The sequence below is a fragment of the Hypanus sabinus genome, chromosome 20, assembly GCF_030144855.1.
Source record: "Hypanus sabinus isolate sHypSab1 chromosome 20, sHypSab1.hap1, whole genome shotgun sequence".
In the NCBI taxonomy this organism is placed as follows: domain Eukaryota; kingdom Metazoa; phylum Chordata; class Chondrichthyes; order Myliobatiformes; family Dasyatidae; genus Hypanus; species Hypanus sabinus.
In genome coordinates this window covers 52,547,818-52,619,906 of record NC_082725.1, presented here as the reverse complement: position 1 = coordinate 52,619,906, position 72,089 = coordinate 52,547,818, and the positions used below count along the sequence as shown (strand labels likewise).

The window sequence follows — 72,089 nt, the reverse complement described above, 5'->3', positions numbered from 1 at the left end:
TGTATGTGTTACTTGGATTTCCAGCATCTGCAGATTTCCTCGTGTTTAGATTTTCTGAAGAATCAGTTTCTCCTCTCCCCACACACAAAACTACCATGATATTTTAAGAGTTAAATACGGGTTAAATAGCTATGGTTACCTACTAAACTAACAAACTGAATGTACAATTACTATGGGAGCACACGCTAACTGGCAGAATCCCTTTGAACATGTAATCTAAGCACCAAATCCAGACTCATAAAAATATAACTCCTCTGTGACAATGTCGAGGGATGGCTCCATGAATGTGCAGGCAAGCAGAAATGAAGTGACAAAGCAGACATCTCCTGAACTGGGTGTCAAGTGGCAGGAGGATGCTTTTAATAATATATTAGTACAGGAGATGGCCACTTAATAGCTTCCCTGATCTTATCATGTGTGTTTGAATGAGTGCTAATTAGCAGGAGCATTCTTTCGTCAATTGTCTTCCCCAGTGTAACCACAATGCTACAGAATCAGAATGTCCCACAGCCAATGCCTTAGCTATCAATGGAAAATCATATATTAACAGGTTTTATTTCTATTTTTAATTGTAAGCAAGTTTTATTTTCTGAAGAATGGTGTTCATTTTAATCAATATTTGCAATAAATGTAATTTCATAACTCCAGAATAATCTGCAAAATTATCTTTCCTTTTAATGATTAACTTAGTTCCTATCTTCATGTTTCGGTCTATTCCTCTTTATTAGTATTCAACTTTCAGTCAGCTTTGGCTCGTCAGATAACACTCTTGCCTTACAAACAGAAGGTTGCAGGTTCAAATCTTTCATCAGACCATTAGACTTAAGAAACAGAATTAGGACATTTGGCCCATCGAGCCTCTGCCATTTCATCATTGCTGATCCATTTTCCTCTCAACCCCATTCTCTGCCATCTCCCCATAACCTTTCAAGCCCTAAATAATCTAGACCCTATCAACTTCCACCTTACGTACACCCAATGACGTGGCTTCCAGAGCCACCCTTGGCAGTGAATTCCACAGATTCGCCACTCTATAACTAAAGAAATTCCTCATTATTTCCATTCTAAGTGGACATCCCTCTGTTCTGGGACTGCGTACACTGGTCCTCGACTCCCCCCACCATAGGAAACATCTCTCGACATCCACTAGGCTTTTCAACATTCAATAGATTTCAGTGAGATCCCCTCATCCTTCAACATTCCAGCAAGTAAAGGCCCAGAGACATTAATTGCTCCTTACACAACAAGCACTTCATTCCCAAAATCATTTTCGTGAACCTCCTCTGGACTGTCTCCAATGCCAGCACATCGTATCTTAAGTAATGGACCTAGAACTCTAAGTGAGGCCTCACCAGCGCTCTGTAAATCTTCAGCAATACATTCTTGTTTTTATATTCTAGTTTTCTCAAAATAAATGCTAACATTGCTTTTGCCTTCCACATCAGCAACTCAACCTGCAAATTAACCTTTAGGACACCCAAAAGTCCCTTTGCACATTGGATTTTTTGAATTTTCTCCACATTTAGAAAATAATTATAGTATCTTGCCCACAATAGGTAAATTTGGAATGTAAATCTGTACAAGACTTCTTATTGTTTTCTGTTTTAGGATCTTCGCTTCCTTTTGCTTTATCTAAATTGAATAAACAAATAACCAATCCTATAGTTAAACATACATTACGAATATGGTTTCAATTTCGTAAATTCTTTGGCTTGAATAAGTTTCTCTTATCAAGCCCTATTATGTCTAACTTTTTTTTTCGGCCCTCGTTTACGGATCACGCCTTTGTATTATGGAAAACAAAAGGTATAACATGTTTTCGTGATTTTTTTTAGACTGTGGTGACCCACTTTCTGCATAGGCGAACCGGTTCACAAATAGCCAGCGCGCGGGGAGAGACTTTGGTAATGCACCCTTGATGTCATTTCCGCCCGGAGAGGGTGGGCGCCAGCTACGTTTGAATAAACTAGTCTCGAAACGACTTACCGACTGCGTGTCGTTATTTCAGCGCTGTGTGTAGCACATCGCTACATTGGGATACAAACGGGATTTGGACCAAAGATGACCAACTCTTCATGTGTTCACGCAGTTTCGCTACAACTGCTGATTTTCTGGACGCTGTGACCACGAGTGTGGTTTAGCCAAGCAGAAGCCCATTTCCAGATTCGGCAGGTACCTTCTGATTCCACGTGTTACTATGACATGGTGAGCGCCCTTGACCAGGAGACGGCTGCCCAGGTTGCGGATTTCATACAGTCGTCCTCAGAAGAAGGCAAATATGAAGCATTCAAAGCGCCGCTCATTGAGAACTTTGGCCTCTCACGGCGTGAGCGGGGTGCCCGCCTGCTTCACCTGGACAGTTTGGCTGCTGACAGCATTGGTGAACAAGATGCTGGCCCTGGTTAACGGACACAAGCCCTGCCTCATGTTCAAGCAAGCGTTCCTAGAGCAACTGCCCGAGGACATACATCTGCTGCTGGCCGACACAGATTTCAGCGACCCCCGGAAGGTGGCGGCCCGGGCAGACGTGCTGTGGAAAGCCAAGAGGGAGAGCGTGGCGTCCATCAGTCAGATTACCAGGCCATGTGCCCAACAGCAGACCAGACCAGGGCGGGCAGGGGGGCGCACACAACACAGAGGCAGAAGTGAGGAGACCAGTGAACAGTGGTGTTTCTACCACCAGCGGTGGGGCACAGAAGCCCGCCCTGCAAGGGCCAGCTGCCGCTAATGACTATGGTGGCTGCCCACCAGGACAGCCTTTTGTACGTCTGGGACAAACAGTCGGGACGTTGCTTCTTGGTCGACACTGGAGTGGAAATCAGCGTCTTACCTCCGACAGGGTACGACACCCGCAACAGGAAGCCAGGACCCACCCTGAGGGCTGCAAACGGCAGCATAATATGGACCTACGGCACCCGCACAGTGCAGCTGCTGTTCGGCGCCAGCCGGTTCACGTGGGACTTCACACTGGCCGCCGTGGCCCAACCACACCTGGGGGCGGACTTCTTGCGAGCTCACAGCCTGCTGATTGACTTACAAGGGAAAAGACTGGTACATGCCGAGACTTTCCAGACGTTCTCCCTGGGTGAAGCCAAGTTGCCGGCCCCACACCTGGACTCCATCACGCTGTAGGACAACGAATTCACCAGAATCCTGGTGGACTTTCCATCAATTCTGGCATCGCAGTTCACGGCAGCCATGCCCAGACACAGGGTTCAGCACCACATCCTGACCAAGGGACCACCCCTCTATGCCTGCACACAAAGGCTCCCCCCGGAAAAGCTCCGCCTGGCGAAGGAGGAGTTCAAGAGGATGGAGGACTTGGGGATCGTACAGAGGTCCGACAGCCCATGGGCCTCCCTCCTGCACATGGGGCCCAAAGCAGCTGGGGGTTGGAGACCATGCGGCGACTACCGCAGACTGAAAGAGGCTACCACTCCAGACCGCTACCCCGTGCCGCACATACAGGACTTGCAAACCTGCACGGGGCAAGAATATTTTCCAAAGTAGACCTCATTCAGGGATACCATCAAATCCCAGTGCACCCTGAAGACATCCCCAAAACAGCACTTATCACCCCGTTCGGCCTGTTCGAGTTCCTCTGAATGCCATTCGGCCTGAAGAATGCCACACAGACGTTCCAGCAGCTAATGGATGCGGTGGGATGTGACCTGGAATTTGCGTTCATCTATTTGGATGACATCCTTATAGCCAGCAGTAGTCGCCAGGAGCACCTGTCCCACCTCCGCCAGCTCTACTCCCACCTGAGTGATTTCGGCCTCACGATCAACCCGGCCAAATGCCAGTTCGGTCTCGATATCATCGACTTCCTGGGCCACAGGATTACCAAAGACGGGGCAACACCTCTGCCCGCCAAGGTAGACGCGATCCGCCACTTTGCCCGGCCCAATACGGTCAAAGGCCTACAGGAGTTCATTGGTATGGTGAACTTCTACCACCGTTTCCTCCCCTCAGCAGCCCGTATCATGCGCCCTTTGTACACCCTGATGTTGGGTAAAAGCAAGGACATTACTTGGGACAAGGAGGCCGCGGTTGCTTTTGTTAAAGCCAAGGAAGCCTTGGCAGATGCCGCGATACTGGCACACCCATCTATCAGGACAACCGTCTGGCTGGTCTCCAGCAAGTTCGTGTGGCACAGACTTCGCAAGCAGGTCAGTGAATGGGCCAGAACGTGCACGCAGTGCCAAACAGCCAAGGTGCAGCAGCACACTAAAGCCCCGCCGCAGCAGTTTGAACCCACCCACCGGAGGTTCGACCACATTCATGTGGATATTGTTGGCCCCCTACCAGTGTCCCGAGGAGTGCGGTACCTCCTAACTATGGTAGACTGATTCACGAGGTGGCCAGAGGTGGTCCCGCTCACCGACACATCTGCCGATTCCTGCGCCCAAGCGCTGATTGCAACCTGGGTAGCACGCTTCAGGGTACCGGCCCTCATTACCTCCAACAGAGGTGCCCAGTTCACCTCCAGCCTGTGGTCGGCTGTGGCCAGCCTGTTGGGAACGCAGCTACACCACACTACTGCCTACCACCCACAGTCGAATGGACTGGTGGAACACTTCCACCGTCACTTGCAGTCAGCTCTCACGGTGTCCCAACTGGACCCAACTGGGTGGACGAGCTTCCCTGGGTCCTGCTTGGAATTTGCACAGCGCCCAAAGAGGATCTGCACACCTCATCGGCCGAGTTGGTGTACAGCGCACCCCTGGCCGTCCCGGGAGTGTTCATACCAGCCCCAAGGGGGCAAGAGGAAGAACCCGCAGCAGTCCTGGACAGATCATGTGAAAGGCTCGGCAACCTGGCCCCCGTACCAGCTTCACAGCACGGACTGACCCCAACCCATGTACCCAAAGACCTGCAGAACTGTAAGTTTGCATTTGTACGAAGGGGCGGACACCGGGCACCGCTACAGCGGCTGTACAAGGGGCCATTCAAGGTGATCAACAACAACAGGTCCATGTACGTTCTGGTCATTGGGGGGAGAGAGAAGGTTTTCACGGTGGACAGACTCAAACCAGCCCATGTGGTCGAGGTTCAGGCACCACGGCGCAGAGGCAGACCTCCCAAGCAGAGGCTGATCCAGACTGTGGACATTGAGGGGTGTATCGCTGGTTCTGGGAGGGGGTGTTATGTGACGACCCACTTTCTGCACAGGCGAACCGGCTCACAAATAGCCAGTGCGTGGGGGGAGACTTTGGTAATGCACCTCTGACGTCATTTCCGCTCGGAGAGGGTGGGTGCTAGGGATTAAATGCCAGCGCCGCGAAGTTTGAATAAACTAGTCTCGAAACGACTTACCGACTGCGTGTTGTTATTTCAGCGCTGTGTGTAGCACATCGCTACAAGACAATAGTTTTATGTCCTTTGAACAGCTATCTAATAAATATAATTTGCCTTAAACTCATTTTTTTAGATACTTGCAAGTTAGAAATTTCTTGAATAACATGTTACATTTCTTTCCGAAATTACGTCCAATGGACATTACGGAAATTTTTTTAGCTCTGAGTCCTTGCCAGAAGGGTTTAGTAGCCATCATTTATAATATGATCATGAAAATACAGCCAGAAGTATCGGGAAAAATTAAGAAGGAATGGGAAAAAGAACTTCATTGTCTTATACCCACTGAGCAGTGGGAGAAAATTTTACAATTAGTCAATTCTTCTTCTATTTGTGCTAAACATGCCCTAATACAATTTAAGGTTGTCCATAGGGCTCACATGTCCAAGGACAAACTTGCTCAATTTTATTATTATGTTAATCCAATCTGTGACAGATGTCATTCTGAAATTGCTTCATTGATCCATATGTTTTGGTCTTGCCCCTGCTTGAAAAATTATTGGAAAGATTTTTTTGGTATTATTTCAAAAGTTCTGAATATCAAATTTCAAATTGCAACTGTATCCTATTACTGCAACTTTTGGTTTACCAATGGTGGATAATAGTCGTTTATCCCCCTCAGCTCGGCGGATGATTGCATTTGTTACATTAATGGCTAGAAGATCTATCCTATTGAACTGGAAAGAAATTAATCCTCCAACCATATTTCAGTGGTTTTCTCAAACTATTTCTTATTTGAGTTTAGAAAAAATTAGAAGTGTTGTTTTTGACCCTTCAATTAATTTTGAAGAAACTTGGAGACCATTTATTCAACATTTTCATATGAGCTAAACTGACTTTTCCTAAACCTTACTTTCATTATCCTTAATTATTTGGATGGAGGTTTGGAGTTATTGACACTGCTGTGTATATTTGACATAATGCAATGGCCCACGTTGGTTAGATTTTTTTTTGGAGGGTTTTTTTTTTCTTATTTACTCCGTTTTTCGTAATCACTATGAGTTTAGGAGGTTATTATATATGGATTATCATCTATTTGTATTTATACTTTAACCTATTAATTATGTATTCTCAAACTCTCTGTATCTATATTTCTCTTATGTTTGTTTAAAATTAATAAAAAGCTATAAAAAAAGAAAATAGTCTATGCTTTTATCTCTTCTACCAAAGTGCATGACAACACACTTCCTGACTCTGTATTCTATCAGTCACTCCTTTTCTCATTCACCAAATCTGTCTAACTCCTTCGACAGCCTCCCTCAACACTACCTTTGCCTCTTACATATCGTATACAAACTTTGACACAGAACCATCAATTCTGTCATCCAAATCATTGACGTAAAACGTAAGAAAGAAACAGTACCAACACAGACCCTTGTGGCAAACCACTAGTCACCAGCAGCCAATCAGAATAGGCTCCTTTTATTCCCACTTGTTGCCTGCTACCAATCAGCCAATATCTTATCCATGCTAGTATATTTCCTGTAATACCATGGGCTTTTATCTTGTTAAGCAGGCTCAGGTGTGGCACCTTCAGAAAATCCAAGTGCATAACATCCACTGATTCTCCTTTGTCCATCTTGCTTGCTAATTCCTTAAAGAATTCCAGCAGATTTGTCAGGCATGATTTTTCCTTGAGGAAACCATGCTGACTATGACCTATTTGATCATGTTCCTCCAAGTATCCCAAAATCATATCCTTAACAATCAACTCCAACATCTTCCAAACCACTGAGTTCAGGCTAACTAGCCTATAATTTCCTTTCTTCTGCCTTCCTCCCTTCTTGAAGACTGGTGTGACATTTGCAATTTTCCAGTCCTCCGGAATTATGCCAGGAACTATTGATGCTTCAAAGATCATTACTAATGACTCCACAATCTCTTCAGCTACTTCTTTCAGAACCCCAGAGTGCAGTCCATCTGGTCCAGGTGACTTATCAACCTTCAGACCTTTCATTTTCCCAAGCACCTTCTCCCTAGTAATAGCAAATGCACTCACTTCTGCCCCCTGACAGTCTCAAACGTCGGGCATGCTGCTAGTGTCTTCCACAGTGCAGACTGATGAAAAATGTGTATTAATTTCATCTGTCATGTCCCCCATTACTACCTCTCCAGCAATCCAATATCTACTCTCAACTTTTACTCTTTACACATCTGAGAAAACTTTTGGTATCCTCTTGATATTATTAGCTAGCTTATCTTCATATTCTTCTTTTGCCATCCTATGGCTTTTTAGTTGCATTCTGTTGGTTTTTAAAAGTTTCCCAATCCTCTAATTTCCACTAATTTTAACTCTATTTTACACCCTCCATTTTGCTTTTATGTTGCCTTTGACTTCCCTTGCCAATGGCAGTTGCTTCTTGTCTTCTTTTTTGGGATATATCTATCCTGCACCTTCCAAATTGCACCCAGAAACTGCAGCCACTGCTGCTCTGCCATTATTCTTGCTAGTGCCCCTTCCAATCAACTTTGGCCAGCTTCTCTCTCATGCCTTTGTAATTCTCTTTATGTCACTGTAATATTAATAATCTGACTTTAGCATCTCTCTCTCTCAAATTGCAGGGTGAATTCTATCATGTTATGATCACTGATTCTTAAGGGTTCCTTTACCTTAAGCTCCCTAATCAAATCCAGTTCATTACACAATAGCTAATCCAGAATAACCTTTCCTCTAATGGGATCAACCACAAACTCCAAAAAGCCGCCTTGTAGGCATTCTACAAATTCTCTCTCTTGGGATCCAGCACCAACCTAGTTTTCCCAATATACCTGCATAATGAAATGCCCCATGACTATCATAAATTGGCCCTTATGGCATGCTTTTTCTACCCCCTATTGTATTTTGTAGCCCACATCATAGCTACTGTTCAGATGCCTGAAAAGATTTCCATCAGGATCTTTTTACCCTTGCAATTTCTTAACACTATCAACAGGGATTCTACATCTTTCTAAGGATTTGATCTTATTTTTTATCAATAGAACCATGCCACCTTCTCACTTGCCTGTCCTTTCTATACAATGTGTATCCTTGGATGCTCAGCTGCTGTCTATAATATTGCTCACAATGTCATGCCTGCCAAATTTGAACTGTGCTACAAGATCATCTCCCTTATTCCATATACAGTGTGCATTCACATATAACACCTTCAGTACTATATCCATCACCTTCTTCAGCTTTTACACTGCACATGACCTAGACAGACTCTTTGGTGCAATATTGAGAGATTGCTGCTCTGTTTAAGATATTCACTAAAGTTAATCCAAGTTCCCTCTGTCAGCTGGATGTTGAAGAAGACCAAAGGGTTCTTCTTGAGTCTGTGGAAAACTATCAAACCAATATCTATACAATAGATATAGAATTATCTCATTGTGGGAATTTGTGAAAGCTGGATGCCACCTTCACATATTACAATTATGAAAATACTTCATTGTTCATGGAAATCTTTGGTGAAACCTGAAGTTGTGAAAAGTTCCGTAGAAATTCATGTTCGTCATTAATTGTTTGTTCTTTTGGTCATTGCCTCTATGTTTGAATATTATTTCTTATTTTTTTCTTTACATCCTTAATCAGTAGTTGAATTATTAATGATTGGTAATATAGCAGAAGAGAGTTGGTGAATAAAATTTTATCATTTCCTCTGTTGTGAGGAACATCACACAATATGTTTGTCTCAATCAAATGTTGGAGTTTGGGAATAAGATTTGTGTATAATCTAGCGCTGTAAAAATACCTTACTTATCAGAAACAGGTTCATGTGCAAAGTATGTTAATGGAAACATACTCAGTGTCTATGCCAGCACAAACCTTTTCTACAGTTAGCTTGGAGCTGGTTTCAAAGGGTATTATTGAAAACGGGCTTAGAGCAGAGCATTGCTCTCATGGCTGTTGAATGTTACAAGGAAATGGAACAGCACACAAGAATGGAAGGCAAACAATTAAACATTTGAAAAGGCACTTTCAATATACATAGGATTGAAGCCTTTGTTCTATTTTCCACACATCACAATGCTTGTGTGCTCAGACGGTTAATACATTACTTAAATCTACAGTTATTGTTCTAAAAGCAAATTTAAATGAACCAACTAATCTTTATTTGCTGAGCTTTTAAACCCTAGAAGGGTGGATCATATCAAAAGGAGCTCCATTTGAATTAGAAAGCACAAGAAATAAATACCAATTTATTATTTGATTTAGAGTATTATTTTTCAGGAGTTAGTGAGCATGATGAAGTTAAAAATATGAAGAAACATTTTAGGTGAAATTGTAGCGTTCTGCGTTAATGCTGGTATTGCAATGCAATTAATTCAACTACCTTACAGAGTTGAATACAGTACAGCAGGGTTAATTATGGTGGAGTTGTTGTTGCTTGTTTTAACAGCCTGTTGGCCAAGAAGTCAAGGATCCAGATGCAGATGAAGGGTGACAAGTCCTATCTCGGAGTTTGTTTGAAATGATGGTGTTCAAAGCAGACCTACGGTCGATAAACAGCAGCATGACATAGGTGTCTTTGTTATTCAGATATTCCAGAGATGAGTGCAGAGAAAATGTATTTTAATACTGTTGCAGTAGGTGTCCTCAACTGTTCATCAAAAACTGCTCCTCCATGTTAGCCAGGTCTTGGCCCATTTAAGGAGAACTTCAGCCCCTCTCACTAGCTACTGTTTGGCTGGTGACGTCACAGTGCTTGTAGGGTTTAAATCGAGTGTGCAGAAACCACACGCTCTCGTTTCACTCTCTTGGTCGCCACAGGCTGGGGCTGGAGGCCAAGTGCCGTGGAAACAGTAAACTGTGGAGGTGTGCTGCAGTAAAGGGGGCCCGGAACACACTTTAGAAAAGTATTTGCCACTGTGTGTATGTTTGTTGTCTGTCTTGTCCTGCCACTTTGAGCACTTATTTAGATAAGTATGAGGGTTTACTGAATGTTTAGTGTCTATCTTCCCTGTAAATAAATAGTTAACTTACTTACCGGTAGGGAGTGTCTTCTGTCCCCACTCACCATACCGATCTTTAAAATGAGAAATAAGAAAGATAATTCCCCATGTGAGGTGTGACTGTGTACAGCAGGGTTAGTTATGGTAGGCAGAATCTCTGCCCACGTGGCTGCTGAGGATCTGTGATGCTGGAGTGAGTTTATCCTGGGGAAGATGGGTATTCTGCTGGGACTGTGTCCCACCACATGGGACACAGATAAATCAGCAGCTCCCCATGTATACGGAATGGTGCTGTCCTCATTGGGACCAGTGATAGCAGGTACCACAGATGCACCATCAGATTATTGGAGGGATTAAACTGGGGGAAGTGCCTGTCGTCAGGAGCACAAGTTAGACCAGCAGCCTGGGGCGGTGGAGGATCCTTTGTGATCTATGAGAAAATGTCGTAGGCGTGGCTCAGAGCTTGAGTCCTGAAGGAGCAGTTAGGTGGGGTTCCTACCAATCTCCATGCCATGCTGAGGGAGCACTGCTAGGGGGAGAGAAGCAAGGTGGCCTTTAAGGAAGAAGGGTCGTTCTCCATGTCTGCTTCTGACAGCAGCTCCTTCTGTCCTCAGCAGGATTCCTCACATTCCGCTCAAGGCTCCATATATTGCTCACTGGAGGCTCTTCAAAAGGCACTGGCTCACTTTCAACAGCAGCATGGGCTGGGTGGCACCTGTAGGAAGGGAGAGTATGTAATTCACCCTGCACCTACCTATAATAGAGTGTGTGTAAGTGTGTAAGTTTGAAAAGTGTTTCATGAGGTGTGTGTGTGTGAGTGCGCGCACGCACGCAAAGGCTGTCCCGTGTTTTTTAAATCGATATCCCATGTGGGAGAAGTTTAGGGACCACTTGAGCTGGGTTCAGGATAGGTTTGTCCCACTGAGGCAAGGAAAAGATGGTAGGAAAAGGGAACCATGGCTGACAAAACATGTGAGGCAACTCATCAAGAGGAAAAAGGAAGCATATGTTAGATATAAGAAGCATGAAGTAGGAGGGGCTTATGAGAAATATAGGGTAGCCAGGAAGGAGCTAAAGAAAGGACTTAGGAGAGCTCGAAGGGGGCATGAGATGGCCTTGGCATGTAGGATTAAGGAGAACCCCAAGACGTTCTATGCGTATGTGAAGAATAGGAGGATGACGAGAACGAAGGTGGGATCGCTAAAGGATAAAGAGGGCAACATGTGCCTGGAAGCGGAGGAGGTCCTAAATGAATACTTTGCTTCAGTATTCACAAGTGAAAAGGATCCTTATCAGGATGAGGTCAAAGTAGAGCGGGCCTGTGTGCTGGACAATGCTGAGATTACAGAAAAAGAAGTGCTGGATCTTCTTAAAAACATTAAGATTGATAAATCCCCAGGGCCGGATATGATACACCCCAGGTTGTTGTGGGAATTGAGAGAAGAGATCGTAGGAGCATTAGCTATGATCTTTGAATCCTCTTTGGCTGCAGGGGAAGTGCCGGAGGACTGGAGAATGGCAAATGTAGTTCCCTTGTTTAAAAAAGGTAATAGGGAGAAACCTGGGAACTATAGACCGGTGAGTCTTACGTCAGTGGTATACAAACTACTGGAAAGGATTCTTAAGGATAGGGTCTATGAGCATTTGGAGAAGTACAGTCTACTCATGGATAGTCAACATGGCTTTGTGAAGGGAAGATTGTGCCTCATGAGCCTGATTGAGTTTTTTGAAGAGATAACAAAAGAAATTGATGACGGTAGGGCAGTGGATGTGGTCTACATGGACTTTAGCAAAGCATTTGATAAGTCCCTCATGAGAGACTCATCTAGAAAGTCATGAGGCATGGGATAAGTGGACCTTGGCTGTTCGGATAAAAAATTGGCTTAAAGGAAGAAAGCAGAGGGTAGTTGTGGAAGGAAAGTATTCTGCCTGGAGGTCAGTGACTAGTGGAGTGCCACAGGGATCTGTCCTGGGACTCCTGCTATTTGTGATTTTTTATAAATGACCTGGATGTAGAGGCAGGAAGGATGGGTGAGTAAGTTTACGGGTGACACAAAGATTGGAGGAGTTGTGGATGGAGCGGCAGGTGGTCGAAGGTTACAAGAGGATATAGGCAGGCTGCAGAGTTGGACAGAAAAATAGCAGATCGAGTTCAATCTGGACAAGTGTGAGGTGATACATTTTGGAAGGACAAACCAGAAGACTGAGTACAGGATTAATGGTCAGTTACTTAAGAGTGTGGATGAACAAAGGGACCTTGGGGTTCAAATCCATACATCCCTCAAGGTCACTGCACAGGTTGATAGGATAGTTAAGAAGGCCTATGGGATGCTAGGCTTCATTAACAGGGGGATTGAGTTCAAGAGTAGAGAGGTCATGTTGCAACTGTACAAATCTCTGGTGAGACTGCACTTAGAGTATTGTGTTCAGTTCTAGACACCTCATTATAGGAAGGATGTGGAAGCTATGGAGAGGGTGCAGAGGAGATTTACCAGGATGTTGCCTGGTTTGGAGAACAAGTCATATGAAGCAAGGCTAGCAGAGCTGGGACTTTTCTCTTTGGAGCATAGAAGAATGAGAGGGGACTTGATACAAGATTATGAGATGCATAGATGGGGTGGATAGTCAGTACCTGTTTCCCAGGACACCAATAGCAAACACCAGAGGGCATATGTACAAAATTAAGGGAGGGAAGTTTAGGGGAGACATCAGGGGTGAGTTTTTTACACAGAGGGTTGTGAGTGCCTGGAATAACTTGCCAGGGATGGTGGTGGAGGCTGAAACATTAGGGGTATTTAAGAGCCTCTTGGACAGGCACATGGATGAAAAAAAATGGAGGGTTATGGGGTAGTGTGGGTTTAGTACTTTTTTTTAAGGATTATATGGGTCGGCACAACATGGAGGGCTGAAGGGCCTGTACTGTGCTGTAGTGCTCTCTGGTTCTATGGTTCTATATTGGAAACATATTTGAATTCATCCAAGAGTAATATTTTGCTAGTTGATGTGAAATGAATTTGCAGGATGTCTTATCTTAAGAAGTCTCTAAGATGTTGTGTGAATGTGCGTGTGTGGGGAAGGAAGCCATCTATCTTTTCTTTTTCTCTTGTCTTTGGGATGTATTTATTGCGTATTTATTGCTTGTTCCAAGTATCTTTCAGTTTATTTGTGAAGTTTCAGAAGGAAGAAAAGTGCAAACTTCATTTTCTGTGTCTTGTCTATGTCTCAAATTTGTGTGAATTTATTTATTTGCTTTGGAATCAGTATTGGAGGGAGAGAAATCCAGAGTCCACACTGGCCATGTGGAATCCAGGTTAAGGTGATGGAAACCTGTATGTCTCTATTCCAGATATGAAATGCCCACATTTCAGAAAGAAAGTGGTGATTTGTGCATTCTCAGAATGGGAATTTGACATTTGTTTTTGGAGGGAGATTACAGGAAATTAGATAATGACCATCAATTCCCTGACTGAAAAAAGACCTGTGAATGAAGATGAAGAGGAACAAGAATGCAGAAGACAGCTAGAACGTGACAGCAAGACATGAAAAATGTGTTAAAATATAATAGTAGCGGTACTTTATAGTTAACGCTGATTCTGGGAGGTAGATAATTAGTTATATAGATCAGAACTGAGAGATGTTGGGAATTGGATGGGAGGGATCCAAGTTATGAGAGACATCAGGTTCCACCCCTCATTTGTTCTATAACCTCGATGGCAAGGCAGACTGAAAAAGAGAAGAAATTGCATGCAGCGTGTGAAGGCAGCCACCCCAGCCTGAACACCAGTGAGCAAGGCCCTTTCAATGATTGAGCCAGCGATCCAAAGGAGAATACGGGTGGGGATGCCACTGGGGCGAGGTCCTTGCAGCTACTGGAATAGATAGTATTCCAAACTCTCCTGTATATTGATCAAAGAGACTAGTTGGCAAGATCATTGTGATAACTTCTGTTATGGCATGGAATGTGAACTGTTGTCCGTGAATCTGTAACAAGGTTACCTTGCTGTGACCCTGGTCAGAGAGTAAGTTACTGCCACTTCTGATAGTTTTAACTGTCAGAGATTGAGGGGGCAAAGAGGACATGATCACAGTTCTGGAAAGGTTAATTCGCTTCTCTGCTCATTCTTTTAGATAGCAAATTAGGAATGTTAGACAGTGTAGATGTAGGTACATGTGGAGACTTGATAAGTTAGTAATTGGAACAGGAATCCAAAGTGAAGGGTATTTTTAAAAAACACAAAATGCTGGCAGAACTCAGCAGGCCAGACAGCATCTATGGGAGGAGGTAATAACGACGTTTCGGGCCGAAACCCTACACTGAAGAAGTTCAGATCTTCTCTCTGAAGGGTATTTTTGTTGCCCTGCCTAATCAGATCCTCCTTAAAGTTTGGCCTTCCTAGGACAGATTTCTGTCTGGGTTCAAGAGGAGGGTGTGTTAGGAAGTATTTTGGATTTATGTGAATGTAGCAGATATTAATTCAAGCTAGAACCAGTCTTCAGTTCTTAACGTAGATTGTAAATTTTAAGCAGTAGGATGTCCTCTAGTACATTAGCCAAACAATAAGACAACGTGGTACTGGGAAGTTGGTGAACTTCTGTAGAATAGTGGGTAGCAGCTGGTGGGCTGATAATTCTGGGTATTACATTTTGTATGTAGCATACACAAAGTGCACTGCAGATGCTGTGGTCAAATCAAGACAAAAAAGCTGGATGAACTCAGCAGGTCGGGCAGCATCCGTTGACTGCTCCTTTTAAAGGATGCTGTCCGACCTGCTGAGTTCATCCAGCTTTTTTGTACGTCTTGTATGTAGCATAGTGGGGCATCCACAGGAATCATTCTAGCTTGCAGATTGGGTACCACATGTCGTGTCTTCCAAGGGGTAATATGTTACAGTAAGTGCCCATGTTACCTGCTCATTGAAAGCTGCTCACTGATGCTAGCTCAGGATTGGTGCATTTAAGGAGAATTGCAACCCCTCCCACCAGCTGCCATTTAGCTGATGTCATCATGGCGCCGGTGAAGTTTAAATCTAGCGCATGGAAATCATGCGCTCTACCTTCACTCTCCTGGTCACTACGGTCTGAGAGTGGAGGCCAATGCCACGGAAACGGTAAACAGGGGGGGGGGGGGTGCTGCAGTAAAGAGGGTCTGGGTGCACACTTTAGGTAAGTATTTGCCACTGTGTGTATGTTTAGTGTCAGACTTGTCCTGCCACTTCAGGCATTCATTTAGGTAAGTATTTGTAACAGAGCATAACCTAAAGGAACTCACACAAAATGCTGGAGGAACTCAGTAGGTCAGACTATATCTATAGGAAAGAGTAAACAGTCAACGATTTGAGCCGAGACCCTTCTCTGCAGACTTTCTCTTGTTTGTAACCTAAAGGATTTACTGAATGTTTAGTGACTGCTTTGTCCTGTAGGTAAGTAGTTAACTTACTTACCAATAGGGAGTGTCTTCTGTCCCCACTCATCAAACCCTCATTTCTGATTTAACACAGCAGATACCAAGTGAGCCTGAAGTCAGTGCCACTAAAATATCCAGCCAATCAGGCCGAACACCATTGGTTATAAATTCCATTGGTAGGGCCCTCAATGACATGCTTCGGTATCTGACAAATGGACCCTTAAAGCAATGGTCCCTGTTAATGTAGCAGTGGCACTAACACCATCAGAATCAGGTTTATGATCACCAGCATGTGCCGTGAAATTTGTTAATTTAGCAGCAGCAGTTCAATCCAATACATGATAATAGAGAAAGGAAATCAATCAATTACAGTAAGAATATATACAGTATGTATATTGAATAGATTAAAAATAGTGCAAAAGCAGAAATATTATATGTAAAAAGAAGTGAGGGGGTGTTCATGGGTTCAATGTCCATTTAGGAATCATATGGCAGAGGGGAAGAAGCTGCTCCTGAATTGCTGAGTGTGTGCCTTCAGGATTCTGTACCTCCTTCCTGACGATAACAATGAGAACAGGGCATGTCCTGGGTGAAGGGGGTCTTTAATAATAGACGTCGCCTTTCTGGCGCACCACTCCTTGAAGATGTCTTGCGTATTACAGAGGGTAGTAGTAATTAAGCAAAGTTTCCTCCATTGCTAAATTGGGATACATTACACAACCAGATAACATACAAAAATATTACCACAGTCGGATTGTTAGCTTATAGAAAATAAATCAAAGTTTCATCTATTGATGTTTTCAATCAAAGCAGCCAAGGAGAAAAGTTTACTTCTTGACTACACACTCCAAATGAGCAAAGAGAAAATGGTTACAATAAACAGTGTATTACAGGAAGAATAATACAGGAAAATCTGAAGGTTTCCTGAACAACCAGACTGCCAGAACCGGATAGACTGTAAAATCTGAATGGATAAAATGTTGCTGTGTTCACACTGAGTGTGATTCTGGAAACATTATGACTGGGATAAGGATCTTCTCTTCATGGCTTTAGTTTGTTTGACTGATGTACGTAAAGTTCTGTGGCTCACTGCTGAATTTTGAGGGTCTTGTTTGAAAATTCAAGCTTATTGTTGCTGCTGTTTTGTTGGGTAAACAGGAAATATTATAACAATAAAATTATGTCAATATAATGAAGATAATAATGAAGATTTTGTTTAAAAAATTGAACTGCAGGTGCTGCTGTAAGCATTGTGACATACTTTGGTTTGACTGTACTGTAGGAAATAGAAGCAGGAAGATGATATTCAGTTGACTGACACCATTCTTAGTTAACATGATGAGCATATTAGTGCGGAGGTCGGCAGAGTGGGCCTTGAAATCACAACACTCTGATCAAGACGAGTTTCACTCAGTGAGTAACAGCTGATGCTCCCTCACTCTTTCCTGTATTTTGTCCAAAGATGTCTGTTCAGAGTATTGATGTGATTTCAACAATTACTTTTTCATCTCTTCTGCACAATGAAAGGTGCCTCAGTTGAAGTACATTGTGCAGCCCTCTCCTCTCTGACTTCGGAAGCTGAAGTCAAGTTCCTTTCCGGACACTGCAGTACAAACTGATGCTGGTCTCCAGTAAGGAGACAGATTGTTGCATTGTGCCTGGAATTATGATGTTGCCAATGTACAGGCAGTCCCTGGGTTCCAATCCTGAGTCTGTCTTTAAGTCGGATTTGTACGTAAGTCGAAACAAGTACATCCGGTATTATTTAGCGTCAGTTAGTCAAATGTTTGTCTTAGTATATAGTATATATTTTACCTTTCTAAGCATATAAAACACTTCAGAAATGTCTGTATTCCAATAATTAAACCACTGTGTTGCTTAGTAATAATTGTAGCTTTCATCGGGGCAGGGACTTTCACATGCTCCATTATTCTCACTTTATCCTTTAAAATTGTTCCGATCGTTGACCGACTGTGCCCCTACACTTTTCCAATGACCGATGGTGTTTCACCTCTTTCCAAATGCTTTATTATTTCAACTTTATTTTCAATCGCAATTGCTTCCCATCAACGGAACAGAAACACCACAGGCAGCAGGTCCCGACCTCCGCTGGCTGCTGAGGTCCTCTGGGTTCTAAGGACAACTGCACTGAATTCCTTGGGTCCTAAAGTCCACCGCACTGAGACAGGTTAAATTGGACAAGTGGAGGCTGTGCTGGATTTTGGGTATTTGATCCTCCACAATATTCCACGTGGAAATTTAAACTGGAGGTGGAGTGCTTTGTTAACCAGGTTGAGTTGCAAGCTCGACATCAACCCAGCACAGATGGTATGTGTGTTGCCCTAAGGCATTTGTTTAGCTTTATTACATTTTTGCTTTAGTAATTCATTTGTAATTATTTTCTAGTTAAAGTTAAGGCTGTTTTAAGTAAATTTGTTGTCTGTGGTGTATCGCGGCATGCAATGACGTCACACCCGGTTTCACCAGATCTTGTGGGAAAATACCGGTTTGGAGAAACGGGAAGGAGGGGGCTTGTGTGTGTAGGATCAGCGCGAGAAAAGTTTTCATTCTACGCACTAAGAAACATCATAGAAGCAATGCCGTAAGTTCATAAGATAATCGATATGTTGAAGTAAAAATGTTAACGCTGATTCTGTTAAAAGTAATGACGGTTGATAGAGTTTATATTCTTTGTTATTGAAAGAGTTGCCGGTTAGTTTGTGTTGAAGTGTATTTAAAGCCAGTTGATGGCGTAGGTAGATTCTGACTGTATGTTGTACTTTAATGTAATATAGTTTGTTGTAGTTTTACTTTTGCAAGTATTTGTGATGTAAATGTGATGCCAAGAAGGAAACAAATACTGTATATATTTTGTATTGTTTTCATTACAATTTTCACCATACGTTAATGTGGAAGAGTGAACAGTAAACGGTTAATCTTACTGGGATCACCTCATTGACTACGGTTTACCTCGGTGTTTGGGTCAAATTTTTTACACCTGAATGAGAACACTATAGTACGGGAGTCACTGGATCGACATCAACCCAGCACGGGAGCGGTCTGTCACTGGATCGAACTCGGGAACCTCCGTTCTCAAGCCCAGCGCTGATCTCACTGCGCCACCAGCCGACCAGAACTTGGGGTGGGGGGCAGAGTCAGGGTGAATCTTGCTAAGAAAAATTTAAGCCAAATACAAAGTTACACACTCAACACAGTGTCGATGGCAATGACTTAAAATGGCAGACAGCGTCGCGATCCAACTTAAAATGGCGGACGACATTGTGATCCGACTTACAATGGTGGACAGCGTTCTCCTTTCTCGGTTCGTAAGTACAAGTTGTCTGTAAGCCGGACGTTCGTAACTCGGGGACTACCTGTAATGCACTGCACTTCTCCACATCATCTGCGAAGGAGCCCTGTGCCACAAGAAACAGGGTTCTGCACATGGAGAGTAAACCACCTCAGTCACAAAGTTTCATGGTGCAGCACAGCTTTACCGTCACCTTTTGCCAGATTTCAGATTGGTTTATTGTCATATATGCCTGAGTGAAAGGAAATTCCTGCCTCACATGAAGCTCAGATTAAAACAGCAGCATGGTGCAAACTGAAGTAGTGCAGAAGTACGTGGTGAAGTGGCAATAATGGACAACTGAGAAGTACAAGAAGAGTTCGAAAACATGGCAGTTCCACCAGGAAGAGATTATGAAGGAGGTGATTGGTTCAGAAATCTGAAGCTGTTCTTGAGTCTGGTTGTCTGGGCTTCCAAACTCCACACGGTAAACTCACACCTCTTCTCCCAAAGAGAGAAAAGGGATTGGCATGGTAGCAGGCACCCCTGTCAGTACTATTAGCCTTTCTGATGCAGCAGACTGTGAATTTGGATTGGATGCTACGGCAGGAAGTCACACGCCTGTGATGGACTGGGCTCGGATTACCACCTTCTTCAGTTTCCATTGGTCCAGAGCAGTGCAGTTGCCACACGTCACAGCGAAACAGGTTCACGGATTTGGTACGTGGGACAGAAGATACTGATTCCAAGTAACCACGTTAACCATTTATTTACAAACAATGAAGCATTCAGCCAAGCAGCTAAGTATTCATGTGAGCCACACAAAGTTACAAGAAATACATTCAGTAACATTTTCAATTCAAACAGGTACTTCAAGTCCCAAGCTACACGATTTGGCACGAAAGCAGCCAATGGGAGAAAGTTGCTACATTCTTCAAACGGGCTAATCAAAGCCTGGGACAGAGACCAGCAAGTAGGTTAACGCCTCACACTATGTTTCACCACTCAAAAGACAGGACGCCGTGACAATTCAGTCCTCAGGGTAGTACAATCCTGGCAAGTGTCCCACTAAACTGCATATAAAACACAAAAGTACCGTCCTCGGTATTATCAGCCACTACCCAGTCTACTACAGTAGTCCACCAGCCTCTTAGTGCCCCAGAAAGCCACCAGCTTCCATCCAGAGTGTAATAGTTATGGAACTGGTCCCCCACGTTCTTACTCTTACTCACTGACTGTCGAAGGTGAGTGATGTACCCTGAGTCATCAGGGATGGAGGTGTGGCATTCTTGACCACTAACAGCACAAGTACCACCTTTCTCTGTAAGCAGTTAATCGAAGGCAAGGCAACTATTCGAATAGCTATCTTTTTGGCCGATACTCAAGTCAGCACATGCTCCAAGTGCTTGAGAGCTATGGCTGACTCATTAGCCAGCCACAGAGGTCATACGTATCAGTTCCCGGGACAGTCTGGTGGTACCCTACTGGGAAAGGTATTCATCCAAAACCTCTCTGCCTCTGTGACAGCCCTCTTACTACGATGACCAGCATGAGCAGGGTGCTCATCCAGGTCACTGAGGTGGTACATTTTCCTGTGGGGAGCCCCGGGTAGGCCAGCAAGTGCCATTCAGGGTCTGGGGGGGGGGGCACCCACATCCACAGCACCCATCGGTGTAGGCAAGTCACCTCGTGATACCACTCCTGCTCGTACTCGCTGTGACTCACTGACTTGTCAGACCTGTGATTATCACACCGCCTACACCAGCATTCCTTTTCAGTCAGCTGGAGAATCTCTTCTGATATACACAGGGAAAGACCAGCCCTTAAAGCACTTATCCCACCAGCACCAGGGGTCACTAAGGCTGAAGTTTTTCAAGGCAGCTATGATACTACGGGGCTGGAATAGACTACTTTCTCTCAGCTTTTCCAAAGCAAAATATCAAAACCCAAGAAGCTAGACAAGTTCCTCCAACTCGTCAAAAGGGATCAGTATTAATGATATCCCCTCTGCGGTGTGGTTAGGAATCCTCGTACAAATCTAGAAATCTGAACAGTTGGTCTTGTTTGCATATTGATACACCATCTGCAGAAGTGTATTCAGTAGTTCCATTTAATATCAGAGAGTGTATACAATAGACATCCTGAAATTCTTGTTCTTCACAGACATTCAGGAAAACAGAAGATTGTCCCAAAGAATGAGTGACAGTAAAAACATTCGAACCCCCAAAGCCCCCCCCACACAAGCAGCAGCAAAGCAACGACCCCCCCACCCCACTTCAGCAAAAAAAAGCATCAGCATCCTCCACCCACCAAGCAAGTAACAGCAGAGCCCCCGAGAAAGACCATGACCTGCAATAAAACAAAAACTAATCATTCACCCGACATTTCAACATACCACAACCACAGCCTCTCTCTCCGAGGTCTAATTTCGGGCATGCAAGCAAAATGGCCAGCCGAACAGAACCAATTTAAGATGAGAGTGGGAAAAATTAACAGGAACTTGAGAAACAGCTTTTTCTAAACAAAGGGCGGTGTGTATGTGGAATGATCGAGCACAGGAAGTGTTTGGGCAGGTGCAAATACAACTTTTAAAAGACAGTTGGACAGGCACAGGAATGGGAAAGGTTTAGAAGGTTGGCAAATGAACTAGTTTGCAGAGGCATGCATGGGTTTTAACCGAAGTAAACTTACTGTAGCAAAAATTGCGAAATGAAAACTGTCAATATTTACAAAAAAAATCTATCAGAAAACACAATAATAGTTCCATATTTGTACTTGGCCAGTGTGAATTGCTGGCATTGTCTCTGTCTGCCCCGCCACCCTCCCCGGGCTCTCTCATTTTTCCTCTCTATCCTCTATCTGTCTGTTCTCTTCCTCTCTCTCTCTCTCTCTCTCTCTCTCTCTCTCTCTCCCCCCTCTTTCTCTTCCCCTCCCTCCCCTCCCTCTCCCTCTCTCTCTTTCTCTCTCCCCCTCTCTCTCTCACTTCCCCTCCCTCTTTCTCTCTCTCCCTCTCCCCTCTATAACTGAGAGGAGTCAAACATTGAGAAGGGAGACCAACGAAGACAAACAGCTGCCTCATCACTTTTTTTCCCTCAAGTTCTCTGACTCCAGAATTGGCTACAAACTCTCACCGAGAGAGAGAGAGAGAGAGAGAGTGCAGTTCAAGTACAGAGCTTCCAACAGTCCATCAGCTGTTCCTGATGTTCCATTTTCTCCTGCAACACTTCAGTTGGCGGCACCGGCATAGAATTGGCTCGTCCACAGCGTCACAAAGCTTCGGTACCTCAAAGATGCACTCATCTTCTAGGCTGTGTCCTTGGGATTTCTTGAGCCCCCGGAAGCAGGTCCCATCACTGCAAAGAACCAATGTTTCAGTATAGCTCTGGGTCAGTGTCTTCAACAGAACTCCATCTACCTTGAAAAGGAAAAAGAGACACTAAAGATAATCAAACTGTTTCTGCAGATGAGCTCGAAACAGTCGTTGTTGAGTATTATTGTGGGGCCCTCCCCCCCCACCACGGTCACCACCATCACCACTGTCATCAGCATCCACCACTCTGCCATTCTGTAATGTAGGGAGACACACTCTCTCCTGGATAGTCTTTGGGTAGTTAGACTTAAAACAGTCTTGTTAGCAAAAAACTTCTAGAATTACTCCACAAATCTTCCAATCTTCCAAAATCTGAATTCTAAATTTCCAATTTAATTGCCCACCAATGAACAATTTCCCCAGATGCCCACTTCCCTCTTAAATGTGGGCATCTAATGTCCAAAACACAGGTGCATTTCCATCACCTTAGCCTGGATTCCATGTGGAATCAATTAGTTGCCATCATTTTCCACTGAGGCTAGGGGAGAAAAAACCCAGAGGACATGGGTTAAGGGTGAAGGGGGAAAAGTTTAAAGGGAACATTGGGGGGGGGTGCTTCTTCACACAGAGAGTGGTGGGAGTGTGGAATGAGCTGCCAGATGAAGTGGTAAACGTGGGCTCACTTTTAACGTTTAACAAAAACTTGGACAGATACATGGATGAGAGGTGTATGGAGGGATATGGGCCAGGTGCAGGTCAGTGGGACTAGGCAGAAAAATGGTTCTATGGTTCTATGAAAACTGTTTGCATATTTTCCAAAGAACAAAAGGAAAGAAAGGACAACTGGGTGGGGGACCCAACATATTAACACATTTACACAATTGCATAGAGGCAACCCATCAGTGTGGATAGAGTTAAGGAACTGCAAGGATAAAAAAGACCCTGATAGGAGTTATATAGGCCTCCGAACAGGGTCCAGGATCTGGGCTGGAAATTACAAGATGGAAAATGCATGTCAAAAGGGCAATGTTACGATAGTCATGGGAGATCTCAATATGCAGGGAGATGGGAAAATCAGGTTGGTGCTAAATTTGGATCCCAGGAGAGGGAATTTGAGGAATTTGCCTACAATTTGCAGATAGCTTTTTGGAGCAGCTTGTGGTTGAGCCCACCTAGAGATCAGTTTTTCTGGATTGGCTGTTATGTAATAAACCAGAGGTGACTAGGGAGCTTAAGGTAAAGGAATCGTTAAGAGGCATCGATCATAATATGATTGAATTCATCATGTACTTTGAGGCGGAGAAGCTAGAATATTTCAGTGAGTAAAGGGAATGACAGAAGTATGAGAGAGAAGCTGGCCAGAGTTGATTGGAAGAGGACACTAGCAGTGATGTTGGTAGAACAGCAATGGCTGGAGTTTCTGGGAGCAATTCAGAAGGCACAGGCTGGATACATCCCAAGCAAGAACTATTCTAATGGCAGAATGACACAACTGCAGTTGACAAGGGTAGTTAAAACCAACAAAAAAGCAGAAGAGATGACATATAATAGTGCAAAAATTAGTGGGAAGTTAAAGGATTGGGAAACATTTAAAAGCCAAAAGAAGGCAACTAAAAAGCCATAAAGAGGAAAAGATGAAATACGAAGGTAAGCTAGCCAATAATATTAAAGAGGATACCAAAATTTATTTTCAGATATATAAAGAGGATAAGAGAGGCAAGAGTAGATATCAGACTGCTAGAAAATGACGCTGGGAAGATAGTAATGGGGACAAGGAAATGGCAGACGAACTGAATAAGTATTTTTCATCAGTCTTCACTGTGGAAAGTATTAGCAGTATGCCAGACATCTGAGAGTATCAGGGGGCCGAAGTGAGTGTAATTGCCATTACTAAGTAGAAGATGCTTGGGAAGTTGAAAGGTTTAAAGGTAGGTAAATCACCTGGACCAGATGGACTGAAAGAGGTACAAGTTGACGAGCATTAGTATTCATCTTTCATGGTTCCAGAGGACTGGAAAATTGCAGATGTCACTCCACTCTTCAAGAAGAGAATGAGGCAAAAGAAAGGAAGTTACAGACCAGTTAGCCTGACCTCAGTGGTTGGGAAGATGTTGGAGCTGATTGTTAAAGATCAGGTTTCGGGATACTTGGAGGCACCAGACAAACCAGGCTAAAGTCAACATGGTTGACTTTGAATACGGGAAAATATTGCCTCACAAATCTGTTGGAATTCTTTGAGGAAATTACAAATAGGACAGACAAAGGAGAATAGGTGGATGTTGTGTATCTACTTGGATTTTCAGAAGGCCTTTGACAATATGCTGCACATGAGGCTGCTTAACAAAATAAGAGCCCAAGGTATTACAGGAAAGATACTAGCACAGATAGAGTGCTGGCTGATCGGCAGGAGGCAAAGAGTAGGAATATAGAGGGCCTTTTCTGATTGGTGAATAGTGGTGTTTCACAGGGGTCAGTGTTAGGACCGCTTCTTTTTATGCTATATGTCAATGATTTGATGACAGAATTGACGGTTTTATGGCCAAGTTAGCAGACAATATGAAGATAGGTGGAGGGGCAGGTAGGGCTGAGGAAGCAAGGAGTCTGCAGAAGGACTTTATCAGATTAAGAGAATGGGCAAAGAAGTGGCAGATGGAACATGGTGTCAGGAAGTGTATGGTAGAAGGAATAAAAGCATAGACTATTGCAGGGAGAAAATGCAGGGAGAAAATTCAAAAATCCAACGTGCAAAAGGATTTGGGAGTCCTTGTGCAAAATTCCCTAAAGGTAAGACACTTGGCAGTGTGGAGGATCAGGGGGATCTTGGGGTCCAAGTCCATAGGACACTCAAAGCAGCTACGCAGGTTGACTCTGTGGTTAAAAAGCATATGGTCCATTGGCTTTCATTAATTGCGGGATTGAGTTTAAGAGCTGAGATGTAATGTTGCAGCTATATAGGACAGTAATCAAACCCCACTTGGAATACTGTGCTCAGTTCTGGTCGCCTCAGTGGAAACCATACAAAGGTGCAGAGGAGATTTACAAGGATGTTACCTGGATTGGGGAGCATGCCTTATGAGAATAGGTTAAGTGAACTCGGCCTTCTTTCCTTGGAGCGACGGAGGATGAGAGGTGACCTGATAGAGGTGTACAAGATGATGAGAGGCATTGATCATGTGGATAGTCAGAGGTTTTTTCCCAGGGCTGAAATGGCTAGCACGAGAGGGCATAGTTTTAAGGTGCTTGGAAGTAGGTACAGAGGAGGTATCAGGGGTAAATTTTTTACACAGAGAGTGGTGAGTGTATGGAATGGGCTGCTGGCGACGGTGGTATTAAGACTAGCTATATTCGTCATATGTACATCGAAACATCACAACATACAGTGAAATGTGTCATTTGTGTCAACGACCGACACATTCTGAGGATGTGCTGAAGACGGGCTGCAAGTGTCACCATACTCCTGGCACCAACAAAGCCTGCTCACAAATTACCATCGCTAACCTGTACGTCTTTAGAATGTGGGAGGAAACCGGAGTACCCAAAGGAAACCCATGTGGTCATGAGGAGAACACACAAACTCCTTACAAACAGTCATTGGAATCAAACACCAAGCACTGGCACTGCTGAGCATTACAGTAATCGCTACAGTACTATGCGGTCTCAGAATTGCATTCAACTATACATTTCCTGCAACTTATTATGCAGGAACACAGCATCTAAACTGACCATCAGTTACCTTCTAGCCCGTCCAAGGCAGAGTCTGCAGTCATGGTCAGACACCCCAAAACCATCAGAAATGGGGTGCAGGCAAGTCACCCTCAAACCCCACAAACCGCTCAAAGGAAAGAAGAACTTATTGAGGTCAGAGCTGTGAGTAAACATTATGCTAATACAGGAAATACATGCCTGCTACTCTTGAATGAGATTAGCATTACTCAAGGGACCTGGAAACGGAGCTAAAGAATTCCTTGATCATTTAAAGCTTTTTGAAACTATTTGCTGACATTGTTTGAGTGGAGAAAACAAAATGATAGATCATCTGTTCCTTTTATAACAATCTTCCATCTTTCCTTTTTGATTCCCATTCCAAACCTAAAAATTTCCTTCCTATTTTCATCTCCCTTTGAACTTGCCCTATTTCTAAATCATCTCCAGCCTTACACAAGACCCTTGCAGTAACCTGAGACACGAGCAGTACTCTACCTCTGGGCTCTTTCACTTATTCCATGTTCTATCCTTGGTCACAACCTTCAACTGACAAGCCTGAAAGCTCCCGAATCCCCTCCCTAAGCCTTTCCACCTTTGTACCTCCTTATTCACCTATAAGAAACAGTTAAAAAGTAATTTCACCTTCTCATTCGACTTGGTGTTAGATTTTATCGAATGATACTCCTATGAAGTGCCTTATCATTCTTTCCACATTAAAGGCACTTCAGAAATGCAAACATTTGCTTTTGCCAGGATACTGATGTATCAGGATTAAGACTTACACCAGAGGTTCCCAACCTGGTGTCCACAGACCCCTTGGTTAATGGCAATGGGTCCATGGGATAAAAACGCTGGGAACCCCTGCCTTACATCAGCTCTGATGAGAATGTAGTCCTTGAGAATAAAAGATATATCCCTTTGGCTGATTTTGCCTAGTATAATCTAGTATAATTGTACAATCTTGTTAGTATAATGATTCATTAACTAAGCTAGCTTTATCAGCATCAGACAGGCTTAAACAAGTCCCATTAAAACTTTGCAATGCCAGAAATTATCCTGACCGGCACTGGCTCTGTGACCAACCCATAGGTTCTCCCCCTCACCACCCCTCCCTCCTTCCTCTCGGGGGCTCTGGTTTCTTCCCATGAGTGGGACGGTGAGTTAATTGCCCCCAGTATGTGAGTGAGGTCGGGGGGGATCTTGATGGGACTGTGCAGGGGATAAAATGGGATTAGTGCAATGGGTGGTTGATGTTCAGTACAGACTCGCTGGGCTGAAGGGCTTGTTTCCCTGCTGTATCACCACAGGCAGAACCAGGTTTATTGTCACTGTTTTGTGGTAGCCCTACAGTGCAAAGACCTTAAATTCTATATATTACAGAATTTGAAAAATAATGCAAATTAAAAGGGTAGTGAAGGGGTGCTCATCAGTTCAGGCACCGCTCAGAAATCAGATGATGGAGGGGAAGAAGCTCCTTCTGATTCGTTGAGTCTGGTCCTTCAGTCTCCTTAACAATAGATGCCACCTTTCTCATGTGCCTCCTCTTGAAGATGTCCTCACTGGTGCGGAGGCTGTCCCTGTGATGGAGCTGGCAGAGCCTCAGCCCTCAGCACCCTTAACGTTCTTTAAGTTCTCCAATCACAGGACACATTTCAAATGGTTTCTCTTCAGTATTGACCTTTATCCACTAATCTAATTACCTGCTTGGTTAGGACAGATTGGAGAAGCAAGGCCAATCAATAGCAAGGCATTCCTGTTCACTTGCTGCTCAGATCAATTTTCAATGATTCTCTGCACCTGTGGAAAACAACATATGCATTCATGATCAATAACTCCTGAGGCCTGGAGGTATAATTCATGCCATGAGCAGTAAATACTGGACGAGATAGTTCTCTCTGAGCACACAGCTGGTATTTCATGTGTGGCACGACATACTGTGTGCTTAATGACCACTGGAGACACTCTGTGCAATAGTCCGGGTGGGAGAGAGTCCCATAATGTGCAGAAAATGATCAGGCCCATTTGTTCTGCCACATTCCATTTCAGGGAAAGTGATGTTAGTACTTGCTTTGTCTATTGTATTTGTGCAAAGTGGTTTAACTGGTATTACTTCTCTCCATTGTGGTGGCTTTGAACAGAAATTCAGAATTGTAATGACCTTGATTGCTTTTAACAGTTTTATCATTTTAATGAAGAGAGTAATGATCAGATCCCAGTGCAAATCATCACTCTGCTTCTGCCTCCCTGATCATCCTCCATTCTTGTTTGCTGCCTCGCACTAAATGTGATTCATTGTTCGTGCTTACAGTCACTGACCTGGCTTTTCATATATACTGACCGGCAAAAACAGCATTTATTCCTATTTTAATTCTGATTCCCATTCCCATTGCAATGTGCCAGTCCATGGCCTCGTCTTGAGCCAATGTGTGGCCACCCTCGGGCTGGAGGATCAACACTTTATATTCCATCTGGGTACCTCCAACCTGATAGCATGAATATCGATTTCTCCTTCCAGTAATAAAACTTCCCCCCCCCTTTCCTCTATTCCCCACTCTGACCTTTTACCTCTTCTCATGTGCCGATCACTTCCCCCAGATCACTTCTTCCTTCCCTTTCTCCCATGGTCCACTCTCATCTTCTATTGGATTTCCTTTTCTCCAGCCCTCAGCCCTTCCCACCCACCTGACCTCACCTGTCATCTTCCAGCTAGCCTCCACCCCTCCCCCCACCATTTTATTCTGGGATCTTCCCCTTTCCTTTCCAGTTCTGAAGAAGGGTCTTGTTCCAAAATGTCGACTGTCTACTTTTTTTCCCATTGGTATGTGCTGCTGTGCATCTGCAGACATTCTCTTGTTTATTCCTACCCTGACTGGACGCTGAACAGGATGGCTTCTTTGAAAATAGTTAAGTGTCAACCATGGAGTCACATATAGGTAAGATAAGATAAAGATGGTCAATTCCTAGGATGATCATTTTCCCTGCACCTACTGTATTATGCACACTGTGTTTGAAACTAATCCCTTTTTAACAATTCCAGATTATTAATTGAGTTCAAGTTCCGCGAACTGGTGGGATTTGAACTCAAATATCAATATTTTTAGGAAATACAAGAGGATGCAGATTCTGGAATTGGGAGCAGTAGATGAGATGCTGGAGGGACTAAGTGAGTTAGGCAGCATCTGTGGAGAAAAATAGATAATAGATAGTGTTTTGGGTCAAGACCTTTCAGTTGGATGAGTCAAGGCAGAATACAGCCTCACCAATATCTACAGTAACAGAAACGCTGGAAGAACTCAACCATTCAAACAGCAAAGGAAAACCAGTTTCAAGCCAACGATGTTTCCTCAAAGCTGGGGAGGAGTGGAGGGTTGCCGTTGGCGGAAGGAGTGAGGTGTGAGGGAAAGGACCACGAGGAGATTGGTTAAAACGAATCAGGTGATAAAGAGCATCAATGCTGACCATTAGCAAGGTATACTCTCGTAACAATTGTGTAAAATTTATCTTTGTGCTTTTCTTGTGAATGCAATTTACATGACATGCCTTTGATCGTGCTGCAAGTAAGATTTCATTGCACCTGTGCATACATCAGAACCAGAGTTAGGTTTATTACTCGCATTGATAATAAACTTGACTTTGACTTTTAAAAGAAATAGGATGAGACCCGGCTGTAAAGGTAATAATGGAAGAGCAGTTTACTGAAATTGGAAAACTCAATGTTCAATCCAGGGGGATGCAAAGCACCCAGCTGGAGCATACGACTTTTCTTCTGGTTTACATTGGGCCTTATAACTGCAAACAGAAGTTCAGAATGGGTGTAGGGTTGAGAATTAAACTGACAAACAACAGCAAGGTCAGAATCGTCTGCGGCCCGCAGAGAGTGAGAGACACGGTGCTGGAGTGAACTGTGCTGAACTGAACCGAATATGCCTGGACTCTTTCAATGCTCTTGCATTTGATGTTTTCTGTTCTGTGTTTTTCACTCATTTTTTCCTTGCCGTTTGCTTGATTTATTCTTTTTGTTTGCACATTGGGGCTTTGATGTTTTTCTTCAAGCGGCTTCCATAGTTTTCCTTGCTTTGTGGCTGTTTGTGGGAAGTCAGACCTCAAGTTTGCATACCGCATACAGGCTTCGATAATAAACTTACCTTGAATCTTCTAATTAAAGTGACAACCACCAGGAAGCTCAGAACCATCCCTGTGGACTGAACACAGGAGTTCTGTAAAAACAATCATGTAATCTGCATTTAGATTGCTCCGCACAGTGTGCCTGGATCTCTCATTCTGTCTGCGGGGATGTGATTTACCCGATGTCTAGTCATAATAAGTTTAACTCATTTCTCTTCCTTTATCCATTTCATCTTCCAATAAACCAAAAATAAAGAAGGAAAATCAGGAAATCACCTCCCCCCCAAATATTTATGTTCTACCCAAGTTTAGAAATGTAGTAGCTTCACCTGATGTTGCCAACTATGGCATAAGCCAGGTTTTATCACATGACCCCTCACCTCAAACCCCGCCCCTCTTTGCAATTCATTTACAGACATGTCAATCTCCTTGAGGATCTGCTATCCCATGTCAACTGGAAATCCAATCGATTTTCTTTATTCCTTCTTCTCATAAATGCTACTCAGTTTGCTGAGTTCATCCAGGAGATATTTTTCCAGCATTTACAATCTCTTGTGTCTTCCATTTACTACTCAAATGCAAAATCACTTTAAGATATGCTGGATTTGAAGGAGTTTTCCTCTTTCCTTTGGTAGGATTTCTACGCGACCCCTCTCTGACTGCTCCTCCCCTAAAGTTTCTACAGCTCTCTGCAGTCCTTGTGTAGAGATTTAACACAAACTATTGACAATTCCTTTCCTCACACAGATGCTGCTCAAGCCACATAGTTCCTTCAGAGGTTTGTTTGATGCTCCAGATTCCAACATACTGGACCTTGTATCTTATGTACTGCTGGCATTTAGGACAGCACTGAAAGTCCTCCGTCTCTGTCTGTCCTTGGCCATCTTCTCTATTGTGCCCCAGGTGTGGCTCAGAGTCCTCAAGCCTGCCCCTATGGTTTGGTACCATTGGTTTGGAGATCTTTCTTGGCCAGAAAATACAGAGGATCTTCCGAAGCTTCATGGCATGAAAAGACAACAGCTTGGCAAAGTCATTCTCTGTCATGCGCCAGCATCCTGAGCCCTACAAGAGTATGGACAGAACACAGCCCTGGCACAGCTTCACCTTAGTGTGGGTTGAAGACTAGTATCTCCGGGGTCTTTATTACTCAAATGGATGATGCTTGATCAGCTCAGTGTTCCCCGATATCCAAACTTCCATAACTAATAGCAACACTGATAAAAGAAATTTGGATAAAAGATAAAAGGATTCGGAACTAGAAGGCAGCGGGAGAGCACCTAAGGATTTCCAGCGGGAAGACATTTTGAGTTCTCGGGGGAAGAGAGAGGCCAGACTGCGCAGTCATGTGACGTCAGCCAGTTGAGCGCGAACAGTTTAAAAAGAAGGCAGCCATATCCAGCGGGCAGCGGAGTGAGAGGCAGCAGAGTGAAAGGGCTTTGGATCAACGGGCTTCGGCTGTAACAGGACGAGGTGAGGCAGCTGTTGATTGCAGAAGGAGGTAGTATGTGTGTGAGGCCAGTTTTCTGTGATCGGTCAGAGGTGGGAGGTTCTGGAGTCTTCCGGCGTCCCGGACGGCCACATCTGCAGCTGGTGCATCGAGATGCAACTCCTAAGGGACCGTGTTAGGGAACTGGAGCTGCAGCTCGATGACCTTCGTCTGGTCAGGGAGAGTGAGGAGGTGATAGAGAGGAGTTACCAACAGGTGGTCACTCCGGGGCCACGGGGGACAGAGAAATGGGTCACAGTCAGGAGAGGGAAGGGGAAGAGTCAGGTATTAGAGGGTACCCCTGTGGCTGTACCCCTTGACAATAAGTACTCCTGTTTGAGTATTGTTGGGGGGGGGACAGCCTACCTGGGGGAAGTGACAGTGGTCATGCCTCTGGCACAGAGTCTGGCCCTGTGGCTCAGAAGGAAAGGGAAAGGAAGAGGAAGGCAGTAGTGATAGGGGACTCTATAGTCAGATGTTCTGACAGGTGATTCTGTGGATGCAGGAAGGAAACTTGGATGGTAGTTTGCTTCCCAGATGCCAGGGTCCGGGATATTTCTGATCGCGTCCAAGTTATCCTGCAGTGGGAGGGAGAACAGCCAGAGGTCGTGGTGCACATTGGTACCAATGACATGGGTAGGAAAAGGGAAGAGGTCCTGAGAGAAGACAACAGGGAGTTAGGAAGGAAGTTGAAAAGCAGGACCTCAAAGGTAGTAATCTCGGGATTACTGCCTGTGCCATGCGACAGTGAGAATAGGAATAGAATGAGGAGAAAGATGTGTGGCTGAGGGATTAGAGCAGGGGGCAGGGATTCAGATTTCTGAATCATTGGGACCTCTTTTGGGGCGGGTGTGACCTGTACAAAAAGGACAGGTTGCGCTTGAATTCCAGGGGGACCAATATTCTGGTGGGCAGGTTTGATAGAGCTGTTGGGGAGGGTTTGGCAGGGGGGTGGGAATCAGAATGTGAGTGCAGGGATTAAGGTAGAAGGACAAGGGCATGATGCTAAGAGTTCTGAGTTGATGAGGAAGGACAGGCAGGGGACAGAACATAATTGTAGCCAGTTAGAGGGGTTGAAATGTGTCTGTTTCAATGCTAGGAGTATTAGGAACAAGGAGGATGAACTTAGAGCATGGATTAGTACGTGGAACTACGATGTTGTGGCTGTTACTGAAACTTGGTTGGAGGAAGGGCAGGATTGGATGATGCAGGTCCTGGGGTTCAGGTGTTTTAAAAGGAATAGGATGGGAGGTAGAAAAGGGGGGAGTGGCATTGCTGGTCAGGGACAGTATCATGGCTATAGAAAGGGAGGATGCTGCAGAGGGAGTGTCCACTGAGTCGGTGTGGATGGAAGTCAGAAATAGGAAGGGATCAATCACTGTGCTGGGAGTAGTCTATAGGTCCCCAAATAGCAGCAGATAATCAGGCAGATTTTAGAATAGTGCAGGAAATACAGGGTAGTAGTTATGGGTGATTTCAACTTCCCTCATATTGGCTGGCACCTCCTGAGTGCAAGGGGGATAGATGGGGATGAATTTGTCAGGTGTGTTCAAGAAGTATTCCTGACACAATATGTGGACCAGCCGACGAGAGGAGAGGCTCTGGCCAGGTGGGGGAGCATTTTGGTGAGAGTGACCACAACTCCCTTAGCTTCAGCATAGCTATGGAAAGGGATAAAATCAGATGAAATAGTAAAGTGCTTAACTGGGGAAGGGCTAACTTTGAAGGGATGAGGCAGGAACTAGCGAGAGTAAATTGGAAACAGATGTTCAAAGGGGAAAGCACAGAAGTAATGTGGGAGAAGTTTAGGGATCACTTGAGCTGGGTTCAGGATAGGTTTGTCCCACTGAGGCAAGGAAAAGATGGTAGGAAAAGGGAACCATGGCTGACAAAACATGTGAGGTAACTCATCAAGAGGAAAAAGGAAGCATATGTTAGATATAAGAAGCAGGATGTAGGAGGGGCTTATGAGAAATATAGGGTAGCCAGGAAGGAGCTAAAGAAAGGAGAGCTTGAAGGGGGCATGAGAAGGCCTTGGCATGTAGAATTAAGGAGAACCCCAAGGCGTTCTATGCGTATGTGAAGAATAGGAGGATGACGAGAACGAAGGTGGGATTGCTAAAGGATAAAGAGGGCAACATGTGCCTGGAAGCGGACTAGGTTGGGGAGGTCCTAAATGAATACTTTGCCTCAGTATTCACAAGTGAAAAGGATCTTGATCAGGATGAGGTCGATGTAGAGTGGGCCTGTGTGCTGGACAATGTGGAGATTAAAGTAGTAGTAGTGCTGGATCTTCTTAAAAACATTAAGATTGATAAATCCCCAGGGCTGGATATGGTACACCCCAAGTTGTTGTGGGAATTTAGAGAAGAGCACACAGGAGCATTAGCCATGATCTTTGAATCCTCTTTGGCTACAGGGGAAGTGCTGGAGGACTGGAGAATGGCAAATGTAGTTCCCTTGTTGAAAAAAAGTAATAGGGAGAAACCTGGGAACTATAGACCGCTGAGTCTTACATCGGTGGTATACAAACAACTGGAAAGGATTCTTAAGGATAGGATCTATGAGCATTTGGAGAAGTACAGTCTACTCATGGATAGTCAACATGGCTTTGAGAAGGGAAGATTGTGCCTCACGAGCCTGATTGAGTTTTATGAAGAGGTAACAAAAGAAATTGATGAGAAAAGGGCAGTGGATGTGGTCTACATGGACTTTAGCAAAGCGTTTGACAAGGTCCCTAATGAGAGACTCATCCAGAAAGTCATGAGGCATGGGATAAGTGGAACCTTGGCTGTTTGGATAAAAAATTGCCTTAAAGGAAGAAAGCAGAGGGTTGTTGTGGAAGGAAAGTATTCTACCTGGAGGTCAGTGACTAGTGGAGTGCCGCAGGGATCTGTCCTGCGACCCCTGCTATTTGTGATTTTTATAAATGACCTGGATGTAGAGGTGGAAGGATGGGTGAGTAAGTTTGCGGATGACACAAAGATTGGAGGAGTTGAGGATAGAGCTGTAGGTTGTCGAAGGTTACAAGAGGATATAGACAGGCTGCAGAGTTGGGCAGAAAAGTGGCAGATGGAATTCAATCTGGACAAGAGTGAGGTGATGTATTTTGGAAGGACAAACCAGAAGACTGAGTACAGGATTAATGGTCAGTTACTTAAGAGTGTGGATGAACAAAGGGACCTTGGGGTTCAAATCCATACATCCCTTAAGGTCGCTGCACAGGTTGATAGGGTAGTTAAGAAGGCCTATGGAATGCCAGGCTTCATTAACAGGGAGATTGAGTTCAAGAGTAGAGAGGTCATGTTGCAACTCTACAAATCTCTGGTGAGGCTGCACTTAGAGTATTGTGTTCAGTTCTGGTCACCTCATTATAGGAAGGATGTGGAAGCTATGGAGAGGGTGTAGAGGAGATTTACCAGGATGTTGCCTGGATTGGAGAACAAGTCATATGAAGCAAGGTTAGCAGAGCTGGGACATTTCTCTTTGCAGCGTAGAAGAATGAGAAGGGACTTGATAGAGGTCTACAAGATTATGAGAGGCATAGATAGGGTGGATAGTCAGTACCTGTTTCCCAGGACACCAATAGCAAACACCAGAGGGCATAGGTACAAAATTAAGGAAGGGAAGTTTAGGGGAGACATCAGGGGTAAGTTTTTTTACACAGAGGGTTGTGAGTGCCTAGAATGACTTGCCAGGGATGGTGGTGGAGGCTGAAACATTAGGGGTATTTAAGAGCCTCTTAGACAGGCACATGGATGAAAAAAAAATGGAAGGTTATGAGGTAGTATGGGTTTAGTACTTTTTTTTAAGGATTATATTGGTCAGCACAACATGGAGGGCTGAAGGGCCTGTACTGTGCTGTAGTGTTCTATGATTCTATGGTTTAAATATTGAAAGATCATTTTTTACTTAGTGCCCTAGTGTCTCTGTAGCTACTCTCAATAGCGTCTTTAATTCTCAAAAACCTCCAAATCAGTTCCATTGTCATTGTAAGTTTATTGTTACAGTATGTGTAATGATCGAATTTAATAAACAACCTACCTTAAATATTCTGAGGGTCCAGCTTTGTTAATTGACTTCCAAAAAGTCTGACACCTCAAGGTTCAGGAACATCTAATTCCCTACAACTATCAGGATCTTGGAACTACCCAGATAATCCTAATCCTAGCTCAACCAACAAAACACCACAGACCACTTTTTTTGTCTACCATGTGTTCATCTCTGATTGTGTTTATTGGACTAATGCCTTGTTTGCTACTGTCTTTTTCTTCACTAGTTTGGCCTCCAAGAGGACCACAACCTTGTCGTAGGGTTTGGAGGCTTGCATTCCTCAATGATGTGGACAGCTAAGTTGTCTGGAGTCATGGCCTTGTGCTTTGTCTTTTGGTAGGGTTACCCATGTCAAACAGGTCAAAGGGTGGAGGCCAGACTAAGAGTGGTCCACTGGTCCTCCAGACAGAGGTGGAGGACCTTCACTGCTGCCCTAAACGTGAGTGGCATTACAGGCAGTAAGTAAGTTGTAGAGCTGTGTATAATTCATGCTCGATGGGTTGTTTGAATGTATTTTTCTGTAATACTGCTGCAAGAAAGTTTTTCATTGTATCTGTGTCATCATACTTGTGCACTTGACAAAAAACTAAAATGGCAAAATATACTTGCCTTTCACTACCCAGGTTCTGTGACCAAGCTAAGCTTTTCCTAAGATAATTATAAGATCAAAAAAGACATTAAAGAAGATAAAGAGTTGGCTCTTCCAGTGGAAATAATTCCCCGGAGCAATGATATTTTCTTAATTATATGAATATATTCATGGAAATATTCTTGGTCTCACGGCCAAATGTTGATCATTTTGCTAAATTTATTTCCCACATCTGTAAGCAAGCCTGATGTCTAACATCTTCATTTGACATTCTTGTTCTTTCCACTGAAATGCTAAATTATTTAACAGGTTCAGGGGAATATTGGCACATACGTGTTGCATTTACATCAGGCAAATTGGCAGTAAGTGGTGTCTATCCTCAATGATGAAACAGCAAATGCAGTAAATCTGAAGTAATAGCGACAAGGAATGCTTGAAATACTCAGCAGGTCAGGTGGCAGCTGTGGAGAGAGAACCAGAATTAACACTGTAGCTCAAAGATGAAAAGGATAAAAAGATAAAGGGAGAAAGCAAGTCATTTTTAAGTTGTCGAAAACATGAGGGTAGATGGGGGGTGTGATAGGACAACAGATGATAGTGTGAGGCTAGGCTTTCTGCGGTAATCAACTGTTGAAGAAGCTATCTATTTGATAGACTAATTAGAGAGAAAGTAGACAGACAGAAGAAAAAGTCAACCCTAATTGGTGCTGGTTTCTCTTGATAATATATTAGTGAATTGTTTTGCCGTCTTACCTTACTTTCGGCTCACCAAGTCGACTGATGTCACACTAATAAGTTTTGACTGAATACTGCAGTATTGGAAGTGGACAACACAAACAGAAGACGTTCAATACTATCATTCTCCTCCTCAATCTTCACTAGCACAGGTGCACCACAAGGCTGTGTGCCTAACCCCTGCTCTACTCACTTTATACCTACAACTGTGAGGATAAGCAGAGCTCCAATGCCATATTTAAGTTTGCTGATGACATCACAGTCACTGGCCGAATAAAAGGTGGTGACGACTCAGTATACAGGACTGAAAATCTATCTGAGTGACGCCACAACAACTCAATGTCAGCAAGACCAAAGAGCTGATTACTGACCTCAGGAGGAGGAAACCGGAGGCTCGTGAGCCGGTCCTCATTGGGGATCAGAGGTGGAGAGGGTCAGCAACTTTAAATCCCTCAGTGATATCATTTCAGAGGATCTCCCCTGAGTCCAACGCCTAAATGCCATTACCATGAATGCACGGCAGTGACTCTATTTAGGAAGTTTGTCAAGATTTGGCATGTCATCTAAAACTTCAGCAAACTTCTACAGATGTGCAGCGGAGAGTATATTGACTGGTTGTATCACAGTCTCGTATAGAAACACCAATGCCCTTGAATGGAAAAGATTACAAAGAGGAGTGGATGCAGCCCAGTCCATCATGGGTAAAGACCTGCCTACAATTGAGCATATCTACAAGGAGCACAGTTGCAGGAAAGCAAAAATCATCATCAAGGACCCCCACCATCAAGTCCATGCTCTCTTCTCACTCCCTCCATCAGAAAGGAGATATAGAAGCATCAGGACCCAGATCACCAGGTTCAGGAACAGTTATTACCCCTCAACCGTCAGGTTCTAGAACCAGAGGGGATAACTCCACTCAATATCACCTCCCTCATCACTGAACTGTTCCCACAACCGATGAATTCACTTCCAAGGACTCTTCATCTCATGTTTTCAATATGTATTGCTTATATATTTACTATTATTATTTTGGGTTTTTTTTGTATTTGCACAGTTGGTTATCTTTCGCTCATTGACCGTTTGTCCTTGATTCTATTGTGTTTATTTGTATTTACTGTGAATCCCTGCAACACAATGAATCGCAGGTGTGTACGGTGACATATATGTTCTTTCATAATAAAGCTACTCTGAATTTTGAACTATGAAAAAATTCAAGCTGGATTTGCAAGTTCCCGTCGAAAGGAAGAACTAACAGAGACTAGCTCTTTGCAGTAATAAGTTATAATTGAAGGCAAACAGTTAATTCTTGGTGATAGCACAAGCTCCTTCAAAAAGCTTTCAGCTTTTCTTGGTATTTGTTTCTATTGCCCCTTCACCAGTGACCACAGGCTGTCATGTTGAAAGCCCTGTTTCTGCAGCTTGTTATCCTGTAATTGCCCCACACAGCCAGTGATATTGCAGTACTTCCATTGGGACACAACATGTTTACATCTCACAGGGAAGTTCACATAAATAGCAGACAGTGGAATTTATCATGTAAAAATCAAGAAGCAAACCACAACGGTGTGCAATTTTCAGTTTACTGATAATTAAATTCTGCATAGTGCGTCAGCACGGTGGTGTAGTGCTTAGCGCAATGCTTTACAGTACCAGTGACCCAGGTCCGATTCCTGCCACTCCCTGGAAGGAGTTTGTACATTTTCTCCATGACCATGTCAGTTTCCTCCAGGTTCTCTGGTTTCCTCCCACAGTCCAAAGACCTGCTGGTTGGCAGATTAATTAGTAAATTATTGATTAATTGTAAATTGTCCCGTGATTAGGCTAGGATTAAGTTGGGGAATTGCTGGATGGCCAGAATGGCCTATTCCACATTGTATCCCAATAAATGTACAGAAATAGCACTCATCTGTGAGTATAGAGTGAAGTCTGGCTGCAGCAGCTGCAAAAACATATAGCTGTGAAAATGATCCAACAGGCTATTTATAATCCACCTGACTTCAGTGGAAGAGAAAATCAAGTGTGGAGAAAAGCAGACTGATTCAATATCATATACTCAACCACACCTCACCCCTTTGACAACTTTCTTTCCTGTCACTGCTGTTCTTGCTTGTCTCATTGTGTCCCAGCTCCTAGCTCTCTCTCTCTCTAGGAAACCAAAGGGATTTCTAACACTCCGACTTCAAGAAGTTCACCATTGTTGCACATCACTTTGGGGAAGGGCAAGACTCATGCATCCACATTGATATTTAAAGGAGGTATTATCAGACCAAAGCACATGTACAATTACCAAGACATCATAAATTGTCCATAGGATCTAAGATCCTGCTCAGTGGGGGGCTGTTGTAAATCATTGTCATTTGCAATTTCTGTGTGTTTTGTGTCATTAGTAGAGATAAATGGTGTTCTAATTGCATGTGCCAACAGGCTCCGGGAGAGCTTCTTCCGCCAGGACATCATGCTGTTCTGCAGAAGCAATTTGCTGCTTTTTACTGCTTGTTTAATTTAAAAATTGAAATGTAATTTTGTGAGCCGGCTTAAGAAATATCTTCAAAGGTGAACTGTGAATCTCTTTTTGTGTTTTTTTCAGAAATGAGGCTACAGTGATTGAGAAAAAGCTAATAGGTTTGAATACTATTACATCAGAGAAGTGACCATGTTTAGAAGCCAGTGGACAGCTCTAACCACGTGGGTGAAGCATGTTTGAACTGAATGAGGACACAAGCAGCAGAACTACCTCGCAGCTAAACAGTGAGGTGGCACGGTAACATAGCAGTTAGCCTGTGGCTATCACAGCTCAGGGCCTCGCAGTTCAGAGTTCAATTCCAACACAGTCTGTAGGAAGTTTTTACATCCTTCACATCAGCACACGAGGGTGCCCGGGTTTCCTCCCACATTCCATTGACATACCAGTTAGTAAGTTAATTGGTAAATTGTTCCGCAATTCAGCTAGGGTTATATAGGTGGCTTGTTGGGCTGGAAACCCCTATTCTATGTTGTATCTCTAAATAGAAAAATGAAATGAAGAGGGAACATGAGTGTTTCAAGAGGACAGGACATCCCAGTGAGTTTTGTAACCATTAAAGTCTGTTCAAGAGTAGTCATTGTCATTACATTATTAATACTGCAATATTGCAACAGAGTGGTCAGCAGCACTGGGGCTCCACAGGGGACTGTCCTGTCTCCCTTTCTCTCCACCATCCACACCTCGGACTTCAACTACAACACAGAATCTTGCCACCTTCAGAAGTTTTCTGATGACTCTGCCATAGTTGGATGCATTAGCAAGGGAGATGAGGCTGAGTATAGGCCTACGGTGGGAAACTTTGTCACATGGTGTGAGCAGAATCATCTGCAGCTTAATGTGAGAACGGCTAAGGAGCTGGTGGTGGACCTGAGGAGGGCTAAGGCACCAGTGACCCCTGTTTCCATCCAGAGGGTCAGTGTGGAAATAGTGGAGGATTACAAGTACCTGGGGATACGAATTGACAATAAACTGGACTGGTCAAAGAACACTGAGGCTGTCTACAAGAATGGTCAGAGCCGTCTCTATTTCCTGAGGAGACTGAGGTCCTTTAACATTTGCCAGACGATGCTGAGGATGTTCTACGAGGCTGTGGTGGCCAGTGCTATCATGTTTGCTGTTGTGTGCTGGGGCAGCAGGCTGAGGGTAGCAGACACCAACAGAATCAACGAACTCATTCGTAAGGCCAGTGATGTTGTGGGTGGAACTGCACTCTCTGACGGTGGTGTCTGAAAAGAGGATGCTGTCCAAGTTGCATGCCATCTTGGACAATGTCTCCCATCTACTCCATAATGTACTGGTTAGGCACAGGAGTACATTCAGCCAGAGACTCATTCCACTGAGATGCAACACAGAGCATCATAGGAAGTCATTCGTCCTGTGGCCATCAAACTTTACAATTCCTCCCTCGGACTGTCAGACACCCTGAGCCAATAGGCCAGTCCTGGACTTATTTCCACTTGGCAAAATTTACTTATTATTATTTAAATATTTATGGTTTTATATTGTTATATTTCTATACTGATCTTGGTTGGTGCGACTGTAACGAAACCCAATTTCCCTCGGGATCAATAAAGTATGTCTGTCTGTCTGTAATACACAGAAAATACCAAGAACTGGGAATGAAGCCAAGACAATATACTATGTCACACTGACGATGACAAAGAAACAAATATTGTCTGAGACCTGGGTTCTCTAACTGGGATAGTGCTGGCAGGATCTTTTATATTCACTGAGAGAGCTATGACCAAACCCCACCTGACCAATGATACCTGAAGAAAGTACAGCTGGCCTCCAGTGTCTCACTCAAACGTCATCCTGAACTGTGTCCTCCAGACTGTTTTGGGGCAATGACATTCACACTTGAAGACAAGAGTGCTCGCACAGAGGCAAGGCAGGTAGCTACAGCACAACACCAGAACCAGAATCGGAATCAAAATCAGGTTTAATATCACTGGCACATGTCGTGAAAACTGATGACTTTGCAACAACAGTACAATGCAATACATAATAATAGATAGAAAACACACACACACACACACACACACACACACACACATATATATAAAATAGTTAAAGTAAATAAGTAGTGCAAAAATAGATTTTAAAAAAGTAGTGAGGTAGTGTTCATGGGTTCAATGTTCATTCAGAAATTGGATGGCAGAGGGTAAGAAGCTGTTCCTGAATCACTGAGTGAATGCCTTCAGGCTTCTGTACCTCCTGCCTGATGATAGCATTTTCGTGGCATCGCTCCTTGAAGATGTCCTGGATCCTATGGAGGCTAGTGTCCATGATGGATCTGACTAAGTTTACAGCTCTCTGCTGCTTATTTCGATCCAGACAGTGATGCAGCCAGTCAGAATGCTCTCCGCAATACATCTGTAGAAATTTTTGAGTGCTTTTGGGGACATACCAAATCTTTTCAAACTCCTAATAAGTTTCATGCCTTCTTTGTAACTGCATCAATTTGTTGGGTCCAGGATACTGGCACCCAGGAACTTACTGACGATGGAATTGAAATTGATTTCTTACTGTCACACGTACCAAGTTCAGTGAAAAAACTTGTCTTGCATGCTGATCATACAAATCAATTCATCAAACAATTACAGAGTGCAGAATAAAGTGTAACAACTACAGTGCAGATAGATGATAAAATGCAACATCATAAAGCAATAGATTATGAGGTCAAGAGTCTATTGTACAATACTGGGGAACTGTTCAATAGTCTTATAATAGCAGAGTTGTGACACCTAAAGTGCCCAGCTGGTGGCGCCAACACCACCTGCTGTTGCCTGTCTGGACAGAGGTCCTCACCCCTTATCACTGGGAGGAATCTCAATTGGATTGAGACACACCTGAGGCTGACTGAGAGGGGTTGAAAGCTATCAGTTGCTCAATCTTGATACTCACTCTGCTCCTTAGAATCAACTGCTAGAATTAGTCATGCTCTGTGGAATTATTTACCTGTGTCAGTTCTGAGAAAAAAAATTTACCTGGGATCTAATTTGTGGAAACACCCCGTTTGCTTTGTGGATATTCTCCTGAAGGGTTGGATCTTGTGAGACAACTTACCTTTTGTACTATTCTCTGCAAACTCTTAAGTTGCCTGTGTACTTTAGTTGGAATCTGAACAAGTGAATGTGGCGAGACGTTGTACTGACTGTTGAAGTTAAGATTGAAGTCATTTGACCAACACTGTCACTGTCTCTGTCTGCAACTGTGCTCAGACCCACCTGCATCATTACAGCAAGACTGCGCCACAACACGGGCACAGCAGACGATGAGAGCTTCCGAGTGATGCTCGACAACCAGGGGACTCTCCTGGGTGAATACAGCAGCTTGCAGCTACCCTCACACAGACGGCAGAGGTGGCCCTTGTGATGTGAGCCCAGCCGCCTCCAACTCTCCCAGCTCCAGCTTCTGCAACAGTTCTGGCCCCAGCAGACCCCATGAGCGAGGTGTCGCAGAGAACCCCCTTCCTCACCCAACTTGCTTTGGTAGCCCCCCGGAGGCCTGTCGGGGCTTTGTGACTCAATGTCCTCTCATTACTGAGCTGCAGCTGACTCGCTTCCCACACAGAGGGCCCAGGTCGCTCACATGATCTCAATGCTTTCCGGGCAGGAGCATCGATCCGCGTAGGTGATAGTCAGGAGACCTTCACCACCTCGCTGTGCAGGTTTTTGACCACCCCACCGGGGATGAGAAGCAGCAGCAAAACTGAGACAGGGGACCCACTCAGAGGCAGCCTACTCCATTGAATTTCAGGCTCTGGGAACCGACAACCATTAGAAAGATGAAGCCCTCCTCATAGCTTTGTCTGAATTAGCGAAGGATAAGCTGGGCAGTCGCGACTGGGGGGGAATTCCCTGTGACATTGGACTGGGCCAGCGTATATGTGAGGGGCCGAGAGAGCGGGCTCGGCTGCCTACCACCTTGCCCCCTGTAAGGTCAATCTGAAGAGGGGCCAATGCAACTGGCTGGTCCCTCCTCACCCAAAAGGAACAGGAAGAGAGGAGGAGAGGGGAAATGCCTTTACTGAGGTGGCACTGCAGGGCAAAGCCAGGGCTCACCAGAGGACTCTGGCAAGTGGGTTACCTTGATGGTGAGCTTAAGGCCCACTTGGCTCTCCTCTGCACCTGAGTCCATCAGCGCTCAGCGCCTGACCCGATTTGTCCACACCTCACCCCAGATCAGCGCTCTGTCCAAATGTAGACAGGTGAGGGTGGACTTGGGGTGACAGAGGTGGTGTGGGATCATAGAATTCCGAAGGCCATCGTGTCACACTGGCGCCCGCAGTTCGCCTACAGGTTTTGGAAGGCCTTTTGCTCACTGTTTAACACCTCTGTGAGTTCGTCCTCGGGTTTCCATCCTCAATCCAATGGGAAATCTGAGAGGGCCAATCAGGAGCTGCGCTGTTTTGCCTCCGACAACCCTGGGTCTTAGAGCTCAATGCTGTTATGGGCAGAAATGGCCCACAATTAACTGGTCAATGCATCAATCAGTATGCCAGCCTTTGAAACCCCCAGTGTGCCTTTGTTGCTCCATTTTGTTCCGAGAGACCAGCCAGAGGTTGCCGTTCACTCTGCTGGGTCAGCAGTGGCAAGGTGTGGAAGGGCCTAGAGAAAAGTCCACGCAGCTGTTAGTTGTGCCTCAGCGAGCCAACAACATCAGGCCAACCATGGGTGCAGGCCGGCTCCCTCCTTCCAACTTGGTCAGTGGATGTGGTTGTCTACGTGGCATCTGCCTCTCCACACAGACTCCAAGATCCTCTCTCCCTGCTATGGTGGACCTTTCAAGATGGTGAGATGGGCTTTTCAGCTGACCCTGCCAAGGCACTATTGGCTGTGGTGTCCACATGGTTGGACCAAGACAGGCTGTTGGTGATATTCATTCCTAGGAACTAGAAGCTCTCGATCCCCTCAAGCAACATGGGAGACAACAGGGCTTCACTTCCAGACAAGCTCAATGTTTTATATGCTTACTTTGACCATCAGAATATGAAGGAATTGTTGCGAAGCCCAACATCTCCTGATGATTCTTTGATGTCAGTTTCTGAAGCTGATGTGCAGGCTTCCTTCAGGAGGGGGAATCTAAGGAAAACGTCCAGACTGGACAGGGTACTTACTTACTTACTTAATACTTTATTGTCACCAAACAATTGATACTAGAGCGTACAATCATCACAGTGATATTTGTTTCTGTGCTTCACACTTTCTGAAGTACAAATCGAACTAAATATAATAAAATTTTAAATTACAAACGTTTGTATAAATCATAATTAGAAAATAGAAAAGGGAAAGTAAGGTAGTGCAAGTCAGGTCTGGATATTTGGAAGGTACGGCCCAGATCCAGGTCAGGATCTGTTCAGCAGTCTTATCACTGTTGGAAAGAAGCTGTTCCCAAATCTGGCCGTACGAATCTTCATGCTCCTGAACCTTCTCCCGGAGGGAAGAGGGACAAAAAGTGTGTTGGCTGGGTGGGTCGTGTCCTTGATTATCCTGGCAGCACTGCTCTGACAGCGTGTGATGTAAAGTGAGTCCAAGGATGGAAGATGTACCTAGCCAAGAAGTAAAGATCTGTGCTGACCAACTGGCTGGTGTGTTCACTGTGAGCTTTAACCTCTCACTTTGGCATTGTGTGGTACCCACCTGCTTCATGAAGGCTTCAATTATACTGGTGCCCAGGAAGAGCTTGTGACCTGCCTCAATGACTATCACCCACTTACTTCCACAGTGATGAAGTGCTTTGAGAGGCTGGTGATGAAACATATCAGCTCCTGTCTGAATGGTGACTTGGATCTGCTCCAATTTGCCTACCAGAGCAACAAGTCCACAGGAGATGCCATCTCATTGGCTCTTCAATTTGGAACATCTGGACAGCAAAGATGCATACATCAGGACGTCCTTTATCAATTACAGCTCAGCATTTAATGCCATCATCCCCTCAAAACTAATCAGTAAATTCCAAGATTTTGGCCTCAATACCTCCTTGTGCAGTTGGATCTTGGATTTCCTCACTTGCCAACACTAGTCAGTTTGGATTGGCAATCACATCTACTCCACAATCTCCATCAACACAGATGCACCACAAGGCTGTGTGTTAGCCCCTGCTCCACTCAGCTTTACACCTACGACTGTGGGGCTAAGCACAGCTCCAACACTATATTCAGGTTTGCTGACCACACCACCGTTGTGGGCCAAATCAAAAGTGATGATGAATCTGCGTACGGGGGGAGATTGAAAATTGGCTGAGTGGAGTGATAGCAACTATCTTTCACTTAATGTCAGGAAGACCAAGAAACTGATTGTAGACTCCAGGAGAGGGAAACCAGAGGTCCATGAGCCAGTCTTCATCGAAGGATCAGGTCTGGAGAGGGTTAGTAATTTTAAATTCATGGATGTTACTATTTCAGAGGACCTGTCCTGGACCCAGAATGTAAGTGCAATTGTGAAGAAAGCACAGGAGCATGTCGACTTCCTTAGGAGTCTGTAGAGATTCGGCATGACACCTAAAACTTTGACAGATTTCTATGAATGTGCAGTGGAAAGTGTATTGACTGGCTGCATCAGTGCCTGGTACAGAAACACCAACGCCTTTGAATGGAAAATCCTACAAAAGGTGGTGGATTCAATCCAGTCCACCAAGGGTGAAGCCCTCCCAACCATTGAGCACATCTACATGAAACACTGTCATAGGAAAGCAGTATCCATCGTCTGACATCCCCACCATCCAAGCCATGCTCTTTTCTTGCTGCTGCCATCAGCAAGAAGGTACAAGAGCCTCAGGACTCACACCACCAGGTTCAAGAGCAGTTACTGCCTCACAACCATCAGGCTCTGGAATTACACTTACTTACACATCCACTGAGATGTTCCCACAACTAATAATCTCACTTTAAGGACTCTATCTTGTTATCCTGCCCCACTGAACTCATTTCTGCCTATCTTGACTCTGTTTTATCTCCCCTTGTTCAATCCCTTCCCACCTATGTCGGTGATACTTCCCATGCTTTACATCTCTTCAAAGATTTCAAGTTCCCTGGCCCCCACCGCCTCATTTTCACCATGGACGTCCAGTCCCTATATACCTCTATCCCCCACCAGGAAGGTCTCCAAGCTTTCCGTTTCTTCCTGGATTCCAGACCCAGCCAGTCACCCTCTACCACCACTCTTCTCCGCCTCGCGGAATTAGTCCTCACCCTTAACAATTTCTCCTTTGGCTCCTCCCACTTCCTCCAAACTAAAGGTGTAGCCATGGGCACCCGCATGGGTCCTAGCTATGCCTGCATTTCTGTCGGCCATGTGCAGCAATCTATGTTCCAAGCCTACACCGGTATCTGTCCTCCTCGTTTCTTACGTTATATCGACGACTCCATCGGCGCTGCTTCCTGCGCACATGCTGAGCTCGTCGACTTCATTAACTTCGCCTCCAACTTTCACCCCACCCTCAAATTCACCTGGTCTATTTCCAATACCTCCCTCCCCTTTCTAGATCCTTCTGTTTCTATCTCTGGAGCCAGCCTATCCACCGATGTCTACTACAAACCTACAGACTCCCACAGCTACCTAGACTATTCCTCCTCCCACCCTGTCTCCTGCAAAAATGCTATCCCTTTCTCTCAATTCCTCTGCCTCCACCGCATCTGCTCTCTGGATGAGGCCCTTCATTCTAGGACAATGGAGATGTCTTCCTTTTTTAAAGAAAGGGACTTCCCTTCATCCACTATCAACTCTGCCCTCCGTCGCATCTCCCGTATTTCACGCACCTCTGCTCTCACCCCATCCCCCTGCCAGCCCACCAGGGATAGAGTCCCCCTGGTCCTCACCTATCACCCTACCAGCCTACAGATCCAACGCATAATCCTCCGTAACTTTCGCCACCTCCTACGTGATCCCACCACCAGCCACATCTTCCCCTCCCCCCCCACTCTCGGCTTTCCACAGGGATCGCTCCCTAAGCGACTCCCTTGTCCATTCAACCCCCCATCCCTCCCCACCGACCTCCCTCCGGGCACTCATCCCTGCAAATGGAAGAAGTGCTACACCCGCCCCCACACTTCTTCCCTCACCACCATCCCAGGCCCCAGACAGTCCTTTCAGGTGAGGCACCACTTCACCTGCGAGTCAACTGGGGTGATATACTGTATCCGGTGCTCCCGATGTGGCCATTTATACACTGGGGAGACCCGCCGCAGACTGGGAGACCGTTTCACCGAACACCGGCGCTCGGTCCTCCAGCAGTGGCAGGATCTCCCTGTGGCCACACATTTCAATTCCACAGACCACTCCCACTCTGACATGTCTGTCCATGGCCTCCTCTACCGTCAAGATGAGGCCACACACAGGTCGATGGAGCAATATCTTATCTCCCGCCTAGGTAGCCTCCTACCTGCCGGTATGAACATCCAACTCACAGACCTCCATTTGATACCCCTGCCCCCCCCTTGCCCCCATCCCTATCTATTATTTTAGTCTGGTTCTCTTTCTCTCTCTTTTTCCCCCCCCCTCAATATAATCTCCCCCCAGTCCTACTTTTCTTTCTCTTTTATTTCCCATAATTCTCCACCTTCCCTCTAGCCCATTTCCCTCCAGCCTATCACTTCCCAGCTCTCTACTTCATCCCTCCCCCCACTTCTTATCCCCCCTCGACCATCCCATGTTACTTCACTCCTGATGAAGGGTTTTGGCCTGAAACGTCGTCACTACCTTCTCCCATAGATGCTGTCTGGCCTGCTGAGTTCTGCCAGCATTTTGTTTTTATCTTGTTATCTCGTGTTTTCATTATTTATTGCTATTTATTTATATTTGCACAGTCTGTTGTCTTCTGCAATTTAGTTGAACTTTCATCGATCCTGTTATAGTTACTATTCTATAGATTTGCTGAGTGTGCCCGCAGGATAATGAATCTCAAGGTTGCATATGGTGACATGTATAAAATTTACTTTGAACTTTTGAACTTCTCACGATCACAGCATAGTTGATGTAAACTGGAGCATGTGCACTGTCCCCGTTCTGAAGTCAATGACCAGTTCTTCTGTTTTTCTGACCTTGTTGGCAGAACACCATGTCACTATCACTATAAGGCTCATTATCTCCTTACTGTACTCTGACTCATCACAATTTGAGTGGTATCATCTGCAAGCTTATAGACGAGTTCAACAGAATCTGGCCATGCAGTCATGAGTGTACAGGGAGTACAGTAGGAAGCTGAGGATGCAGCGTAATGGTGTTGTGAATAATCCTGGCAGAGGTGTTGCTGCTTATCCGTACTTCCTGGTCAGCTGGTCAGGAAGTTGAGGATACAGTTGCAGAGGAAGGCATTAACTCCCAGGTCTCAGAACTTGGTGATGAGTTTGTTTGGAATTATAATATTGAAGGTGGAGCAGTAGACAACAAACAGTCTAATGTAGATGTTCTGTTCAAATGCTCCTGAGATGAGAGTAGGGCAGAGAGATGGTATTGACAATAGACCTGTTTCAGAGGCAGGTGCATTGTCAAGGTTATCTGAGAGGCTGGAGTTAATTTGTGTCATGACTAGCCTCTCAAAGCACTTCATGATGGTGGATGACAGAATTACTGGACAATAGTTAATATGGCACACTATCTTGGGTACTAGGTGATAGAGATTTCCTTAAAGGAATTTGGAAGCTCAGATTGAAACAGGGAGTGGCTAAAAATGACTACAAATAACCTTGTCACCTGATCTGTGCAGGATCTAAAGATGCAGCCAGGGACATCCTCCAGGCAAGATGCTTTCTACAGATTCGCTCCCTGGAAGACTGATCTTGCATCAGCAACCCTTTCAAAGTGTGCACAAAAGGCACTGAGCTCCTCTGCACCAAACCCCAGATGAACCCAATGTCTTTCATGCACACTTTGAAAGGGACAATAAAACTATGCCTGTGTAGATCCCCACAGCATCTGGAGAGCTTGTGATCTCTGCCTTGGAGTCTGGTATTAGAACAAACTTCATGAGGCCAAACCCTCACAAGGTGTTAGACCCAATGGTATGCCTGGTAAGATTCTGAAATTCTGTGCCAACTAACTAGCTGGAGAGTTCAAGGATATCTTCAAGCTCTCACTGCTTCACTTGAACTTTCCCACCTGCTTCAGAAGGACGTCAATGATACCAGTACCCAAGAAGAGCAGAGTGAGCTGCCTCAATGACAATCGCCTGGCAGAACTCACATCTGCTTTGAGAGGTTTGTCCTGGCTAGAATGAACTCCCTGAGCAAGGACCTGAACCTGCTGCAATTTGCCTACTGCCACTACAGGTCTACAATGGGAGCAATCTCATTGGCTCTAACGGCTGGACAACAGGCTGCAGTTTATCAATTATCGCTTGGCGTTCAACACCATAATGCTTTCAGTACTAATAAACAAGCTTCAAAAACTGGGTCTCAGACCCTTACAAGTGGATTCTTGACTTCCTCATCAAGAGGGCACAGTCAGCTGACAATACTACATTGATTGACCTTATCTCATATAATAATGAGGCAACCTACAGAGAAGAAGTCATCACCCTGACACAGTGGTGTCAAGAAAACAACCTCTCCCTCAATGTTGCAAAAACAAAGGAGCTGGTTGTGGACTATGGGAGGAATGAAGACAGGCTAACCCCTTATTGACATCAATGGATCTGGAGCTGATGAACAGCTTTAAGTTCCTCAGCATACACATCACCAAGGATCTCATGTGGTCTGTACACACCAGCTGTGTGGTGAAAAAGGCACAACAGTGCCTCTTACACGTCAGGCGGTTGAAGAAGTTTGGTACGGGCCCCCAAATCCTAAGAACTTTCTACAGGGGCACAACTGAGAACATCCTGACTGGCTGCATCAATGCCTGGTATGAGACCTGTACCTCCCTCAATCACAGGACTCTGCAAAGAGTGGTGGGGACAGCCCAGCACATCTGTAGATGTGAACTTCCCACTATTCAGGACATTTACAAAGACAAGTGTGTATCATTGGGGACCCGAGTCACCCCAACCACAAACTGTTTCAGCTGCTACCATCTGGGAAATGTTACTGCTGCATAAAAGCCAGGGCCAACAGGCTCCGGGAGAGCTTCTTCCACCAGGCCATCATGCTGATTAATTCATGCTGATACAATTGTATTTCTGTTGTATTGACAGTCCTGTTGTACATACTATTTATTATAAATTTCTATAAATTGCACATTGCACATTTAGATGGAGACATAATGTCAAGATTTTTACTCCTCGTGTATATGAAGGATGTAAGTAATAAAGTCAATTCAATTCATTTCAACTTGGTACCGATTGGTAATAACATCTCTTTGCTGAGAATCCATACAGACACACCATAAAGATGCATTCTTAGCCCACTGCTCTACTCCCTCTACACTCATGATTGCAAGACTGAGCACTGATCAAGTGCCATCTATAAATATGCTCATTATATAAGAAATTGGAGCAGGAGTCGGCCATCTGACCCATTGAGCCTGCTCGCATTCAGTGAGATCATGGCTGATCTGACTATGGACTCATTACACCACTGTTGTTGGCAGAATTTCAGCTGGCGATGAGGAGGTGTACAGGAGCAAGATAGAGCAGATAGTTGAGTGGTGTCATAAGAACATTCTTGCCCTCAATGTCAGCAAGACCAAGGACTTCAGGAAGGGGTAATCAAGAGAGCACACACCAGTCCTGATTGAGGGGTCAGCAGTGGAAATGGTTAGAAGCTTCAAGTTCCATCTCAGACGGCCTATCCTAGCCTCAATACATTGATGCAACCATGAAAAAGGCTCTACCAGCAGCTCTATTTCGTTAGGAGTTTGAGGAGATTTGATATGTCACCCAAGACCCTTGCAAACTTCTACAGATGTACCGAGAAGATTATTCTGACTGGTTCCATCACCACCTGAACCTGGATTACTGGAGCTGTGAAAGAGTTGCTCTACCACATTAAAAATTCTGAACGTGATGACGTCTTTAATCTGTGCTCCTTATTTAAAATACCAAAAGCAACAACGTTTTGTTGAAGAAAAAGAATTCTATGTTACCAAAGTTTATAATTAAACTCAGTGATTTACAGCCTTTTTTTTACTTTAGATTCAACCAACAAAGAAAGGCAGTAAAATGAAGGAGAAAATAATGAGCATTTTTTTACTTCAGTAACAGGCTCATTAGCCAGCAGTGTAGATTGAGACTGGCCTCCACCCAACTACATAAAACCACAGATACTTTTTTCCCAAATAGGATGAAAGGCCTGTAATATTTTTCAGATTGTCAAGGAGGGATGGATTTTCTAGATCTTGGCAAGGAGATGAGTAGGAAGCTGATTAAATATTACCAAGAAATCAGCTATGAGGTTTTTACTCCTACATGAAGCCTTTAGCAATTATAGATCCAAAACATATTTATTAAACTTGAACTTAAAATCCTTAAGGAAACATGCACTCACTGGCCACTTTATAAGGAACAGGTGTGGTCTTCTGCTGCTGTAGCCAATCCACTTCAAGGTTTGGCATTCAGAGATGCTCTTCTACACTCCACTGTTGTAGAACATAAGATATAGGAGCAGAATTAGTTCATTTGGCCCATCGAGTAGTGCGTGCTTATTTGAGTTACGGTCTCCTTCCTGTTGGCGTGAACCACTCTGGCCATTCTCCTCTGACTTCTCATTAACAAGGCGCTTTTACCCACAAAACTGCAGCTCCCTGGATGTTGTTTTGTTTCTCGCACCATTCTCTGTAAATTCTGGAGATCATTGTGCGTGAAAATCCCAGAAGATCAGTGGTTTCTGAGATACTCAAACACGCAATCAGTTCACGGTCAACATCACTTAGATCACATTTCTTCCTCATTCTGATGTTTGATCTGAACAACAACTGAACCTCTTGACCATGCCGACATGTGTTTATGCAGTGAATTGCTGCCACTTGATTGGCTGATTAGATATCTGCATTAACGAGCAGGTGTCCAGGTGTGCCTAATAATGTGACCACTGAGAGTTGTCTTAATATAAGAAATGAACTCAAAGGCTTGTCAACTAAGCCTTAAGTATATGCTTGGAATTGTACCTTTTCATTAAGAAATACATTTAAATTAATTTCTTGCTTAATAATGAATAAAATCTTAATACTGTTCTCCATAAAATATTCTTTAGTCAGTCTTTCTGTGATTATCAAGCGAAGCAATATGAAATAGAATACTACCCAAGCATTTAATTTGCAATCAGCCTCTCAGCTCCTTTCCCCACTGCATTAGGATCAAATCATCAGACCTGCCTAGCATCCACCAATAGAGATCCTACGAGTGCTGAACTTAACTCGTTCGCTCTGTAGGATGGGGAGCAAACTCTAGAGTTCAAAGTGAAGAATTGTTCTCCCAGGAGAACTGATAGGGTTGTTTGCCCAGGTGACCATGCACGCTAGTGACTGATAGCCTAATACCCTCCCTTCTCCCACTTGTGAATCTAATACAGAACTCCTACCTACAAAGGATCAGTGCAACCTTCCAATTCCTAAAGAAGATGGGTGATGCTTTGCATGCAGCTCTCTTACTAGATGATACTTTATTTTCTTTCTTCTATTCCATACTGTTCCTCTAATATAATTACATAAAACTATATCCAATTACTAATTTCATACATGTAATAAGAATCACTTGATTTTGTTAAATCTTCCCCCGAGGTTTCATGCCCATCAGAATCATTTGCAGGTCAATCCGAATGCAAACAAACACAAAAAAAAAGACACTCTCCAACATCTCCCTATTTATTTTTACCATCTGCAGACCCAAAGAAAAGTGTGTCGTCTGTTATTAACTGGTGTTGGTGATGGGTGCATCTCATTAACTGAATCCAGAAGGGGGTCAGTGGTCATGAGTTCCTGTTTAGAATCAGTATGGTAGTGAAAGGTTCCTGAATCATTGCTCTTTACGAATGGTTTCTAAGTCAAGTTCTTTGCCGTATTCAGTACAAATGAAATTAATAAACCAGTTCCAATTCCAGTTTCAATAAATGGCATGGGAAGTTGTCATAGGTAGTGTCAGAGCCAAATGGAGAAATTTAGTCCATCCCATGGTAGAGCAGCACAAAATGAAAGTCATCTGAATGGATATGTACAGTTTTTAACAGCACTGTAGTTCCACAATGGATACAGCACTGCTTCTTAATGTCAGTCTTCCTGTGATTTCAATAGGAAATAACAAGCTGAATGTGGACAACTCTAAAAGAGATTGTAGAGTTACCATTGCAGATGCAGTGATTATATGTAATTAGAAAGCATTCCACATACATATAATGATACATAATTGCACACATTATATAAAAATCTGTGATAATCTAAGCATTTATTAAAGTATAAGGGTAATTGTATGTAATTACATGAAAATATCACGTTGTGCAGATCAGATTTCTTTTACAGTTGCCAGAGCCCAAGTTTGTTTCTATTTCGGGTTTCTGTTTCTTTACTTTGGTACATAATTTTAACTTCCAATTATTTTTTCTCTGCTGTGCCGCCGTGGTATTTGTTTAGGCTTTGTCCTATTTTTCTGTAACAGTGCAGCTTTGGCTATTTTGGTAAAATAACATGGACAAAATGGGAGTCTGACTGTGAACAAACAGAACAAAAGAGAGAGAGAAAGATTTGCTCAGCCGGCTTTCAAGGTGACAGACATTAGGAGTTGATTGGGTTAAGAAACAATTCAAGTTGTCAATAAAAAGTGAAGATTAATAATTGTTCATGTTTAATTCACTCTTGTCTTAAAATGACTGGTCAGCACATTCAAAAATATACACTTTGTCATAGGAAGAATAGAATCCGATATCTGATTTATTATCACTGACTTAAATGACATGAAATTTGTTGTTCTGAGGCAGCAGTACAGTGCAAAGGCAAAAAATTGCTTTCAATTACATAATAAATAAGTAATATAAAAAAAGTAATAACAAGGTGGTGTTTGTGTGTTTACAGACTATTCAGAAATCAGATGGCGGAGGGGCAAGAAACGGTTTCTGAATTGAGTGTGGATCTTCAAGCTCCTGTATCTCCTCGCTAATGGCAGTAATGGGAAGAGATGTTGCAGATGGTGAGGGTCCTTAGAGATGGCTACTATCTTCTTGAGGCACTGCCTCCTGAAGATGTCCTCAGTGGTTGAACCCATGATGGAAATGACTAAGACTCCAACCCTCTGCAGCCTCTTGCAACCCTCTGCATTGTGATGCCTCTACTCAGAATCTCTCTACCATACATTTAAGGAATTTTTAAGAGTCTTAGTGACATTGCAAATCTCCTCAAACTCCTAACAAAGTAGAGCAACTGAAGTGTCTTCTTCATGACACGACCTCTAAGATGTTGACTCCCAGGAACCTGAAGCTGCTCACAACTATCACTCAACCAGCTGATCATTCATTCCTGTTATGTAAGAAAAAAACCTATTTAGTAACAGAAAAGAATCACAGACTTTTTAAAATCTGGTCCAGTAAAATAAACAAGAGCAGAGTTTGATCTTGAAATTCCATATAGCCTAAAAGAAAGGAGAATTAATTAATTACAGTTGCTCCTTATTTGTAATAGTACTTTGGCCAGATTTTCATAGTTAACTTATTTGTACTACTATAGGAGTGAAGAACCCTATGCAGAACAAAGTTACTTTGCTGATGGGCTTGTAGACTACATGTATCCAGCAGGCCATACACTGACATGGTGCACTGTAATTCAACATTTTAAACCTGGGATTCCTGTCCAATGTTGCAAAAGTTCAACGAACTGACTACTGAAAATAAAGAAGCATACTTCTCAGTTTGTTTCTTTCTCACTCTGAAGGCACAATTTTCACTGACAATCCAATTTCATTCCCATCGGGAATAATGATCACATAATGTCTGATAAAGCTCTTGTGTCGACGTTGTGTTTTGTGCTTCTTTCTGGCTGGTGCATACCTTCAGAGATAACTGTAGTAGTCAATGAACCAATTCTGCCATCTGCCTGTGCAATCAGGTAAAATTGCCATGGAGAGTCGTGATGAAAGAACTGTACCAACTGGCAAGAAAATGAAAATAATCTCACTGGTCCATCTGAAGACCTGAGGTCTATCAATGACTGACATTTGTAGGATCGGTTCAGTGAATTCAAACCTTTAGCTCTTGCTGCTTAGTAATTCCTGATGTGCATGAGTACTGCTTACTGTGACAATTCCCAAATTTTTAGCCCAATTGCACTTCATTAATTAATGAATGATGTTAGATACTTTTTAGATATACATCTATTTAATTTATACAATCCAAATGTCTTCCCCACTCCTTTAAGTGCTTGAATGCCTACCCAAAGCTAAGTATTCCAGTATTTTTCCTAATTTAGCTTCAAGAATTGAGAAATGGAAGTGACTTGAGGACAAGCCGGAGTACATAAACATATATAAGGACATTCTATTCATTTTAAGATAATAATAGAAAAGGACAGGACAGACCTACAGGATGTGGTCCAGTACTGGAAGCAGGGATGCTTCTGTGGAAGTTGGGCAGGATCTTGCAGAGCTTGACTGGATGAGCCTGCTTGAAGGGAAAGGAATGATTAACGAGTGGGAGGCTCTTAGGAGTGTGATATCAAGAGTCCAGGAGCAGCATGTTCCAGCAAGTTTAGGGAACCATGGCTGACAAGAGATAATGAGGCTCTGGTCAAAAAAATGAAGGAAGGGTACATTTGGTTTAGGAGATCCAGGACCCCAACTGGAGTACTGTGCTCAGTTCTGGTCACCTCACTACAGGAAGGATGTGGAAGCCATAGGAAGGGTGCAGAGGAGATTTACAAGGACGTTGCCTGGATTGGCGAGCATGCCTTATGAAAACAGGTTGAGTGAACTCGGCCTTTTCTCCTTGGAGCAACAGAGGATGAGAGGTGACCTGATAGAGGGGTATAAGATGATGAGAGGCATTGATTGTGTGGATAGTCAGAGGCTTTTTCCCAGGGCTGAAATGGTTGCCACAAGAGGGCACAGGTTTTAGGTGCTGGCGAGTAGGTACAGAGGAGATGTCAGGGGTATGTTTTTCACTCAGAGAGTGGGGAGTGTGTGGAATGAGCTACTGGCAACAATGGTGGAGACGAATACAATAGGGTCTTTTAAGAGACTTTTGGATAGGTACATGAAGCTTAGTAAAATAGAGGGCTATAGGTAAGCCTAGTAATTTCTAAGGTAGGGACATGTTCAGCACAACTTTGTGGGCCAAAGGGCCTGTATTGTGCTGTAGGCTTTCTATGTTTCTGAGAAGTGAATCCCTTGATGTCTACAAAAGGATTAAGCAAACTCTTAAGAGAGAGACCAAGAGGGGCAAGAACATTATGAGTTGGATCTGGCAAATAGAATTCGGGAAAATCCCGGGAGTGTTTTCAGCTACATCAAGTGTATCAAGAGTAAAAGGGTGGACAGGCAGGGAGAGAGTTGGTCCCTTCAGAGGTTAGCAGGGCTACCTTTGTCTTGCTCTGCAGGAAGTGTAGGGAATATTTATGAATATTTCTCTTCTGTGTTTACAAAGGAGAAAATTATGGTTGCTCAAGAAATGAGGGAAGCAATTAGCGATCTTTCAAGGGACATTTGTATTACCAGAGAGAAGGCAGTTGTAGCCTTACAGTGCACTAAGGTGGATAAATCCCCAGTGACTGCCCATGTGCACCCTTGGACTTTGTGGAAGGTTAGAAACTATTGAAGGTTAGAAGGCACCAGATGGCAACTTCTTTGAGCTCATCTGTGAAACAGCTTAAATGTCTCTCTTTAATGTCTTTTTTCCCCTTTTCAGGGTGGCGAAAGGTTCTGTTGGAGTCCATGATCTACAGCTGCACTCAAACTGCAGATCTTCACAGCCGTGAGATTCCACTCCCAGAGTTCACCATCTTGAAAAATCCAGGAATGGTCTGGAAGACTCGTGCCTCAGGGTGTGGCCTTGCTTGCCCCCATGGGCTCGATTCTCTCTATCAGACTGTATCATCGTAACTGCAAGCTGTTTGTTGATCCCACACTTGCTGTGGAAGGGATAACTCCTCTCTCCCCCTTGTTAGTGAAGGCGAGTGTGCATGGCATGTTGAAGTGCTGGGTTTTGGACTGTAGTTTTTGATGGCCTCTTTGGAGGCTTTGTGTGGTGGGTGGGGGGACTGATTCTACCTGCTGGAACAAATGGGGAAAAGCAAGGGGGGGGGGGCTGATGCCTTACTGCTGCTTGTGCGTGGGAGTGGGGAGGGTGTTTAGGGATTTTAACATTTTTCTGTCTTTCATTTTTTTGTGGTTTTCTTCTATTTTGTGGATGTCTGCAAAGAGAAAGAATTTCAGGTGGTATACTGAATATTGATACTAAATTGGACCATTGAACTGTTGAACCATTGAAACTGCAAAGGCTCTTGCTTCATCATTAGTGAAGTTCCCAATGACTGGAAAGTGGCTAATGATGTTCCATTATTTACAAGCTAGGGAACTACAGGCTGGTCTGTCTGACATCAGAAGTTACCGAAGGGAATTTCTGAAGACTATCATTGAAAAACAGAACATGTTAAAGATTGAAGCCTGATTTCTGGCACGCACTGTATTTCTTCCTACTGCCTGGCTTCCATGATTGTGTCTACAATTTCCTTTCTCTTACCTGAATAAATTGTGTGTAAATTTTCACTGATTCTGTCTGTTTAAGCCCTGCAACCTTCCTTTGAACCCTGCTTTGTAACTCCACCTCAGAGCTCGAATAATCATTACGAGGGAGAAGTTTCAGACTGCATCGTTTTGCCAGCATATGGCAAATGACCTTGTAGTACCAATTCAGTACATCAGATGACTTTGATGAATTAAATATGTTGATGGAGGAAACATGATTTAGAGAGCTTATTGTTGCATGTGTCTGCATTGTTATATTAGTCTTCATCTGGCAATTTATTTTTAGACAATCACTTCCTATTAAAAACCTCATTTATTTTTTGTGCTGTAATCAGTAACTAGCTGGTGTGATTTCATTTTACCAATAAAAATAAGACCAGCTAATTGGAATGTATTAGCAACTGCTCGATTTGTATTAGTTTAAAAATTATTTTATGTATATACTCACGGATTCTAATGTTCAAATTTGTGGATTATTATGGGAATTTCAAAGTGTAGACGTGGCAGAACAGGCCGTAGTCTACAAATGGGATCAATACTTTGAGATTAGTTAATGCATGCTTGGCACTAAAAGCTTGTAAATTGTAAGGCAGCATTGGGACTGAACAATTACACCTGCCAGTCTTCACATTTTCCCAGTGTCAACAGCTGTGAAATATATGAAAAATCACCATGATTACTTGTCTATGAGAAGCAGCCTGCTACCAAGGGAATCGAGTGATGAAGTTCAATCTTTCTTTCTTCTCACTGTTAATCAGCCAAGATTAGTATTACTGTATTGTAACACAGCAGGAGGAACACCAGCTGATTGTTGTATCCAGCTGTGGGAGATGGAGAATCAAAACTAATTTTAATTTTTTAAACTTCAATAATCACCTTTTGCGATTGCTGCTGTCCTGATAAAACAATTATATTGCTGATAATATTTTGCATATAATTAATCTAGATGCAGGTTTTGACTTGAAACATCAATTCCTTTTACAGATGCTGCTCGACTTGCAGATCATTTGTTATACATATCATTCATTGATGGTTTTATGAGAAGTTTCATTTGCTAAGATGTAATCCCCCAGCTAACAGTAGAGGAGAGGACTATTTACTTTGAGCAGTTTAACCAACAGTGAATCCAGGCAGGTTTAGGTTTCATGCCAAAGCCAATTTAAGCTGTAATGAATATAACCATCACAGCATGGAAACAGGCCATCTCGGCCCTCCTAGTCCGTGCCGAACTCTTAATCTCACCTAGTCCCACCTACCTGCACTCAGCCCATAACCCTCCACTCCTTTCCTGTCCATATACCTATCTAATTTTACCTTAAATGACACAACTGAACTGGCCTCTACTATTTCTACAGGAAGCTCATTCCACACAGCTATCACTCTCTGAGTAAAGAAATAACCCCACATGTTTCCCTTAAACTTTTGCCCCCTAACTCTCAAATCATGTCCTCTCGTTTGAATCTCCCCTACTCTCAATGGAAACAGCCTATTCACGTCAACTCTATCTATCCCTCTCAAAATTTTAAATACCTCGATCAAATCCCCCCTCAACCTTCTACGCTCCAATGAATAGAGACCTAACTTGTTCAACCTTTCTCTGTAACTTAAGTGCTGAAACCCAGGTAACATCCTAGTAAATCGTCTCTGCACTCTCTCTAATTTATTGATATCTTTCCTATAATTCGGTGACCAGAACTGTACACAATATTCCAAATTTGGCCTTACCAATGCCTTGTACAATTTTAACATTACATCCCAACTTCTGTACTCAATGCTTTGATCTATAAAGGCCAGCGTTCCAAAAGCCTTCTTCACCACCCTATCTACATGAGACTCCACCTTCAGGGAACTATGCACCGTTATTCCTAGATCTCTCTGTTCCACTGCATTCCTCAATGCCCCACCATTTACCCTGTATGTTCTATTTGGATTATTCCTGCCAAAATGTAGAACCTCACACTTCTCAGCATTAAATATAGATAGAATTCAATTCACACTCTCATATCCTTCTTCATGACGCACTGTAAAAGGATGTATTGAATTGATGGAACAGAGAAAGATGTGGACCACTTGTATTTACCATAAACAGTACATATTCTGAATTAAGTATATTTTTAAAATAAACACTAGACTCAACACATCTCTTTGTTACTCTGCATGTTCCCAGAACCCACATTTTCTACATGCAAAAAAAATAGTTCCAGAGAACTGGCAGAATCTTCAGCATTGAACTGAAGCACTTTACACGTGTACAATCACGAAAAAATCTGCAGATGCTGGATATCCAAATCAACACACACAAACTGCTGGAGTAAATCAGCAGGGCGATGAGTCCAGTCCTGATGAAGGTTATCAGCCCAAAACATTAACTGTTTACTCTTTTGCATAAATGCTGCCTGACCTGCTGACTTCCTCCAGCATTTTGTGTGTGTTGCTTTCTTATGTGCCTTGTGCTGTGTATGACTGTTGGTGTTGTGAGTTGCACCTTGGCCCCAGAGGAACATTGTTTGGTTTGGCTGTATTCATGGGTATTCAAGTATAGTTGATTGACAATTAAATTTGAATTGAATTGAACTCAAACCTTTGTATTCAGGCAATAGCTCCAGTGTAAGTGATTGAATTCTGAGCATGGTCAATCCACTATATTATTCAGTCTTCCTTCACTTAGGCCAAACATGAAGCTTAATAAAAGTGGGCCTCTTGTCCCCTGCATGAATCAGCTATACCACAGGGATTAGAGCAGGATCCTTTACATCACAGTTTACCAGCATTGAGCCATGCTGGTAAAGATTAACAGACATTCCTTCTGATCTGAAGTACTATCATGTTGCACCTGCCTTCCTAGGTACAGTTGGCCCTCCTTATCCGCGAGGGATTGGTTCTGGGACCCCTCGCGAATACCAAAATTCGTGGATGCTCAAGTCCCTTAATCAACCTGTCTCAATGCGGAGGACCTTAGGACCCAGCAGAACCCAAGACCTTATTTAACCTTTCTCAGCGTGGTGGACGTTAGGACCCAGCAGCAGAGATCTGAATCCGCAGTGTTTCTGCTCATGAAAATAATCACAATCACGATTGAAAATAAAGTGGAAATAATAAAGCGATCGGAAAGAGGTGAAATGCCATCGGTCAACGATCAGAACAATTTTGAAGGATAAAGTGAGAAAGGCTGTGCCCCTATGAAAGCTACAATTATTACTAAGCAATGCAGTGGTTTAATTATTGGGTTTTGGGGTTTTGGGTATTTGATCCTCTACATCAACCCGGCACGGTGGAGAGTGCACTCCATAGCGATCTGTCACTAAATCGAACTCGGGAACTTCCAGAGCCCGGCACTGAAACATACGTTCTTAAGTGTGTTATATGCATAGAAAGGTAAATTATATACTATATATGAATGCAAACGTTTGACTAACTGACGCTAAATAATTACCAGATGTACCCGATCCACGATAACCCACACACAACCTCCCGTACACTTTAAATCGTCTGTAGATTACTCATAATACCTAATACAATGTAAATGCTATGTAAAATAGTTGTTATACTGCATTGTTTAGGGAATAATGACAAGGAAAAAAGTCTGTACATGCTCAAACAACAAGTGCTGGAAGAGCACTTCCGGGTTTTCGCGATTTGCGGTTGGTTGAATTCACGGATGCGGAATTCGCGGATAAGGAGGGCCGACTATTTTAACAAATTTCTTCAAAATCAAACTGAGAAGCTCTTGATAAAGTGAGTTCAATTCTGAAGCTGGATATTGTATATATGAGGGGTGATTGATAAGTTCGTGACCTAAGGTAGAAGGAGATGAGTTATTAACTTCAAACTTTCTGCATAATCACCCAGAGTTGAACTGCATGTGCATGTAATGAGAGCTGTATAACTCATCACCTTCTACCTTAGGCCACAAACTTATCAATCACCCCTTCTGTGGACACCATCTGGAGGTCCAAGGTTCATATTCTCCATGACCTCTGGACTAAGTGTGTAAATGTAGGAGGGTCTATGTTGAAAAATAAATGTGCCAGGTTTTCTAAAATTGACTCCTTCTACCTTAGGCCATGAACATATTAATCAGCCCTCGTAACAAACTCAATGTCTTTCCTTCAAAACAGAATGAAAAAAGCCTTTTTAAATCGACTGACATATGTGGCAGCATTGGAATGAATGCAGATGATGCAGGTTCTGACAAAGAGCATTGCAGAGACACGAGCATATTTTTATCTCTCCAAAGCCACAAAAACAGTCTGTGCCCCTTCAGCTCCACTTCATCCTTTGCTCCCTGCTGACAAAGACTTGCTGCCTTCCACCATCCACTTCCTCATATTGGCATAGGCTGAACTTGAGCACTCAGCTTTCTTGCAGAGCCTGGTAGTCTAACACTGACTCCTCTATATGTACAGGGCTGTCATCTGTACAATCTGTTGGTGGTCCGGTAAATGAAATCAACCTCAAAGTTTATATTGAGCATCTAAGCTCAAGCAAGATTTTTTAAACTGAGAGAGTTATTGAGATAGTGTGCATCTCAGTGCACCTCTTAGTCCTTTAATGCAATGACATATTACCCAAAGCAAATGAAAATCTGATACTGCTGGAAATCTGAAATTAAAAACCAAAAGTGCTGGAAACACTCAGCGGGTCAGGCAGCATCTGTGGAAAGAAATACACATATTAACATTTCAGGTCAAAGGTACTTCAGCACTGACAAAGGACTTCTGTTTTTAAAATCTTGTTTGAAGCATAGCACTGAATATAAACCTTGAGGTTGGCTTTACTCACTGGGCACCGATAGATTGCACTTCTAGAGATGTCAGTGTTAGAATATCAGACTCTGGGAAGAAGTTGAGTGCTCCAGCACTTCCAGTTCTTACGACTGAAAGCAAGTTGTATGCACAAGGTTAAGGTCTAAATGGGATTATGCAAACTTTGATACTGGATTGGCGGATGACATAGGAAATTTACAACGCTCTAAACAGACAAAATAAATAAAAATAAATTCATTATATAATGTTCACAGGGTAAGAATAGGATTACTTGGCAGATGAATGCATGACTGACAAATTGATGCAGGGAGCAGTGTCTCAGATTTGTGGATCTTTGGAATCTCTTCTGGGGAAGGTGTCACCTGTTCAGAAAGAACATGTTACACATGAGGGAGACCACTATCCTCAGCTTTGCTGGAGTTGTCAGGAGGGTTTAAACAAGTTTGGCAGGGGGGCGGGAACTGGGATGATAGCTTAGAGTATGGGACAGTTGGTGTACAGGTAGAACAGAATTAGAATCAGAATCAGGTTTAATATCACCAACATGAAATCTGTTGGCTTTGTGGCAGGTGTACAGTATTGTACACTACACATAATAATGGAGGAAAAAGTTGTGAATTACAGTATATATATAAAATAGTTAAATTAAATAAGAACTACAACAATAAAAATAAAAAAAGTAATGAGGCAGTGTTCATGAGTTCAACGTCCTTTCAGAAATCAGATGGCAGAGGGGAAGAAGCTGTTCCTGAATCACTGAGTGTGCCTTCAAGTTCCTGTACCTCCTTCCTGGTGGTAACAATGAGAACAAGGCATGACCTGGATGATAGGCGTCCTTAATGATGGATGCCACCTTATTAATGCATCAGTCCTGGAGGATGCCCTGGATACTATGGAGGCTAAGTGTTCATGATGAAGCTGACTAAGTTTACAAGTCTCAGCAGCTTATTTAGATCTTGTGCAGTAGCCACCCCCCCCCCACCCCAGACAGTGTTTCAGCCAATTAGAATGCTCTCCACAGTACATCTGTAGAAATTTGTGACGTGTAGAGAGTCTGTGAGGAATGACAGGCAATCGATAGGGCAAATTTGCAGTCAGTGGGATGAGTTGTACTGTGCCTATTTTAATGCAAGAAGGATCAGGAACTTAAAAGCACGGGTCTGTGCTTGGAACTACAATGTCATAGCCTTTATGGAGACTTGGCTGTCAAAAGAGCAAGAATGGCTGCTAGATGTTCCAGGGTTTAGATGTTTCAAAAGGGACAGGGAGGTGGTGGAGAGTATCCAGGTAATATCACAGCTGCAAAAATGGAAAACATTTTGGAGGGATTGTCTACTGAGTAGAGTGGGTGGAAGTCAGAAATAGGAAGGGGGAAATCACTCTATTGGGAGTATTGTATACACACACTGTAGCAACAGAGATACTGAGGAACAGCTCGGGGGGGTGGGGGCAGATTTTGGAAAAGTGCAAAAATAACAGGGTTGGTGTCATGGGTAACTTCAACTTCCCTAAAATTCATTGACATCCCCTTAATGGAAAAAAGTGTAGATTCTTCTGAGGTGTATCCAGGAAGTATTATTGACTCAATATGTAGAGAAGTTAACCAGAGAGCGGCCATACTGGATCTGGTACTGGGTAATGAACCAGGTCAGGTGTCAGATCTCTCGGTGGGAAAGCATTCACAAACAATGAACACGACTCCCTGGCCTTGGAGAGGGATAGGAGCAGACTGTATGGGGAAGTATTTAAATGGAGGAGAAGGAAATTGTGAAGCTGTTAGGTAGGAGCTGGAGAGTATAAACTGGGAATGGATGTACCCGGAGGAAATACACAACAGAAACGTACAGATTGTTTAGAGAGCTGCTGCAGAACTTTACGGATAAGTTTGTCTCACTGGGGCAGGGAAGGGATGGTCGATGATGGAACCATGGATGACAAGAGAAATGGAACATCTAGTCAAGTGGAAGAAAGTATATTACTTAAGGTTTAGGATCAGACAGGACTCTAGAGAATTATAAGGTAGCCAGGAATGGACTGGAGAGAGCTAGAAGAGGGCATTAGAAAGCTTTGCTGAGTAGGATTAAGGAAAACCCCGTGTCCCACACAGATGTAAAGAACAGGAGGGTGGCCCGAGTGACAGTAGGACAATTAGGGTTAATAGAGGAAACATCTGCCTGGAGTCAGAGGAGGTAGGGGAGGTCCTTAATGAATTCTTGGCTTCAGTATTTACCAGTGAGGGTGACCTTGATGTTTGTGAGGACAGTGTAAAACAAGCTGATAGGCTGGAATGTTGATGAAAGAGGATATGCTGGATTTTTTGAAAACATTATATTAGTTAAGTTAGTAGATGACACAAAGTTGGTGGAGTTGTGGATATTGCGGACAGCTGTAGGTTGCAGCAGGACAGTCACAGCATGAGGAAAAGTGGCAGATGGAGTTCAACCCAAAAAGTGTCAAATGATTCATTTTGGAAGGTTGAATTTGAAGGCAGAATACAGGGTTAATGGCAAAATTCTTGGCAGAGTGGAGGAACAGAAGGATCTTGGTGTCCACATCCATAAACCTTCTGAAGTTTGTGTGCAAGTTGATAGAGTTGTTAAGAAGGCACATGGTGTGTATATTGATCAGGGGACTGAGATCAGGAACTGTGAGGTAGTGAATCAGAATCAGGTTTATTATCACCGGCATGTGACGTGAAATTTGTTAACTTAGCAGCAGCAGTTCATTGCAATAGATAACATATAAGCGGTGATTGATAAGTTTGTGGCCTAAGGTAGGAGGAGTCAATTTTAGAAAACTTCGCACATTTATTTTTCAACATAGCCCCCTCCTACATTCACACACTTAGTCCAACGGTCATGGAGCATACAGATCTTGGACCTCCAGAAAGTGTCCACAGCATGGGTGATTGATAAGTTGGTGGTCTAAGGCAGAAGGAGATGAATTATACAGCTCTCGTTATATACACATGCAGGACAACCCTAAGAGTGATTATGCAGAAAGTTTGAAGTTAATAACTCATCTCCTTCTACCTTAGGCCACAAACTTATCAATCACCCTGATGAGTTATTAACTTCAAACTTTCTGCTTAATCACGCAGAGTTGACCTGCATGTGTGTGTAATGACAGCTGTATAACTCATCTCCTTCTACCTTAGGCCATGAACTTATCGATCACCCATGCTGTGGACACTTTCTGGAGGTCCAAGATCTGTATGCTCCACGACTGCTGGACTAAGTGTGTAAATGTAGGAAGGGACTATGTTGAAAAATAAATGTGCTAGGTTTTCTAAAATTGACTCCTTCTACCTGAGGCCACGAACTTATCAATCATCCCTCGTAGAAGAGGAAAAAATTATAATTAATAAATAAATCTATTACAATATACATATGTTGAATAGATTAAAAATCGTGCAAAAGCAGAAATAATATATATTTAAAAAGTGAGGTCGTGTTCACAGGTTCAATGTTGATTTAGGAATCAGATGGCACAGAGAAAGAGGCTGTTCCTGAATCGCTGAGTGTGTTCCTTCAGACTTCTGTACCTCCTACCTGATGGTAACAGTGAGAAAAGGACATGCCCTGGATGCCGGGGGCTCCTTGATAATGGACGCTGCCTTTCTGAGACACCGCTCCTTGAAGATATCCTGTGTACTTTGTAGCCCAAGATGGAGCTGACTAAATTTACAACCCTCTGCAGCTTCTTTTGGTCCTGTGCAGTAGCTTTCCCCCCCCCCCCCCCACACCCATACCAGACAGTGATGCAGCCTGTCAGAATTCTCTCATCGGTACATCTATAGAAGTTTTTAGTGTTTTTGTTGACGTAACAAATCTCTTCAAACTCCTAATGAAGTAGTGTTGCTGTCTTGCCTTCTTTATAACTGCATTGATCTGTTGGGACCAGGTTAGGTCCTCAGAGATCTTGACACCCAGGAATATTGCAGCACTATAAAACCCTGGTTAGACCAAACGTGGCATATTGTGTCCAGTTCTGCTCATCTCACTGTAGGAAGGATGTGAAACCTTTAGAGAGGTGCAAAGGAGATTTGCCAGATGCTATCTGGAGTAGAGAGCATGTCTTATTAAGATTATTTGAGTGAGTTAGAGCTTTTCTCTTTAGAGTGAAGGAGGGTGAGAGGTAACTTGATAGAGGTGTAGAAGTTGATAAGACGCATGGATAGAGTGGATAGCCAGAGACTTTTCCCTGGGTGAAAAAGACTAATACCAGGGGGGCATAATTTTAATGTGATTAATAGAAGGTGTAGGGGATGTTAGAGGTATGATCTTTACAGAGAGTGCTGGCTATATGGAATGCCCTGCCAGGGATAGTGGTCAAGGCAGATACATTGGGAGCTTTAGATAGGCACATGGACGATAGAAGATGGAGGGTTATGTAGGAGGCTATGGTTAGAAAAGGTTAAAGGCTGGCAGAACATTAAAAGCCAAAAGGAATGAACTGTGCTGTAACATTCTACGTTCTATTTCTGAGTGCTACGCAGCCATGAACAAAACTCAAGCAGCGTTTGTGAAGGAATGTATTGGAACATTTCAATGGCATGATATTTCTGGTTTGACAGCTGTTAGTTGACACTAAATATCCCATTAAATTTCCAAAATGACCAGTAGGCAGTGAAGAGACATTTTCATCCAGTAGTGAAGTAGAACATAAAACATAGAACCATACAGCCCACAATGTTGTGCCAAGTTAATCAAATTAGCAAACTAGGGGATTGCGTCATCAAGCACCTCAGCTCCATACACCAGAAGTGGGACTTCCCAGTGGCTGAACATTTCAATTATCATTCACATTCCCACTCCAATGTGGCCTCCTCTTATTCCAAGACAAAGCCACCCACAGGGTGGAAGAACAAAACCTTATATTCCATCTGGTTAGCTTCCAACCTGATTTCTCTTTCCAGTAAAAAGATTCCCCCCCCCACTTCCTCCTTTTCCCACTCTGACCTTTCACCTTTTATCACCTGTCTAGCACTTCCCCCGGGTGACCTCCTCCTTTCCTTTCTCTTTTGACCCACTCTCCTCTCCCATCAGATTCCTTTTTCGCCAGCCCTTGACCTTTCCCACCCACCTGACTTCACCTACCACCTTCCAGCCAGCCTCCTTTCCCTCCTTCACCTCTTTGTTCTGATACCTTTTTCCTTCCTTCTGAGTCCTGAAGAAGGGTCTTGGCCCTAAACATTGAATATTTATTCATTTCCATAGATGCTGCCCAACCAGCTGAGTTCCTCCAGCATTTTGTGTGTGTTTAGCCATCAAATGCCCAGCTAACCTCATCCCTTCTGCCTGCACAATGCGTATACACTTCCTTTTCCTGCACATTCATGTGCCTACCTAAAAGCCGCTTGAAGGCTTCTATCGTATTTGCCCCCACCGCCATCCCTGGCTGTGCATTGCAGGCACCATCACTCTCCGTGTGAAAAATTCACTCTACACATCTCCTTTCAACTTACTCCCGTGACGAGATCTGAAGGATTATTCTAAAGTGGACTGTTCCTTTAACAAGAGAGAGAGGGAGCGAACAGTTTGTGTACGAATTCAGCAGCAGGACGAGAGAGAAAGTCTGTGAGTTGCCTTGGAAACTGAAAGACGGAGGTATATGATGGACAGCTCATGTTGGAGACATATGTAAGGTCAGTCGACTTTTTAATCAGACGCCACAGGAAACACACGACGCCGGTGAGCTTCGTGTGCCCACGACAAGCGAGGGGTTTTTGCTCACAGTGTGGACAAAGGAGTGACCAGTGGAACACTATCGGTGTGTTTAACCCTGGCCCGGGTTGATAGCATTACCGTGGAAACGGTCCCCTTTCTGTGGTCAAGTCGGTAACTTTAAATAAGTTTCCGGAGCGGGAGGACGACGTGGAGGATTGGCATTGGAAGACAAACTAAATCTCTCTCTCTCTCTCCAACTCTTCTCAAACCAAATTCCATTTCTTACCATTGCCACCGTAAGACTGTATCACCTGAGCTGGGGACGCTTGGGAACCTAATTTACTCACCTACATATATGCATATACTCTGCTAACCTGTTTACCTTATCTTGTTTTGTATTACTTCATTCACGTAGTTACTAATAAAATAGAGTTTGTAACGGACTCCAGGTGCGTCCATTTCTGATGGGGTTTTTTAACCCGTTATGGGGTACGTAACACTCCACTCACCTTAAGTACACGCCCTCTGATATTGAACATTTTAACCCTAGGAACAAAAATACTGACTACCTACCCTATGAGTGCCTCTCATAATCAGATAAGTCTCTTAATAGATCTCCCCTCAGCCTCTGCCACACCAGAGAAAACAAAAGAATTTTGTCCAACCTCTCCTTATAGAATATGCCTTCCAATCAAGGCAATATTCTGGTAAACCTCTCCTGTGCCTTCACCAAAACCTCCAAATCATTTCTACAATGGGACAACCAGAACTGGATACAATATGCATTCATGTGGTTTAACCAGAGTATTAAAAGTTTGTTAATTAACTCCCAACTATTAAACTCATTTTCTTGATTAATAAAGACAAGCATGTCGTATTCCTTCTTTACCACTCTACTAACCTGTATAGCCTAATTCAGGAGCTATGAAATTGGACCCCAAGACCCATCTACCTGTCAACACAGTTAAGGATATTGCCATTGGCAGTGTACTCTCACTATACATTTAATCTCACAAAGTGCAACACCTCACTCTTGGCTGGGTTAAACTCCATCTGTCATTTATGTGCCCATATCTGCAACTGTTAAAGGTCCTGCTGTATCCTTTGACAGTCTTCTTTGCTATCCACAGCACCACCAATCTTCTTGTCTGAAAATTTACTAATTCACCCTTCTACATATTCATTCAGGTCATTTATATACATACACTCAGTGGCCACTTTATTAGGTTCCTCCTGCATCTGTGGGAAAAGTGGCCACAGTGTGTATGTTTGTGATCTTCTGCTGCTGTAGCCCATCTATTTCAAGATTCAACATGTGTGTTCGGAGATGCTGTTCTGCACACCACTGTTGTAATGTGTGGTTATTTGAGTTACTGTTGCCTTCCTGTCAGCTTGAACCAGTCTGGCCATTCTCCTCTGACCTCTTTCATTAACAAGGCAATTTTTTCGCATAGAACTGCCATTCACTGGACATTTTCTTGTTTTTCACATAATTCTCTGTAAAGTCTAAAGAAAAATCCCAGAATATCAGCAGTTTCTGAGATACTCAAACCACCCCATCTGGCACCAATGATCACTCTACAGTCAAAATCACTTAGACCATATCTTCTCCATTCTGCTGTTTGGTACAAATAATGACTGAACCCATTAGACCATGTCTGCATGATTTTATTCATTGAGTTGCTGCCACATGGTTGGCTGATTAGATAATTGCATTAACAAGCAGTGTTATAAGAGAGTATATCACAAACAACAGACATCCCGGTACAGATCCTTACAAATACCCTAGTAACAGACCTCCAGCCAGAATAGGGTCCATCAACCATTACCCTCTGTCTTTTATGGCCAAGCCAATTCACCATGGATCCCATGAATCTTAATCTTCTGGATGAGCCTGTCATGGCTTGTGGATAATATCCACAGCTCTACCTTCTTCAGTCACCTTCATCACAATGAAAAACTCAATCATTGTAAGACATGACTTACCCTACTCAAAGTCATGCTGACTGTCTTTATTAGGCCATGATTTTCCAAATGCTCATAAATCCTATCCCTAAGAACCCTCTCCAGTAAATCCCCAACAACTGATATGAGACTTGTAAGTCTATAGTTTTCAGGATAAACCCTACTTCTCTCCGTGAATAATGGAACAACGTTAGTTACTTGCAGGTTCTCTGCAACCTTGCCTGTGTCTAGAGAACATGAATATATTAATCAAGGCCCCAGCAATCTCATTTCTTGCCTATATCAATAACCTGAGTATATCCCATCAGGCTCTGGGGACTTAGCCATCTCAATTTCTTTAAGTGAGCCATTACTACCTTCTTCTTTATCTCAGAATGCCGTAGCACATTAGAACACTCCACATTGATCTCCCTATCCTCCACATCCGTGATAAAAACTGATGCAAGTTACTCAGTTTAGGACCTCACCCACATCCTCTGCTTCCAAGAACACATTCCCTCCTTTACACTTGCGTATTTCTATACACTTTCTAGATATCCACTTGACCTTGGCAGTTGTAAAAAATACATTGGAATTGTCTTAATCCTACTTGCTGAGGATTTTACATAGCCCTCCTGATTCTCCTAATTCCCTTTTTGAGTTCTGGCTTCTCCACAATCCTCAAGGGCTCTGTTTGATTTTCACAAACATGAGAAAGTCTGCAGATGCAGGAAATCCAGAGCAACACACACAAAATGCTGGAGGAAGTCAGCAGATCAGGCAGCATCTCTGGAAACACAGTGGGACTTCCTGGTGGCTAAACATTTTAATTCCGATTTCCATTCCCGTTCCAAAACGTTTATCCATGGCCTCCTTTTGTGCCAAGATGAGGCCACCCTCAGGGTAAAGGTGCAACACATTATATTCTCTGTGGGTACCCTCCAGCCTGATGGCATGAATTTTGATTTCTCCTTCCAGTGAAGAAATTTCCACCCCCCGCCCCCATTCCCCACTTCTTGTCTGCTATTACTTCCCCCAGGGTCCTTTCCTCCTTCCCTTTCTCCTATTGTCCACTCTCCTCTCCTATCAGATTCTTTCTTCTCCAGCCTTTGACCTTTCCCACCCACCAGGCTTCACCTATCACCTTCCAGCTAGCCTATTTCCCACCCCCACCCCTACCTTTTTAATTCTGGCATCTACACCCTTCCTTCCTGAAGAAGGGTCTCGGCCTGAAATGCCGACGGTTTGCTCTTTTCCATGAATGCTGCCTGACCTGCCGAGTTCCTCCAGTGTTCTGTGCGTGTTGCTCTGTTTGATTTTGCTCCCCAAACCTTACATACATTACATTTTCACTCTGGACTAAATTCACTACCTCTCTAGACATCCAAGGTTCCCCTACCTTCCCCCCCTTGTCCTTCCTTTGTTCTGGAACATACCCGTCTGTTTGCTACGCAGTTTGTTCTTAAAACACTTTCCACACATCAGATGTGGACTTGTCTAGAAGCAGCTGTTCTCAATTAACTCTCCCTACTTTCTGCCTAACATTCTTGTAACTTGCCCTGCTCCAATTTAGTATTCTCTCGCATGGTCCATGCATATCCTT

General features: G+C 43.7%; 1 long non-coding RNA gene across 1 annotated transcript; it reads left to right on the top strand.

The window, feature by feature from the left end:
• Positions 1–35,019: 35,019 nt before the first annotated feature.
• On the top strand, positions 35,020–57,611 carry LOC132378538 (uncharacterized). The gene is made up of 4 exons (XR_009507090.1): positions 35,020–36,101; positions 39,574–39,747; positions 54,450–54,564; positions 57,269–57,611. It is a non-coding gene; the product is annotated as an uncharacterized LOC132378538 (long non-coding RNA).
• Positions 57,612–72,089: the final 14,478 nt, after the last annotated feature.